Source organism: Sinocyclocheilus grahami, unplaced genomic scaffold, assembly GCF_001515645.1.
Source record: "Sinocyclocheilus grahami isolate Dianchi unplaced genomic scaffold, SAMN03320097.WGS_v1.1 scaffold606.1, whole genome shotgun sequence".
Classification (NCBI taxonomy): domain Eukaryota; kingdom Metazoa; phylum Chordata; class Actinopteri; order Cypriniformes; family Cyprinidae; genus Sinocyclocheilus; species Sinocyclocheilus grahami.
The window spans coordinates 402,386-459,762 of NW_015505785.1; the positions used below are offsets into that span (position 1 = coordinate 402,386).

Below are 57,377 nucleotides of genomic sequence, written 5' to 3' on the forward strand. Positions count from 1 at the left end.
CGTTGAAATGAGGCGGACGAGAACCGAACTGGATTCTGTAGCCTTTCTACAACCTGCAGGACCCATTTTGAGATATTTGGCAGAAGTTTCCACACTGCCAGAAAATCTACTAAGGGAACCAGCCTCTCGAGGCTGGCCTCTGGTTTTATTAGAGGAGCCAGTTCGGTTCCCTGAAGCGGATGACCGGCAGGGAACAATTGACCTGACTGCTGTAGCCCCTTCACTTGAGGGGGCGTGCTCTCCCGTGCCGTACCATTGACGGGCGGCAGCTGGGATTTTCGCTTGTCGGAGCTCACTGAGCCCTGAAGCACAGAGGGTGGCAGGGGTATCAATGAACCTCCGTGAGGGCACTGAGGAGGATCGGGCACCGTATACTCAGGTGTTATCCTTTCCTCCCCAGGTGGGGCTGCCCTCAGGGACCTGTCAATGGTGGTGTCAGGACCGTTTAGCCGAGGTCCTCTTAGTCAATAATGGTCCGCAGATTCGTTTTCGGTCTAGAAGACCCCGACTGAGAGCGTCACCCCGACCCCCAATCTTTCTGTGGAGGGGTGCGGTTTGCAACGCTCTGTTTTTGAGACTGGCGATACGAGGAGCTTGACGGCTTGGGCTGCTCCTGCTCAGCAGCCCCATGGGCTTGGGAGCGACGAGGGAGGAAATGTTGGAACGCCGCCGATTACTTCTTCGCCTCCTAAAACCTGCGTCACCGAAAAGGCCAGAAGGCGAGAGCGGGGCGTCTAGGAGGAAGAATCTGTCCTTATCTTGCATTTCAGACAGATTCAACCACAGCCTTATAAGCTTTCCCAACCAGACTCGATGTCAGCCTAGCGGGCCTGGTGGGAAGCTTCGGGGCCTTCAGGGACGATGCGGAGGATGGGGAGAGATAGCTCGCAAGCGTCTGCTCCACCACTGGCATCGCCCCATATCCCTCATCATTCAGCCTCACGATGTTGGAATAATTTGAGATTGTGGGGCTGTAAATACGGGATGAGTACGGTTTCTCCCATGATCTTGACACCTCAGCATGGAGATCGGGGAAAAACAGAAGGCCCTGTCGTGAAGGCTGTGATCTGGATTTCAGAAAACGCTCGTCTAATTTACTTTTAGGACGAGCATCCTGTTTCTCGGCTGGCCAAGAGATATTTAATTTGGCTACAGCATGAGTCACAACCTCCACGAGCTCCTCATACGCTTCCGATCCCTGAGAGGGAGCCATGGATCTAGCGGGTGAGGACCGAGAAAAGGACGATCCCGTCTCGGATCCCTCTGCTAAATCCACCTGCGATCCCCACGACAACAGTCTGCGCTGTGCCTCGGCAACAGCTGGACCGCTTCCAGCGGGACCGTGAGCCTGTCCGCTCTCATCAAACACAGCCAGGCGAGAGTAGAAGAGCAGAAGCTAACTTGCTCTCTACCGGATGCGCTTTTTATACTTCCTGGTGCTCACGTCATCCCGCTCATGATGTCTCGCTGCTCCATTGGACTGATTTTACATGTGCTTCAGAACGCGGTCACGCAGGAGCGTTCCCAAAGCGATTCTCGATGCAGCTCGAGTTCCTGAAGGGGAACTGGTTGTTATTGGAACATGCTTGTTCTAAAAGCTGTAGTTGTATTGGGAACATGTTTGTTTTTAAGATGTCTAGTCGGATTGGGAATATGCTTGTTCTTAAGCTACCTGGTCGTTATTGGGAACATGCTTGTTCTTAAGTTATAGCTGTATTGTTGGGAACATGCTAGTTCCAGAGCAATCCAGTCGTTATTCGGAACATGCTTGTTCTGAAAGCTGTAGTTGAATTGGAACATGTTTTCCTTAAGTCTAGCTGGTGTTATTGAGAATGCTGCTTAAGCTTTTAAGGTATTGGCAACATATTCATTAGGTCATCTGTTAAAGGCAGATGGGAATACGACACATATATAGCATTCATATATAATGTCCCTCAGTATTATCAGCAGTTTTCGCATTGGTCAATAGCTAATTACCCTCCTCCATCCCCAACACCTCCTCTGTCAGTCAGGATTCAGTCTTCTGATTCTCCTTTGAATCAGACTAATTCTAAAATGTGTACATAATATTATTGAAATTTAACAATATCTGCAGTACATTTATGTTGGTTCTGTTCTGTTTACTCTGGGGGGGTTATCGCTGTTCTCCCTGCTCTCATCCATGCTAGACTGCATGGATGCACAGGGAGTTCTTGCCCAGAACAGAACCGTACTGCCAATCCAAACTGTCTGCTAATTGTCAATCATCTTTGATGATAGTGGTCCTGACAGAACATCCTGCCAGTCCTCCTGTTTCTCTATTTGCTGATCTCCTTGTGTCCTCATGTCCTGTCCTCCAGGGCCCCAGTTTGCATTTAAGTCTCTATGCCTCTCAGCCCCAAACTTGTCGCAATGCTCCATTGGTTCTCATTCTATTTCATAGGTGCCTGGCTGCTTCACTTTTCTGGTTGCTTCTCTGACAATCAACCTATAAACTGCAGGATAAACTGCTATAGTAATAATTATCGTTGTCTGGTTTCTTTCTAGCCATTTCTGTGACACTGGTTGTCATAATCTTTGTAGTCTTTTCAAATGAAATGTCAGGATTCTAGATACAACTGCACTAAGTAATATGCTGTTTAACACAATACTTTGTTTTCAGAAGTTTCTTACTAATAAAAAATGACTTACCCACTTACAGTAGATAGTTTGAGATGGTTTCACCTGGCCAACCTGGTCTTCAGCTAGTCTAGATGGATGCTCAGGAGGCACTGTGTCAACCAAGCAACTGATATTAAGATGAACTGGAAAGATGTTTGGATGGACAGATTTCCTCAGACACACCAAGCATAAATATAGATAAAGCAATTTACCAAACCTAAACAGGCCAGTACTTTTTATTCCCTTTATTTATTTTATTTTATTTTATTTTGTGTGTGTGTGTGTGTGTCACCTCAGCACATCGTAAAGTGCCATGGTAGTGCACTACTTCCTCAGTTCCTTGGCTTGTACCGTGTTACTGTGGACAATGAAGACACATACCTTTTAGTCATGAGGAATATGTTCAGCCACCGACTAACTGTCCACAGGAAATATGACCTCAAGGTAAATAAAATTCATCCTTTACTCATTGTCTACATTTTTAATTACTGTTTTAATCATTTGTTATTGAGCTATCATGGTGAGGAATTATTGTTACGAGTTTAGTTTGTTTTACAAAACACAGTACAACTTAAGTGAAGAAGTGGAAGGATCACCAACAGACTTGTTTTGTTATGGTGACTAGACATGTATAAAGGTTGTTGTTTTTCAGTCAATTTGACCATTTAAGGCATCTATTAAATTTATTTAATTATAATTTGTAGCATTACTGTTTCATATTCATATAGATCAGCTATTGTTTTGTAAGCATTATTAATTATTGTTATGCATATATATTTTTTTTAAATATGACAGAGGAATATTTTATTTTATAGGGGTCATTGGTTTTTCGAGAAGCAAGTGATAAAGAGAAGGTAAGAACACTACAACATAATATACCACAATTCATGTTGAGTTTGTCCAAAACATTTACATTTATGTTCCAGATAAACATACTCTGCTTTCTGTAGCAACTTACAGCAAAGTTTAGAAACATACAAATAACAACAGGTGTTCAACTACCTAAAACAGCAGAGAATGGAGCTATGGCAACATTATATGTTCAGTTCCCAGGGATCGCATTTACTGATAAAACGTATGCATGAGATGCAATGTAAGTTTATTTTTATTTCTGCCACAATTTTTTCCTAAAAGTATGTTGATATTGAAGAATCTGTGGCTTGTTTAAAATTATCATAAATGTTAACGTAAGACAATTTCCTAAATCTTCCTACAAATGACTTTTAAAACATCCATGCACAAAAATACATTTTCTTAAATCCATTCTGCTATATAAATTATACATAATTTTAGGATCATGCGCACATGAATGAGCAGTTGACCTACAGCAACTTGACCAACAGAACAAGCATTCTTAGATGGTTTGACAGCATGGTAATATGGTTTGAATGCAGAATGACAATATGACAACGGATTAGTGAAACAGAATTCTTCATAATGGTAAGTGAAGTAGGAAAACAGACTGGAAAAAAGTGATTTTTTTACCAGACATAGTGGCATCAGTGGTAAAACTAAATTTGTTGCAACAATTGTTGTAAAAATTTAAGTAAATAAAGCAAGTGACCGTACTTTAAATGAAGTGAAAAAGAAGTGGGCTCACGGTCAAGTTCAAGTTCTCGCCTTAGGACCACATTAGGGAGCATACTGCAGGTTGCATTGAGGTAAAACACTCTACCAAAAAGATTTAAAAAAAAAAAAAAAGTTAAAAGCAATACTTTAACATTTGTTAGCCTGGCATTGACAAAGGTCACATGTGACCGAAACATTTGCCCTTTGTTTTCAGTAAAGTATTTCTTTTATCTTGCATTTGATGACTTATTATTTGGAAGAGTGTGCAGACTTCCTTCAAGTGTTCTACCTTTTGGTTTGAAGGTGCAGTGAGTTCCTGGCTATTCTTACGTAAATGTATAACCAGCGATCTTTTCAATTGAATTGTGTGGTCAGACCTTGCTCAGGCATAAGCTGCATTACAGCACATTTCTTGCAAAGTCTGTGGGTTTTGCAGGGGACTAAGTAGCCACATTTTAAGTGGATAACCTCTGTCACCTAGGAAACAAAGAATGCAGATAAGAGAACAAGAATGTCTTAATTCTATCATTTGCACAATTGAACAATAGTCGCAATAGCCTTGACTTCTCTTTGAAAGGGTTCTGTAGAGCCTTTTAATCATTATTACAGCACCACTATGAGGTTGAATTATGCAAGAACCCTGGACCTCTGCCATTTCATGAATCCTGGTAAATTTTTTGGCAAGTCAAGATAAGTCAGGTCAAGTCATGTCAAGTCTTTCTTGGACTTTATTCAATACTGATTTTGTCAAATCAGCTTCACAATGATAAACAGGAAATAGAAAACACAATTATGGATACTCAGCTATGGAGACAATTCCGATTCTGCTGTAAAGCAGCTTTAAAAGGCAATAATGTCATTATTTAGCTCAAGATAGTTCAGATCAATTAATCGAAGTTAATCGATCAGCTATAGGCAGTTCGACAGTAGCAGCAATTTTGTTATTCAGCTTGAATCAGTTCAATTGATTCAAGTCAATACCAGTGTCGATGTTGCAAGATGTGATTCAGCTGTAAAGCAGCTCTACAGAAAGCAATAGTTCCAATGATCGATAAATTACTGAAAGTTAAGTGTCTTTCCAACCCCAACTAAGCAAGCCAGAAGGCTAAAGTAGCACGGAACCCAAACTCCATAAGGTGACCGATTGGAGGGGAAAAAAGCCTTGGGAGAAACCAGGCTCAGCCAGGGGACCAGAGAAGAACTTTTCTGGCTCTGTAGAATGATCCTGGAGGCACACCAAAAGTAGACGTTCTGGATGTCTCCCTTATCTATTTAAGGCCTTGTAGTCTCTACAAACGAGCTGATGAGTTGAATCATGTTTTTGATTAGTAAGAGTTTACTGTTGGTGTGTCTCCAGGAACGGGGTAGGGATACACTATTGTAGACTATGTCCAATGCATTGTTTCCCTTGTTACAAAGCTCACATGTTGGTAAAATTTTAGCAATACTGACTTCAGGTTTTTGGGGTTGAATCACTGGCAAAAATGGAAATGGTTATTGCTCACTGTACAGTTCTTGGAGAGCATCTCTAGTGAATGGAGTTTGCGGCAATAAAAATGGCCATGAACGCTGTCGGCAGATAGAAGTGTTCAACATAAACTCAACTATTGATGAACATTGTTTTGAGAGTTCTGCAGCATTATTACACCATTCTTTGTTAATATAAACATAAAAAAATCCCCCTGTGAGTCTTAATGTCAGTGTTGTGTCTCTGTCTGCTCAGTAGCAGTGTAGTAGCAATAATCCTTCATGATTCTTTCGTGTAAAGAATTGACTTCCTTCAAGTTTAAACTGTTTACTGAAAATTATTGCACAATACAAACAAACAAACACCGGTCAAAAACTATCACTCCAACTTTCTTACGTTCTTAAAGGAAACATCAATTCTTAAAGGCACTTAAGACAGTCCAATAGTAAAACAAAACAAACCATTACAGAACAAAACAGGGGGTTCTCAACAAATGTACATAGACAACATAAACCTAGACATATTGAATAATATCTGCTTAAAGGGGTCCTATTATGCTCTTTTACAAAGTCTTGATTTTGTTTTGGGGGTGTAATAGAACAGGCTCTCATACTAGGTTTTTCGAAAACACATTATTTTTCACATATTTTACATTATTACAACACCTCTCTCCCCAGTCTGGCATGAACGGCTCGAATAGTTCCTGTATTAAATGAAGTGCCTTCTGAAATACGAAATGCCTGGTCGTGAATTGTCATACCCGTTACCATAGCTGCCTGCTAGCTTCAGTGTAAATATTGCTAAAATATCAAATCAATTTGAGCGCAATTTAAACCCGGATGATTGTAACCACTCTTAAGTTTGTCTGCCTTGAGAAAGCTAGCATGTCTCCAACATAGTGATAACACTCGTTGCCTTCTCTAGTGCAGCTCAACCAGGTCTCGTACCATTCGTCGATATTTGTGATATCATAAATCCCAGAAAATATGCATTGTAGTCCAAACGAGTTGTCTGTTGTAGTTTTTGAAAAGTGATTTCTGTTAAATAAAATATCTCCTTTTGAAGTGGACTTTGAGCTTTGTAACTTTGCAGATCTTTTTTATGCTCAAACAGCAACATTACAGACTAACTAAAGTTGAAAAAGTGAAAAAGCATAATAGGACCCCTTTAAATATTTATGCATTTAGTGTTACATTTTTAATTATACAATTTATGGCTCTTACAAGCAGGTTAACCCGCATTTAAATGTTTTTTTATTTAGCCATTTTCTGTTAAAACAAACATGCATCTTATGCTGGTATAGTCAGATAGAGCTGAATACATTCAGGGCTCTAGACAAAAAAAATCGAGTAAGGAGCCATTGGCTCCTATAAGAAAAAACTTAGGTGCCAAATTTTTTTTTAGGTGGCCACAGAATAAACGTGTTTTTTTTTTGTTTTTTTTACATTTTAACATTTCAATCATACTGTCATGTGTTTATGTCTCATCTTTTCTTGACTTTCTCAGCATTTTAATCCATCTTGTAGATGACCTGGGAATTAAGGTTCACTTAAAGTGGGAATTAAATGTCTTTTCCAACAAAATATACAGTCACAAAGAATTGTTCATTACACAGAATCTGTACCAATATCATGGACCATAAGCAACACTTGGCCACTGAGTGTAGTTTGGGCTCCTCCTCAATGCATGCTGTAAATGTTGTCATACACTCAGAGGCGGACAAAGTACTCAATTCCATTACTTGAGTGAAAGTACAGATACTGCTGGTCAAATATTACTCCATTACAAGTAAAAGTTGTAAAGACAGATTTTTACTTAAGTAAAAGTACAGAAGTACTTGCTTTTAAAAGTACTTAAGTACCAAAAGTAAATTTCCTTTTTTATGTCAATGCACTGTTTTATTATTATACGTAATACTTGCAATACTTCTGAAGCAACTTACAATACATTACACCTACTGAATACACTGACTAGCTTGTAGTATCTTTGGAATAAAGATACTTAAGTACAATACTCAAGTAAATGTACTTAGTTACTGTCCGCCTCTGCATACACTCTTAAAAATAAAGGTGCTTCAAGATGCTATAGAAGAACCTTTTTTGTCTAAATGGTTTCATAATGAACCTTTAACATCTGAAGAACCTTTACATTTCACAAAAGGTTCTTTGTGGCGAAAGAAGGTTCTTCAGATTATAAAAAGTCGAGAAAGAGATGGTTCTTTAAAGAACCTTTGACTGAATGGTTCTTTGTGGAACCAAAAATGGTTTTATAAAGAACCTTTTAAGCACCTTTATTTTTAAGAGTGTATGTCTTTCACACTTTCAGTCTGTTTTTCGTAATTAGTAAAATGCAATTTTATTGGAGTTGAATCATGTAGACAACAGGTTAAGTAAAAATATTAAAATGCAATAGTGCATAAATATAGCAGAACGCTCCTCTTTATAGTTATTTTTCTAGCTGACTGACGAGCTTATGGACACCGAACGGTTATTCTGAGGTAAATGTATATATTACTTGCAATGTTTAAAAGCTTTACACGTTTTCCGCCATTTGAAACACTGAATAATCTTTTACATGAGACATTTCAGTAAGTTGTACTGTAGGCTCTCTTATAAAATAGCCTACCTTTTGATGTCAATTCGTGTTTATTATGTACTATAGTAGTAAAGAGAAAGATGGGTTCACTTGCCGCTTGAATTGAGGCGCTAAAGCGATCACGTCTGCCGCATTAAAGAGCGCCAAAACAATGTATATTTATTGTTTGAATTTCGTTTCCTTGAATTTTAAAGATGATACTTTGTTTATTAAAAAGTAACAAAGCACAAAGCTTTTTTGCGATTACTGGACGGCAAGTGCGCTTCAAATAATATGAAGTTCACGCATTAACACAACATAGACTATAAGATCTTGATAAGAAGATGCCATATTAGTAATTATTATAAACGAGAATAGTTAACGATATTTCCAATATCCACACAGCTGACAGCTTTACCTGTTGTAGTTTCTTCAAGTTGTGCACGAAATAGACTCTCACTTTCACTTCACACGTCTCCGTCATTTCGATCTCTCTCGCGCTGCACAACTGAGCTGCGTTTAGCAGGTGTGTGTCAGCGCTGCTGTGCTGCAGAGATGAGGACTGTTTGAAACTCTTTTTTTCCACTAAAACTTTGATGCGCATCATCTCAGTTTAATACGTGAACATAACAAAAGATGTGATCGCAAAACAATCAGGAAAAAAGGCATTACATGCAAATTTTTAAGTTATAACATGTAAATATATATAGTCACCAGTGGCGACCTCAGCAAGAACTTCACTCGCAAATTAATATTTTTAGTCGCAGCCCTGACATTCCAGTTTATTGTCAATGGAGTGTACATTAGAAAGCAATATTGTAGGAAGAGCCACTCTGGTGGGGCTTGTCACGAATTCGGTCCATGGACTTCCGTTTATTCACCACCAGAGGTCACCCTTTCCTTTACATTGACTCTCGCACAACACAAACTATTGCATAGCACCCCGGACTACATATCCCATCATTCATTGTACGGTTTTCACACTGCACTGACTGCACTCATTGCACACAGCTGTTTCTAATCACCTCACTCACTATATAACACCCACTCTAACCACCTTTCTCTGCTGAGTAATGTTTAGCCTGTACCCCTTTCCGAGTCTCCGTGTTTTCCTTGTTTTGCCTTGCCTGTTTCTGCGGCATCTGATCTTTGCCTGTTTTCCTGGATTTTTCCCTCTCGTCTCGCCCCTGTGATTCTGTCTGCCGATCGGTGACCTACGCTAGCCCTAGGACTATTCTTGTGTTTTGCCCGCCATATACCTGTTTGCCGTTGTTTGACCCTGCCTGTTTACAACGTCTCTTTAATAAAAGCTTGCAGATGGATCCACACGTCTCGTCAACCCCGTTACAGAGCTAATAACTCCACATTTTCCCTCAAATTGCTTTTGACTTCTTATTTTCTGACACCTTGTTGGAAATCTTGTTTTTGTAAAGTCTTAAACGGAATCCTAAAGTGCATGGTAATCCTTGTCTTTGTCTCCCAACAATATAAAGAAATGAGATCAGATTTGAATGAGATCTGATCTGACAGTATGCATTTTTTTTCTTGTTGTCTTGTTTCAAATGCATAAAATGTTGGATCCTTCATGTATTTCTTGAAGAAATTATGTTTACATGTGATCACTACATTTGATTTTTTTTCTTATGTATATTCAATTTTTTTTCTTGCTGACATCTAAAAGAGTTTTGTCTTTTAAAGAAGCATTTGCAGCATTGTATTAACTGTTATTTAGTGCTCAAAGAATATCTTAAATATGTTTCTTCGTGTCCTTCTGTCAAGCCATATGCTTCCCAGTTATAAATTGACATTGTTTTCTTAAAATTGAAAATTTATAATTTGAAAACCCAGGTAAAGGAACTGCCAACCTTCAAGGATGTAGATTTCAGAAATAACATGCAGCGGGTGTACATCAGTGAAGAGGAGAAAGAAAAGCTTTTGGATAAACTGAACAGGGACATAGAGGTGAGAGGATTTAATTATATAATTTACATATTATTACATTCGTCTCAAATGTACTTTTAACTGTATTATGTTATATGTGAAAATATGTATTTATAGTTTTTACCCACTTTAAAACTGAGAAGCCAAGGTCATTCTTACACCCAATAAACCCTTTCACTTTCTTTTTTTTTCTGAAAATATGAATCAAGCATGTCTCAGTGTCCAAAACCTTAAGGAATATTTTCATTCTGCCAATAGCAAAATATTTTATAGGTTTTTATATTTCATATTTTCATAGTTTCATAGGTTTTTGTTTTACAAGGTTCATAGGTTTTATGTATACAAATATGAAATTGTACCGTACATGCTGTTTGCCCTCTTGTATGAAGCAGAGGAGGAAATATTTTTTGTATTGCGCATGATAATATGTTCTGCTCAATTAATACTACCTATATTATTTTCTATAGCAAGAAACTTATAACGAAGAACAACCTGGTTTTCTTTACTTTTTATAAGGGACATACTGAAATTAATAGTCTGTTTGTATATCTGTGTTTTGGCAAGTTTCTTGTGCGTTTGAAGATCATGGACTACAGCCTGCTGCTGGGCATTCATGATGTCGGGAGGGCAGAGCAAGAGGAAGCGGAAGAAATTAAGGACTCTTTAAGTGAAGAGGAGGAGGATTCAGCGAATGACCTATCCCTTACAGCTGTGGGGTCTTTTGGCACTTCCCCTGAGGGCATTGCAGGGTACATGAGCTCTTATAAACCTCTTGGTCCAGGAGAGTTTGACCCTTATGTTGATGTGTATGCCATCCAGAGCGCAGTTGGTGAGTCACATTCCAGTCTCTACAGTGTAAATAAGTTTAATAGGTCAACATCATTTGCATGTCAAGCTCTACATGACTTCCTGTTGACAGTAGGTGGCACTGTTTAACACTGTGATGCACTATTAGCAACACACTAATAAACCATTGAGTGCTAAACATGCTAGAAACATGCTCAAACATGCTAGCAACACTTAATAAACCATTGAGTGCTAAACAAGCTAGAAACATGCTAGCAACACTTACTAAGTGCTAAAGCATGCTATTAATGCCATGAAGCAGGAAGTTGTTGTAACTCATGCATGCAATGTCCAATCTGCCCCAAACTTCACACGTTTGATAAGAGTCCTGGCCTGAACACATCTAAAGGCCAATATTCAGTTATAATCATAGTGCCACCTGTTGGCAACAGAATATTTCATGTTTTACACTAACTCAAACATACCATGTTCAATCTGCACCTAACTTCACATGTTTGATAAACATCCTGGCCTTAAGACATTCACATGCCAATATTCAGTTATAGTCCTACTGGCAGCAGGAAGTTTGCACATATAAAATACAATATTTACCACTTTAAATGCATATTGTCCACCGTTCACTGTTTTCCTAAGGTGGAGGTGGCTCCGGGTATGAGGGCCCTTTCAACACTGTTTGCAGCTTTAATTATTCTTATGTTTGTCTCTCCTTAATCTAGGTGCCCCACATAGAGAGGTATACTTCATGGGTCTAATAAACATTCTGAGCCAGTATACAAAGAAGAAAGCAGCCCATGCAGCAAAAACAGTCAAGCATGGAGTAAGTAACATTTTATGAATGGACAACTGAGACTTAATTGTGTAGTTATTTGATTGTTATATGCTTATTACACTTTAATTGTAAAAAGAATAAACTGAGCTGTAAATACTATTATCATTATAATTATTATAGATATTACATGTTACAATTTTTTTTGGTTCTGTTCTTTTCATTTTGCATTTTAAATTTTTTTTATTTAAAGGCTGGGGCTGAGATCTCTACAGTTCATCCTGAACAATACGCCAAGCGGTTTCGAGAATTCATTGCAAACATCTTTGCCTAATTGAGAGCATTATATTCTTCCAAATCTAGTGGACCAAAAAAAAATTTAAAAAAATACTTTGATTTGGAGCTGATGGTTTGTACGATTTCCTGAAAGCATTATTTAATTATTAAAATGTTTAGCATATATGAATGATAAACGCTGTCATGAAATTATATTTTAGAATGGCAATAAGAATTTTATAATGCAAATATAAAATATAATTTGTACAATAAAATTCTGTTGTACAATAAAAACTGCTGATATGGTCCATGAAGTGGATGTGCAGTCATAACTGTGAAACATTGCAATTTAAATAGTTTAAATAAAATGTGAAATTTTAGTCTGCAGGTTTTTCAAACAGTGAATATATTTATGTATTTTCACAAAACAAATATGAAAGTTTATGTTTGTCATTTAACTCTTTTTGACTTTTTGATGTAGCCTATAAGTTTGAAATCATTCAGAAAGCTAAGAGACAGGCAAAAAAATTGACAAGGTATAATTTGTTACAAATAAAAGTATTAGTAGAAAATTCGGATAAGGTCTATTTTGTAACAAAATACAGCACAAATGCTGGGGGGAAAAATGTATTCGAAAAAATTGGGGTATTTCTCAGTGATGAATTGCTGAGAAATATATTTCCAGATCCTCCAGTGATTAGTTTTAGAAAAAGTACAACCTTAGGGGACAAATTAGTACATAGTTATTTACCACCTAACCGTGTAAGTTCTTGGTTAGGGAATAAAACTAAGGGTTGTTTTAAATGTCATCACTGTAACCATTGTGATAATGTGGTACAGGGTAAAACATTCTTAGATGAAAATACAAATTAGGTTCATTCTATTAGACATTTTATTAATTGTCAAACTACCCATGTTATTTATAGTCTAGAGTGTCCTCAATGTAAGGTGTTTTATGTTGGAAGAACAAAAAGACGATTACTGGATCGATTGGCTGAACACAAATATGCCATCAGGAGGGGTAATGATGAATATCCTATGGCAAAACATTTTAATTCATGCATAAAAGTAATCCTTCAATCCTTAAAATATAATATATTGATCATGTGAATATTACTATTAGGAAAGGCAATAGAGAACTTAAACTTAACCAAAGAGAGACATTTTGGATTTACAAATTAAAGGCCAGTATGTATCCAGGATTAAATGAGGACTTGGATTTTAATAATTTTTTATTTCTTTATTTATTTGAAGTAGTATTTTTGAGTATGAAAATATGCTGTACTTTTTGAGTGTGTAAATTGCTGTTTTGTGAATGTTTAAAATTATAGAGAGTTGTTGGTCACATGACTATGATTAGATGACTTAATGAATGACACTGCTTTCACCTGTGCTAAGTTTGTTGGTTGCTCTCCCTGAAGAAGGCATGTGCCAAAACGCATTGGAGAGTTTTTAGATTTCCTTGATGTAGCCATCTGATAATAAAGGCTTTTTATTTACAAGAGTGCCATGGTCATTTTGAAGTTTTCTTTGATGATATCAGGGGCGGATTTAGTGAATGGGCGCCCCAGGCAAAATATAGGAATGGGGCCCTATACATTTTCACACATTTTCCTAGATCAACCTTGAGGTTCCTTTTTTGTTGTGATGCTTGCTGCTGCACAATGGTGCCCCATAGTTGTGTCCAATGTTTCTACATTTTCATGTACATGTTATAATGGATTTCTTTCATGGTGTGGGGGGGGCTGTAAATGATCAGTGAGAGCAGAAGGAATGTGTCACACGTTTTAAACTCAACAAAATGGTAAAATACATATATCAATATATCATGCTCACAGATGAGAACAAAACAGCGTTGGATGAAGTAGATTAGAGCCCTGCACGGGTCTCAAATAGGCCCTAGCCCATCTTTTTCCCCCTTTCACAAAAAAAGCTTATACTACTGTTTCAGCTATTAAAACAGTTCAGTTTTGTATGCAATGGAAAAGTGATTATATTTCGTTTAGTTTTTTAATAAAGTAAATTTAGAAAAATGTTTGGAGCATTTTTTTGTTCGTTAATATGTAATTTTTTTAAAAGTAGCCTAACGACCAGCGGCAGACAGTGAATTGATCATAGCCTGTATGTTTGATCAATTTAGCCTTCTCAAATCATCACGACTTGCCTAAAATAAAATCTATAGATATAAAACAGTTAAAGCATATCACAATGTTAGTTTAAGTGTTTAACCTAGATAAATGTGCGCTGTTAGACGCATGTCCTATCGTTTGTGCGGAGAGTGGAAGCTGAAGCGCGCTCGACATGGAGGCGTCAGTGCGATCACTTGCATTTTTTTCTAACAGTGGAAACAACTTAATATGCAGTCATTTTTGTTCATAAAGGTAAGAGTAATACGTCATTCTAAACTGTAAAGGGGCTGTTTTATTTGTGGGCACTCACAATATCGACAAAACGTTGTGCTTTTATAAAATAAAGAAAACAAACGCTTTCTGCCGTCTCGGTCTTGAACAGGAGCACTTCACAATGATGAACCTAAACTCAGCGAATTGCCTCACAGACACGATAAAAATATATAGAAAGTTTTAAATTACTACTTTAAAACGAAATAATTCAAATCGAAAATAGAAACTCTTTCATTATGTAATCCCTGCATTTCCCTCTAAAGGCACATCTAATGAGGAGATGGCGAGTAATTTTTTTCATCACCATATGGATATCTAAAATATAAAAATAAGGAGAAAAAAAAATTCCCTACAATTAAAAAATAAAACACAAATTATAATGGCATGTGTAAAACTTTGTCCTATAATTGTATAATGTTGCTCTGTTCTGAATACCTGAAAATTTAAAGGATTTGCTGCAACGCAAATTTGTATAGGCCTATGTGAATTATTTATTAACCAATTTTTTTTACCCATGCAGCAAATGCTTTAAAAACTGCTTTAAAATTACTTTATTGCATTCCAGACGCTTTTATACTACTTTTCACTATAAATTTTATGGGTAGCTTGAATGTAAACATTGTCATGAATTCGTTGTATTCCCATTTGTAAAATACCCAACAAATTAATTGTTGTAGGCTAGCCCGATCTCATGAAAGTGCGTAGTATAGCACGATTTTCTGCTTCAATTTGGTGTAATATTTCTATGCAGAAACTGACTTTGGCATGCAAAAGACTGATAAATTCATAATTAATGGTATGGCTGGTTCAGTCGACATTAATATGGGACACACAGCCCTATGATAACTGCTGAAATGTTTGTGCTCATTAAATGTTTGTGCACCAGCGCTCATGGTACTCACAGTGCCGTACACATGCAGGCGCCACTGACTCGGATGGTTGTCATGGTAATAAATACCGAAAACAGCAACTGTTCGCGTGTCAGCGCTTAATGCGCATATCCTATATGAAAAGCATTTTAGGGGACCCTTGGCTTTTGGGGGCCCAAGGCGGTCGCCTACCTTTGCCTAATGGGTAAGTCCGCCCCTGGATGATACAAGAAGTTCATTTAATTGATACATTTTTTGTGCACACCAATGCACACATTAAATCAAGAGACAAAAAAGGGTCACCAGGATTATTTAAGGAAAACGTAATTTTGAAATGCCTTCACGCACGTTCATTTGAAAATATTTGTTCTTTAATAAATTAGCCCTGGGTGTAGTATATTAATGCTGGTATTTGTAAGTTAAAATGTTTTTCTAGTAAAAAACTTTTCCATTTTTTTATACACAGATAGTATAGTATTCTTGTGGAAATTTCTAGTACCACGTTAAGAATAACTCAAATCAAACTGTACCAAAACCGTAATACATACTGAACTGTGAGCACTTTGAACCCTTTTGCCCTTATTAGATATACCTTGCTAGTACCGGTTTGGAACAGCTTTTGCCTTCAGAACTGCCCTAATTCCTCATGGCATAGATTCAACAAGGTGCTGGAAACATTCCTTAGATATTTTGTCAATGATAGCATCATGCAGTTCCTGCGGATTTGTCAGTTGCACATCCATGATGCAAATCTCCATTCCACTACGTCCTGAAGGTGCCATATTGTCCGATCGCTACCACTTTGTTTATTTAAATGGGGAGTCATCTCAATTATCACCAGTAAAATATGGAGTGCCACAAGGATCTGTCCTAGGTCCTCTGCTATTTTCAATATACATGTTGCCCCTTGGTAATGTTATTAGAAAATATGGGATTAGTTTCCACTGTTATGCTGATGATACTCAACTGTATATCTCAACAAAACCAGATGAAACTTCTAAATTATCTAAGCTAACAGAGTGTGTTAAACATGTAAAAGAATGGATGGCCAATAATTTTCTCCTACTAAATTCAGATAAGACAAAGATATTACTTATTGAACCAAAAAACTGTACACAGAATCTCTTATATTACAATTTTCAATTAGACGGATGCACTGTTAATTCATCTACAGTCAAAAATCTGGGTGTTATATTAGACAGCAACTTCATATTGTCAAAATCACATTTCCCATGTTATAAAAACAGCATTCTTCCATCTTAGAAACATTGCCAAGCTACAAAACATGTTACCTGTTTCTGATGCAGAAAAGCTAGTTCATGCATTCATGACCTCTAGACTGGACAATTGTAATGCACTGCAAGCTGGTTGTCCTGCATCTTCTCTAAACAAGCTACAAGTAGTCCAAAATGCAGCGGCTAGAGTCCTTACCAGGTCAAGAAAATATGATCATATTACCCCAATTATACAGTCTCTGGACTGGCTACCTATTAAGTTCCGTATCAGTTACAAAATATTATTACTTACTTACCTTAATGGGTTAGCTCCTGCATACCTAACTAGCCTTCTACCACGCTACAATCCATCATGCTCCCGAAGGTCGCAAAACTCTGGACTTTTGGTAGTACCTAGGATAGCAAAGTCCACTAAAGGAGGTAGAGCTTTTTCGCATTTGGCTCCCAAACTCTGGAATAGCCTTCCTGATAACGTTCGGGGTTCAGGCACACTCTCTCTGTTTAAATCTAGATTAAAGACACATCTCTTTGGCCAAGCATGTCTGATCAAATGCACATTATTATTTATTAGTTTGGGTTAAACAAATCAATTTTGTTTGGTTGGAACAGCAGCTACGCTAATTATGTCTCTATTTGTTAACTGATTTTTCCGTACATTTCTGCCATATGTACATTGACTGACAGTCACCACTGATAAGCTACTACTAAATATTGTAGAAACTTAATTTGCTGTAAAGTTGCTTTGAAACTATTTGTATCATGAAAAGCGCTATACAAATAAACTTGAATTGAATTTAATATTGGTTTGAGATCTGGTGAACGGAGGCCATTTGATCTCATTGTCATGTTCAAGAAACCAGTTTGAGATGATTGGAGCTTTGTGCCATGGGGCATTATCTTGCTGGAAGTAGCCATCACAAGATGGGTACATTGTGATCATAAAGGGATGGACATGGTCAACAGCTCAGTGTTGTGCCATTTAAACAATACTCAATTGGTACTAAGGGGCCCAAAGTGTGCCAATATCCCCCACACTATTACACCACCAGCAACAGCCTGAACCATTGACGCAAGGCATCATGCTTTCATGTTGCCAAATTCTGACCCTACCATCCAAATGCTGCAACAGAAATCAACACTCATTGAAAAACCTTTTTCCAGTCTTCCCTTGTCGAATTTTGGTGAGCCTGTGCAAATCCTCAGTTTCTTGTTCTTAGCTGAGAGGACGGACACCCGGTGTGCTCTTTCAAGGTTTGACATGTTGTGCATTCAGAGATGCTCTTCTGTGTATCTCGGTTGCTGCAACAAGTGGTTATTTCAGTTACTGTTGCCTTTCTATCAGCTCAAACCAGCCTGGACATTCTCCTCTGACCTTTGGCATTAACAAGGCATTTTCACCCACAGAACTGCTGCTCACTGGATATTTTCTCTTTTTCTGACCGTTCTCTGTAAGTCCTTGAGATGGTTGTGCATGAAAATCAGTTCATTGTTGATTCTGGCCAGACAAACAAACATGGTGTGGTTTAATTCCAAGCAGCATCACGAGTCAGATTGTGGATTGATAACTTGATATCACAGTCTATTTTGATATTCTACATATTTTCAGCTGGCCAGAATTTTAAGATCGCAGTGGACATGAAGGACTATAATGCGATGAGAGCACTCTAAAACATGTAGTGCTTTATAAGTAATCAGCAAGATTATAAAATGTATGCAATGTTTAACAGAGATCCTAATATGGTCAGACTTCCTGGTTCTATTAAGAACTCTAGCTGCTGCATTTTTGACCAGCTGGAGTTTGTTTATTAAGTGCGCAGAGCAACCACCCAATAAAGCATTACAATAATCTAACCTTGAGGTCATGAATGCATGAATGTCATACTTTAGATATACTATACTTAGATATACTTAGATATGGTTTTACAAATATTAGAAACATGGCTTTCAAATTAAAGATTGCTAGCTATCTACATAGAAACCGGCTACGAATTGAAACAGATGACACAGCCTCAGGCTCAGACAACCCATAACAAACTGGCTGTGTGTTTTCTTTTCAGCTTTTCAAATAAATGCCAAAATAAAAAATAAAATAAAACAAAAATAAAATAAAATTGAAAATTTCATCCGATACCCCTTTTAAATAAATATTTAAGGTTGTGTTTGTTTTCTATTAAGAGTCAAAAAAGTAAGCATCTCTTTCATCTTCTTTAAGCATAAAATAGCAGCCATATCTTCATTTCTAGAAAAGAGCTATTGAATATGATAAGGAGTTGAGACAAATTGATTATTTACAAAGCAATCTTTTGTGGTAGAAGTGATAGTTCTTCCATATTTGTAACAAGGTGTTAATTTTGTGGTTTTGGCTAAATGGAGTATACACAAGACTAGATAATGATCTGATATATCAATGCTATAAACACTGATTCCATGCAACAATAATAAATCTAAAGTATGATTGCGACAATGAGTGGGTCCTGACATGTTTTCTAACTCCAATAGAGTTCAGAATGTCTATAAATGGTAATCCCAATATGTCTTTCATTATCTACATGGATATTAAAATCAACAAAAATTAAGACTTTATCTGCTGCCTGACCTAACTCAGATAGAAAATCAGCAAAATCTTTAATAGAGTCTGTATGATGCCCTGTATTCAGTAACCAGTAAAAATGCCAAAAAGGATTTATCATTTACACTTAGAGGATGTTATATAAAGCACCATCACTTCAAAATAAATTATAATTGAAACCATACCTCTGAGAAATACTGAAAATATTATTATAAATTGTAGTAACACCTTCCCCTTTACCTTTTGGATGCAGCACATGTTTATAACAGTAATTTTGAGGGTAGACTCGTTTAAAATGTAATTGTCTGGTTTTAGCCAGGTTTCTGTCAAACAGAGCACATATAGTTTATGATCTGTGATCATTTACCAAAAAAAAAAAGTAATTTTTTACTTTTTACGTGAAATTTCAACGGTCTCAAGATTGACTACTTGTTAAGGATGTCTTTGGATGTAAGTCACATTGCATCTCTTTCATTATTAATGTGGATCTTAATTTAACCAACAATTAAAACTCTTATCTGGGGTCCAGCTGACCCCATTTGAATTTTCCTTTATTTTTTAAAAGTGTTCCCTTCATTCCATGGGCATGAAATTCTGTGACTTTTCCTAAATAATCTATCTAAACACACACACAAAATCGGGACTTGATTTGGTTGTTCTAAAGGTGTGTAAAAAAAATCACCGTTAAAGGTCATTGGGGTCAGATTGACCCCACATTGAAAATGAATGGGAAAATGTAAAAATTTATTTATTTTTTCATTTCATTTGTCAAAATAAATAAATAAATCAAGTATAAATCTGAAAATTTCTGCATTTAAATAAAGGTCTGGTCCTAGACCATAAACACAAAGTGGAACGAACTTTCTATCTCATACACACACACACACACACACACACAAACACATACATGTGTGTGACTGCAACAGAGAGCATTTTTATAGAAATTGCCAAATAAAATCAACAAAACTGGCATAAATCTGAAAAATGTCCATATATAAATTAAGGACTAATACTAGAGCACAAAGGCAACATGGAACAAGCATGTTCACTCTCTCTCTCACACACACACACACACACACACACACACACGCAGGTGTCTGGGGCATTTTTTTGATTTTGGCAAATAAAATCAGACATAAATGCACAACAGTGTGAAGGGGTAGACATAATACACCACACACACACACACACACACACAGAAAGAGAGGGAAAAGGGCATATAAAAGAAAGATGAAAGGCAGCTAACCTTTTGCACTCTGAGAAAGTTTACTGTTTGATGAAAGAGCTGCAGCAGTATTTTGAAAACATCTCACAGTTAGGGTATAAAAGTGGCTGTCTGGGTCCTGCACTGAGCTCATTCTGTGGCAGCACCATGGCCAAAAGGTACAGTCTTGAGGAGACCCTGGATTTCATACTGGATCAAAGTGACAGTGAAGAAGGCCCAGAGAACACTGAATCAGATAGTCCTGAGGACTTTACTACTGACACAGAAGATGAAACTGAGTTTGAACAGGATTACCAGGAATGTGAAGAGGAAGATTATGCAGTGTTTATTTGTGATAAATAATTTTCTAAAATAAATAGTATGTGATTACAGTCATGTCTTTTAGTGGTGACTTGTAACATTTCTGCAAATTTATGTATAATAATCATAAAAAAAACAGACAACAACAAAAATAAATACAAAAATACAGGTTTTTAAATGTATTTTAGAATGTTTAAATATATATTCACAAAATATATATATCATAAAGTTGTGAGGAGAAGTTGAAACATGAAGAAAACTGGACTTGAAACTGAACTGAAAATGAATGAATCCCTATGGACCTCTGCTGGATATATGTGGTCATTGCACTTTCTTTCTTTAACTATAATACCTAAAGATATTCCTCTAACCTGCAGATGGCAGTATTCTATCCCTAACACATAGGCCAATATCCAGAAACCGTTTATATTTAATTTAGGTCATAATTTAAGGGTTTTTGTCATAAAAAAATATATTTTTTATAAGCCAATTTATAGCATAGTTGAATATTTGTGCAGTACATAGGTAAAAAACTACCAAATATCCCCAAAACACAGCATAAATGTATAGCTGAGAAGTAAATAAAAAAAATTATATATAGTTTGTCATATAAAATTTTTTTATTTCCTTATACAATCGCTCTGTAAATGTTTGGGGTCTATCTGACCCCAAGGGACTTTAACGTTGCTCAAATCAGGGGACGATTAAAGGTTAAGCATTTGCTAGTATTAGTTGGACAGAAAATCTATGTAATGAGGAGTGGAGATCCATGTGTGGCTTAATTTATACAAGATCATTAAGACAGGTAGTAGACAGGGTTATTAGAGACAAGGCAAAAGCAGAGTCAGAGTACAGGCAGAGGGTCAGGGCAGGCAGCAAACACTACATACAAGAGTCCAAACAGCAGAGCAAGGAGATCGAGGCAGGCAGCAAGAATTTGTGAATCAAGGAACATTCCTTCCTTGGAAAAACGTTTAACAGGTCTCTACAAAGACCAAGAGCAACAAGGAAATGGACCAAGCTGTGAGTATAAGTTATGATTAACAGGGCAGTATATTTTTTTAGAGGGTGTCATTTAACTATCGTTCATGCATTTCTCTCTCCTGCACCCATAACTCAGATTATTCCTCATTGTCTTTCTCTCTCGGTCTCATACATCCTACAACTCAGAATTAAGTGCTCCGCTGACTCCTTAACATCTGCTTTACCAATACTAATTTGCATTTCATATGCAAATTAGTGAACACTCTCAATAATGAACACAAAATTGAATGAACACACTCAGTTATGTCCTCTATGGCACAAACATGTAACTCAACCATCTTGAGCAAGAGCAGAAGACCCATGGAGCTTCAAAAAGTTATTTATATTCTAAAATAATTCATTTAATTTTATTTGATCTGATCTGATTTTATTCTTCGTCCACTTCCTCTGCCATAAAAGTTTCTTGACCAAACGGCAATGAGACATCAAAATGTGTATTATGTCACAGACATTTAGCAAGAGCAGAGAGATTTTTCTGACACCAGGTGGTGGTATAATATGTGAATTTAGTTTGCTGTTTGGCATTAAATTTTTTCCCATTTCTGTCTCAACTAGTTTTTGGCTGTTTTTCTGATTTTCACAAAAACTTGCATAGAGACTCTCCAGGAAAATAATTTGTCAAATCATCCCACAAAATAAAAATAAAAATAAAAAAATAAACCAGGAATGTTCAATCCTGCAGTCAGCTCCAACACTAACACACCTAAACCAGTTAAGCAAGGTCTTCAAAAAACTTTCAGGCAGACCTGTTGGTGCAGGTTAGAGCTAAACAGGACTTTGGCCCACGTGATTGACCCATTTACTTTTTACTGCACAATTGTGTTTATATATATTATATATATATGGAATGACCTGCCCAACTCGATCCGAGCAGATGAGTCTTTAGCCATCTTCAAGAAATGGCTAAGACATTTTAAGTCCATCTACACTTGACCCTCTTGCAGTATCTATTCTATTTCCATTTTAACTACTTGTTTTCTTTTTATTTATTATACAAAAATTACCCTCTGAAACACTCTCTATTCTATTAACTTGTTTTCTTTTTATTTATTAAAAATTGACCCCTTTAACACTAGCGTTCCATATTCTTTTTCTATTCTGTCTGCTTGTTTTCTTTTAATTTATTATGAAAAATAAATAAATAAATAAATAAAAACTTGCTACGTGTACTGCGTTAGACTAACTGGGACTTGTCACAGCACTTACATATTATTGCTCTTTTGTTGGTTTTGATTTCTTCTATTGTCCTCATTTGTAAGTTGCTTTGGATAAAAACATCTGCTAAATGACTAAATGTAAATGTAAATTAAATCACTTGTTCACATTTACATTTCCTCTGGCTATTTTAAACAATTATGACTTTGCATTACATTTATTTATTTCTACACTAGGCCTATAGCCTCCTGCATTAAAAATAAATGAATTAATAAAAAAAATACATAAAAAATCAACTTAAAATTAAATAATTATTTTGATACCAACCTCTTATCTTACTCAGCATATTGGGTGCTTTCATTTTTTTGTGTTTTTTATTTATTCATATATTTTTTTACTCTTGCCTTTCAATAACTTTACCAAATAATAATAAATAAAATAAAAAATATATAGAAATAAAACTGAAGTACATTTACTAACTTTACTACAGATGCAGGAGTATATAAAGAGTAATAAAGGCACTGGAGTGAACTTCAGTATCCAGGTTCTCTGATTATTAACATGCATAATTCATGAGGCGATTGTTCACAGTTGGCGCGTCTCCGCTGCTGAGCAACAAGATGGCGGCCGCCGCCGGATCAGGTAAATTTGTGAAAAACTGCCTTTGCATTTGATCATTTTTTCTTTCGTATCCAAAACGAGTTTTATGAAATGATAAAACGCGGAAGAAATATACTTTCATTGAAGTATTCACTCTTGTGGCTGTGTTTAGCGTCTCAGCATTCTTGTGGGTGTGTTTGCACAGCATTAGCCTGTCAAAGCAGTGACATTTATCGCGTTTAATGTCGATGTTGCTTATTTTTGAGTCTGTTTTAAATAGTTTAGGATCCATATACATCGTCCTTAATATATATATATATATATATATATATATATATGGATTAAAGGACAACGGGATTTTAATATAATCTGACGATTCTGTTGATTAGCCATGTAGCTTGTTCAACTGCAGCGTCATGATAGAGAAACAACACAATACATTGGCTGTGTCTCAAAGCCTTGTGGCTGCCTAGCTAGACTGCAGTTGTGTGGACCACAGGCGCGGTCCGTGTCAGTTGTTGTTTTAAACATGCTTTCCTTGTTGGCAGTTCGTTAGGTTTAAGAATATTTTTACTAAAATGCCGTATAGGTAACGTTAGGCATCTCGCCCGTTGACTTTAGTGATGTTGCAAACCTAACATTTCACAATGTCTTCCATTTTTAGCACAATAGCTAACTTTAATAATGTCAGTTCCTTTGCGGACCTCTTGTGGTAAATGTAAAGTACATTCTTACTATTTTATCATTTATCACATTCTTTAACTCACGTGGTTTGTAGCACATAACATACACCTTTCAAAAATAAGGTGACATTATTATACACTAAAGCCCACATCTATTAAAATATATTTTAAAAATGGCCTTTTCTCTTTGTATGCACATGCATGTTATTGTTAATCGACCTTTTTGGGAGCTAACATTAATCATTTGCTCGTGTTATAGAGTGCAGCAGTAGTGGAGGTAACGAATTACAACTACTCGCGTTACTGTAAGTCGTTTTTTTTCGGGTACTTTTCTGAGTATATTTTTAAAGCTGTACTTTTACTTGTGCTTAAGTACAAATTAAGCAAAATAATCTTCTTCGTTACTTTTAAATCATAGTTTGTTACCGAGTACGCCCACAATTTGAATTAATATTCAAACCTTTGATGGCACTTCAGTAGCCAATAAAGATATCCCAACGTAAACGGACCTATATCGGCAAAATATTCTCTCTCTCTCTCTCTCTCTCTCTCTCTCTCTCTCTCTCGACACGGAAGTGACTTAAACTGTCATACATCGACTGGCCGCTAGAGGCTGGCTGCAAAAGGGAGTCAATCCCATAGACTCCCCATGCTAAAATGCCCAACTTTACAGCAGAAAAAAACATGTTTACAGCCTGGTTCAAAAAATTATTTTGGTCTATATAGCTAATTTTGCCCTTCATGACAACTCATCTGTTTAAATTATATTAAGCCTTAAAGATATCCCAACGTAAACGGACCTATATCGGCAAAATATTCTCTCTCTCTCTCTCTCTCTCTCTCTCGACACGGAAGTGACTTAAACTGTCATGCATCGACTGGCCGCTAGAGGCTGGCTGCAAAAGGGAGTCAATCCCATAGACTCCCCATGCTAAAATGCCCAACTTTACAGCAGAAAAAAACATGTTTACAGCCTGGTTCAAAAAATTATTTTGGTCTATATAGCTAATTTTGCCCTTCATGACAACTCATCTGTTTAAATTATATTAAGCCTTAAAGTTCTGCATAATTAAGGGCATGGGCACTTGAGTGACAGGTGGATTGCCGCTGCTGTCACCACTGTCGAGCTAGGTGGGCGTGGTTTCAGCAACCAGCTCCCGCCTCTTTACCCATTTTCGATTATCCGGGAGTGACGCGCGGTGACGTGCTGCATGCCGGCTCCGCCTACTTTAGGCTTCAAAAACGCTCTTCCGAAACCTACGGGTGACGTCACGGACACTATGTCCATTGCAGTGATGGGCAAACTTGGCCCTTCCAGGCCACTTTCCTGCAGAGATTTGATCCAACCCTGATATGACTCACCTGCCTGTAGCCTTCTAGTAGTCTTGAAGACAATGATTATAGCTTGGAGCTACCCTCTGAAGGAAAATGACCTGGAAGGGCCAAGCTTGCCCACCCCTGGTCTATGGTATATACTAGTGCTTTAATTATACCGGTTTCACGGGTGACCGGGTGTTAACCATATTTTCTACTGATTGAGAGAGGAAATACTGCAGTATATTGACTTAGAATGCCCTATTTTACTGTCATGATGAGTGAATATTGTCAAAAAATACCACACTAAATAGTGACTAAACACGACCCCTTTTAATACATGTTAACCAGGAGTCATTCTCATTTATAATCGTGGCATCGTCTGATAAAATCAACATGCATCTACACTAAAGAGCGGCTATGCGGTTGTTTTGGCTATATTACTTTTTTGTCTCATGCAGCGCACTGCCTGCGTCTGAGTGATTAAAAAAACAACAAACAAAAAAGTGCATGTGATATTAACAGACGAACTACGCTCATTTATAATTCCAAACAATCGGTAAGCGACAGGTGCTAGGAAACGCTGTTTTGTACTCATTTATTGAGGAGTCGGCTGCGGTGCTTCTCTGCCGCTCACTGCACAGAACAGATGCCGAGAGAGGTGACACTTCTCCAGGAAAGTCAGACCTCGCGTTCGCGGGACAGCACTGGCGAAATCTTCCAACTGAACCATAGCTAAGGTTTATCCAAAAAATAAGGTTTGTAACCATAGATTTATGAATATTCTATGGAAAAAAGACGCTAAAAGGGTCTGAAAGTGGCTAAATCTAGTGCTAAAGTGTGTGTGTGTGTGTGTGTGTGACTCTCTCGGCGGTGGATATTTGTGGCGGTCAATGTGGATATTGTGGATGAGTTCTTCTGTGTCATCACGTTCTATTAGTTCTACAGCTTCAGTTTCAGAACTTTCATGCTTAGTAACACATACAGCTGTTCCCTCACCACAGTGCAACAGTGAAAAGGGACCCCTTTCAAACGGTGTCACGTTCCGAATGTTGTTTTAACGAATAACGGTATTGCGGTATTTAAAAAATTAATATCATAACAAAAATACACCGGTATTCGGTATGAACCGGTATACCGCCCAGCACTAGTATATACACGTATATACCGAATATACACTGACACAAGCTGCGTCTCTCTCTCCTCTCCGACAGTGAGTTTGACATGCGTCCACCTTCTGCCAATTACAGAGTCTGAATGTCTGCGCGGGGATTGCAGGTATTCCGCATAATTTTAATCATTCCCGCACAAATGTGGCGAGCGCTTTATTGTAACATGAGAACACTGTCATGTAATCGCAGAAAACTGGATGCGAGCTCTCAAATAGGCCTAACTTATACAAATGAACTGTCTATCTGCTTGTGCGCACTCAGACTGTGTGCAATAGCGATCTATCCGTGCTTTTAAATTATTTCTCTTTGCTCCTGGATTAAACATTGTGAAGAATAGATCCACGCCTGACCGATGAAAATGTTACTGCAAATTGTATTGGCTGTTAGTGAAATGCACCAGAAAGTCTTTCAACAATCAAAGATGGAACTTTAATTTCTTTACAATGTAAGTATGCTAGAAATTTTCTGGTATTGGATATTTGTATTTGTACATATAATATCGTAGTCTGTCTAACTGCATCACTACATTGTACAGTCATTACAGGTCAAAGCCATCTGATGTTCCATTTATCTAAATAAACAACATATATGGCTCTTAAAACACTGCCTATGAAAATTCAGTATTGTCATATTTCGAATACCTCAACTGAATTGAGGTCATTTGTTTTATAATTTTATTACCGACTGTGTACTTGTCCTTTTTTGTAAATTCAGTTCAGTTTGAAATAAAATTTGAAATCATGCTTCCTTTTGCTGTGAGCTTTTGCAACAGTTATCCTATTTTAAAGACACAAATACACAGAATGAGCAAATGTTTAAGATTGAGATTTTTGTAATGGTAATTGATCAATATATGTGTGTAAATAAAAGCCTATTAAAATCTGTTCATCATATAAAGTGAATGTGTCTTTTTAGAAGACTTGGATTAAAGTGGTCATATGATGCTGCTAAAAAGAACATTATTTGGTGTAGTGAAATGTTTATGCGGTTTAACGTTCAAAAAACACATTATTTTCCACATACTGTACATTGTTTCTCCTCTATGCCCCGCCTTTTTGAAACGCATCGATTTTTACAAAGCTCATCGGTCTGAAAAAGCGAGGTGTGCTGTGATTGGCCAGCTATCCAATGTGTTGTGATTGGCCGAATACTTCAAGCGTGAGAAGGAAATGTTACGCCCCTAACATACTGTTGATGCCGTGTCCGGCCGGAGCGACGAGACATAAACATTAAAACCCATTATAAACTAGGTATTTGTGGCATCCAGTGGGGACATAATTACTGATTATAATGACTTATACTGTCTTTTTACGTGTTGCATTGCATCGCGCCGCGTAAACATAAAACTCTGTCTGCATTTGTGATCGGAGAACCCCGGCTTAGCGTGAGCTGGACTCCGCTTTGTCCACGGTGAAAGTTGATGTATTCCCTCAGCGACCAGCACAGATCAGCTCTAGGCATGACGAGGCGGATATCATCCTGTTTTGGAAGACCAAACAAAGTAGTTTCGCTTTCACAACGAAACACACAGTGTCTTCAGGATATGGCTGCAGCGTCAACCATACTGCAGCGAGAATAAAAGTTACGCCTTCTTTCTTTGCGTGAACATTTGGGCGGCGTTATGCAAATCTTCCCAGATCGTGACGTAGGTATGTGGGGGCGTGTTAGAACGAGCCGTTTTAGGTAGGTGTGACTGACTCTGAACTTTTATAAAGAATATCTCTTTGGATTTGAGACTTTAGTCTTTGCAACTTTACAGATCTTCTTTATGCACCAAGAGCTTGTAACACTCCAAAGAGAAAGGAAAAATTGAAATCGCATCATATGACCCCTTTAAACCACTCAAAGCTTGAAAAACAATGGATGAACAAAAAAAAAAAATTGAGATTAAAATATCTATATGGCAGTATACAGTACGTGGAAGCTTTGCCAATGGTATTGAAAATGATTCATCATGAAATCAAAAATGACCCTACTTTTTTTTTAGTGCACATTACTAGTCTTGTGGTGAATAATTAAACCGTGGAAGTCAATACACTGGAAAAAAATAATAATAATAATTTTCCAACGTCATTATCTTTAATCCAAAACTGAAAATTTTGCGTCTGCTCTGGAATGACGTTCTGGCTCTGACGTCAGTTTGACGGCTTCGGGAAAATCCTCTTGTTAAGTCATGACGTAAGGACTGCTGTTTCCGGGTCCAAGCCTCTACTCATTTCACTTGAGAATACTAATTCAGCAGCCATTTATGAGCACTATTTAATTAATATTACATATTTAAGCTAAGCATTTAAAAAATTGCTGTGCACACTACAGTCTCCGTGCTCACAGTGTCTCAGATACCCTTTTTTTTTTGCTGAATCACTGTCTGGCCATCTGGGATTTCAGTATGGAGATAAAGGGGTTATAATTTTTCAGTATTACATGACACCCTGGGTGTATATTAGCACAGTTTAGTGTTTTCTTTGGGCGTCTGGCAGAGCGTTAGAACCCAGAGGTGTTGAAGTGTGATGTCAGACTAACAACGTAGCAGATATTCTTAACCACTTCTTTCCAAACGTGAATCTGCTGTGAGCAAGAGGTGGAGTGGAGGTGCACCACAATAAAGCCTCACCCTTTATTCAATCTGTTTCACTTGGGTTAAGGCTAGAAGGGATACATATGGCACTACTGGGCATGTGCACATCAATACGGTGTAATTTGTCACACTGTACAACAATAATTAATATTTTTTGAATTATTGTAAGGGGTAGGTGTAGACATTAATAAAAAACAATCTAATAGGTAGAAAATTCAGTTTAATTGTTAGTTTCCTGTCGGAGCTGTACCCCTTCTAGCCACAACCTTTCAATTGGAAATACATCATAACACTGCATGAAGTCAGTTGCAACTTCTGATTCACGGGTACTTTACTATTGATATTTATCAAGGTATTGAAGTTAGAAATTCCTGTATGATGACTAGGCATGGGCCAATTACCGGTTTCAAGGTATACCGCGATTTGAAAATTTGACGGTTTCAATACCGCTAACATTTTCCGTTATACCGTTCCTGCGGTATGCGCTGTTTTTCATGTCTCCTCAAAGACTGAAAGTGTAGGAATCCCTCAGGTTAAGTGCAGTGTAGAGAGTAACGTGACCCTCCTGTTGGTGCGAGCGAGCTGTCTTTCCTTTTTTTTTTTTTTTGTTGAAAATTAGCAGTCATTCATGTTCAAATTAATCTTCATACTACAACAATAAAAAAAAATAATAATAATTTTCTTTATAAAAAAGCATCAACAGCAACAACACTAATATTAACAATAAAAAAAATAAATGTCTAATGTTTTCAAATGGAGAAAATAAAGTACAGGAGTCATATCAACTTCATTTTAAACTACAGTTTTAGTAGGTTTATAAGCTGTTTAAATATCTACAGTATCAAGAATAGTTCACTGGATAATGTTAATTCACTGAATAATATTCTCTGGAATATTGGAATATAACAAACAAAACATCGTATTTTATTGCATTTCTCAACTGGAATGTTATATCAGAATTATTAATAATGTTTTTGTCCTTCTAGATCAACGGTTCTCAATTCCAGTCCTCGCGTACCCCCGCTCTGCACATTTTGTATGTTTCTCTTATTACTTCAGACGTTTGTTATATTTGACTGACTGTAAGTGCCCTGCGAAGTGGACATTACCGGATATTCCTCCATGATTTCAGTTTGAAGGGAGCGTATATGTTCCATACAAAGGGCATTTAATTGTGCGAGACGTGAATTTAAATTGTACTTATTTACAGAGGTATATTATGTCCCTCTTCACACTTCTCTAGTAAGTTTCGTATGTGTGTGAAGATGCTGCAGGCAGCTGCGCAGTGCAGCGCAAATCTGTAAATTAATATTCCAAAGTGGAGTAAACTTCAATGGATTTCCCCTGCTCAGGGAGTAGGGAGCAATGGACACTGTGTAGGGACCATGTCAATCGGAACACAGTTCATGCACGGAGCTCACTTCTAACAAGATGATGATCTGAATCAGGTGTGTTAACAAAGAGAGACATGCAAAACATGCAGAGCGGGGGTAAGCGAGGACTGGAATTGAGAACCGCTGTTCTAGATTATGAAATGCCTGCTGACAGCGTGGTTTATCTATGCAGTTACACAGAACTATACTCAAACTGCGATCGCTCGCGGAGATAATAAATAATACATTTCTATAGAGTTTATTTAGATGTTTATTAGCGAAATATTGGTTATATAGTAAATGTTAATAGAATTTAGGGTATTTTAAATAAGTGAATCTTGTTACGTTACATGCGGTGGCCGTGCTGAGGCATTTCCTGAGCATCAACCACATCAACCCGGTGAGTGAACAGCAATATGAAAGCGGCTTCACGAGACTAACGATGAGCATAGACAACAGAGAGCGAATTCAATTCAGCGCTTTTATTTCCAACATGCGCTCATTCATGGCTGCATATTTAATTCAGGCAAAGTTACGTCTTTATTGGGACAGGACTTGACGGATTATTTTACATGACTCCGTGAGTTGGTCTCTATTTCTTAGAGCCAAGCTGCATAAACTACATATCAGGCTTTTATGTAATGCATCTAATTTGTGCATAAATGGCTGTTATGGTAAATAAAGTTTACTAACTACAGCAAATCAAGTACCTGCACCATGCCGTTGTTGTTGTCTCGTCTCCCCTCAGATGCGCTGCAATGGCGATCCTGCATGCAATTCTCAAAACACCCACAAGATGTCGGCGTTTATCGGTGAATCCGATATTACAAAACCGATATCCGATTATGGTAAAATGCTTAAATATCGGGGAAAATATCGGTAAATCGATATATCGGTCGATCGCTATAAATGATATGTATATGAATTATATAACTAAAATTAAATAACTGTAATTACAGATTTGGGTTAAATAAAGATGTCAGTCTTTATTTTTCTTCTTTTTAGGAAACAAATCAAAGAAAAAATAAACAAATTCTACTGTTCCTAACATTATGTATGTTGCTCAAAAACAAAATATATTGTGTTCAGCGGAAATTTTTTTTTTTTTTACCCAGACATTTAAAAATAACACATTTTAGAGCTGTAATGACAATATCGTGCAACCGTGATATTTTTGGTTAAGGTTATCATACCGTCAAAATCTCATACCAGCCCATGCCTAATCATGACCACTAATTCATGTACTTTGTCAATAAAATAAAAGTGGATTTTGGTTAAGGTTATCATACCGTCAAAATCTCATACCAGCCCATGCCTAATCATGACCACTAATTCATGTACTTTGTCAATAAAATAAAAGTGGATTTTGTTCTTAGTAGCTATTATCCACATAGATCTTTGATGTGAATTAATGTTTTTTGGTAATTCATTAAATATCACTGGCTAAAAAGTAACTAGTACTCGGAGTAGTTTTTGAGAAGAGTACTTTGTACTTTTACATAAGTACTGTTTTGGCACCAGTACTTTTGCTTGTAATTGAGTATTATTTCAGCAAGGTAACAGTACTTAAGTACCAATTTTCAGTACTCTTTCCACCACTGGTTTTTGGTAGTAAAAATGCCGTTCTTTTTCTTCATAGTGGAAGTGATTTTCAGTGTTAATTTATAAACATTTAAAACATACCTACTAGGGTTGGGTACCGAACTCAGTACTTTTAAGGGTACCGACCGAATTTCGTCGGTACTACTGAGTACCGATACAGATTCACGTTAAATCAGTCGGTGCCAAATTTCGGTACCCGAGAACGCGTCTGGGCGCATGCTACAGAGAGAGAAAGAGAGACCCTGTGACGTGAGGTCACCCCTGCAACTTGTTCAAACAACACACAGGGCAAGCTGACATGTTGTGAAGTGTGGTTACATTTCAAGGTCTATATGGTTTCTGCGAAAATGCGGACGGGATTGTGGAGTCCATTCATAAAAATGTAATTTACTCTATAGCGCGGAATGCCACGAATTCGTTGATTTTGGATGAATAAATCAAAAGTAGCCACTGCCACTTAATTCGATTCGCGTATGAACTAGTGTCTGTGACTATTAAAATGCAAAAAGACGGTTTCAATATGAATCCTGCATGTTCCGCTTGCCTCTGTATGTATGAATGGCTGAAACGCAGTTTTGTTTACTACACAAATACTGAAGCACGCGTGACGCTCGCGGTGATTTTCGGCCTCTGCGTATCACTATATGACGGCATGAACACGAAAACTTAATCTCCAGAGCTGTTGTGAAAGTCACTTCATTTTACGGTTTCATTTGAGAAAACTAGCATCATCATACTGTATACACACACACACAAACTTCATGGCAACCTGTCAAAATAAAAGTACGGTTTAACATGTAACAGAAATATATTGCTCTTGTATTACTTTTGTAAAGTATAATGTACATCTTTAAATATTCCATTTTCTATCTAATTTAAATAAAACAATTAAATGATAAAAAAAATTACAACCAGATTAATCACTTAATTGTAGAAAAAATAATAAAAGCCTATTAAAAAAATGTTTTAAAGGAATATTCACACAATTTGTCTTCCAGTAATTTCAACAGTAAACCTCAATTTGTTTGCCAAAAAATAAAAGGGTTTAATTTTCATTTGATTTGAAATAAATGTTTAATGCCTTCATTTTGATTTTCAGACAAATTTAAAATAATTTCTAGGGGGGGAAAAAAAGAAAAGTTTGTAGGGCCCTATTGTTCAAAATGTTGAAATTGAGACTTTTGGACTTATTTTTTCACTGAAATGTTTTTGTAATTACACAGTAAAGTACCGAAAAAAGGTACCATTAGGTACCAATACCGGTTAAAATGTAAACGGTACCCAACCCTAATACCTACTGTGAGATACGAGGTTGTTAACTGATGCTATATGTTTTTGTTGAGGACATTTCAATTTTTAATTTATTTAACAGTGGAATTCCCTGTGAAAAACAACGTGATTCTGCAAATAAATCTCCACCAATCTCTTATTGATCCAAGTAATAGATCCAATCTCTTAATCGATACGAATCTAAGTAAATTGCACCAAAATATTTACGCGAATGACGTAATAGATTTAGTCTCCCCATGCTGACACACACTATTTAAATATTTGTGTATATATACTATGCATATTTTGCAATAAATGTAAAATATATAGTTTACACAGTCAACATCTTTAAATCAATAGTTTTATATAAATCCATTACTTTTAATTTGATTGTCATTTGCAAGTCTTGTATCTTTTGTCTTTTTGTCCAGTTTTTAAATATTTATTGCTTAAAATCTTCACAAAGTTTAAGTTGTAGTTCACCACGTAGCGGGTTTGCTACTTTGCTTGGATAATGGCTTATAACTCTTAAAGATCATTTTAAAATCCCTATGGGAAAAAAAATTCTTCCAGAATCTAGGCCACTGGAAAAAGTGTGCAGGTGTTGTTGCACTCCTTTGTGGCTCATATTTTGCTACTGAAGAAGTCACTGATTGACTATTGTTATTTATTGAGGTTGTCATATTTCAGGCCAAGTACCACTGATCAAATCTAAGTATTCAAGTACCGCCTCGTCCCCACCATTTCCCACAGTTCACTCTAAACTTTTTTCAGCATAGAAATTAATTTGAGCACAAGCTGTCAATCACACAACATATCAAAAACACATACACCACAATAGTAACATTAGTTCATTGCTCCATGCCGATAGTTTTTCCGTGTCCATTGCTGGTGCGGCTGAAAAGGTCCGCTGTCATTATACAGTACGAGAGCGAGAGCAGCCTCTAGAGGCGGAATCACTGACGCCGCATGCTGTTTGTTTTGACACATGAGGCAGTGTGCTGCACAGAAGGGGACACTTTACATGCTGATTTAAAACGGACAACAAAACCATATGTACACTGTATACTACAGTATGTTTTCATATCATTATAAAGTAATTAATTTGTTGACTAGATGCTGCATTAGTAGAGAAAGGACAGCAGTATGTTTGCCATCAAGGCTGAGAGGACGAGAACATTATTAATACCTCGGGTGGTTAAAACAATGTGAACAAAACACACGCAAGTTTGACACAAATGCTTAATGTCACGAGACTCACGACTATTACCATCTATCTGAGTTAGTTTATATCCAGCTGGTCACGTTAATGCAGTGGTTCCCCAAAGTGACCTCCTTACTGAAGTGAAAGGGTTGGCTGGTGTGATCTTGTGAACGCGGCGGCGGATCTCCACCAAATTCGGGGGATCCTTTCAGCTTAAGGAGCCTTCTCAAACGCCACCTTCCCCAAGTAGGACCCGGGGGGCTATCGATGCGGGGGTGGTCTCATTCGAAAGGGGGCCTCAAGACGTACACTCGATTCAGCGTTCGAGAGGGCTCCTCGAGCTGAAGGAATCCCCCGAATTTGGTGTGGATCCACGGCGCCATTACAGAAATATGGCGGTTAAAATTTTCTATGGTATACACTTAAGCTTTATCGCCAGTAGCAAACAATGGAATTACTTTGTAATTGCACCATTTACAAGCATTTTATCTGCGTTTTTTTTTTTTCCATATTGGTGGCATATCTGCGACTGGTTCATATCGGCCGATAAAATCGGCAGACCGATAAATCGGTCGGGCTTTAATATAATAAGACACCATAGGGCTGTTAACCAATCAAATGAAATCAGTATTAACAAAACCATTCTTTCCACTGCAGCTGAAGAGGCATTTAGATTTTACACAAAGTTTAATGAAGCTGAAATGTAGCATGAATGCATTTACACTGCAAAATTACAACTGCATAAATGTTATGAGCTTAATGTTTTAAACCAGTTTTTTTTTTTTTTTTTAGATATACAAATATGAAATGTTGGAAAAAATGCAATAAGCTACTTTTAAATATAAAAGTAAACCGCCAGTAGGTGGCAGGAAGTGTGTGTCTCATTGAGGCGTTCATTCAAACGATTTGTTCAGATGTCTGATTAGGCCTGGTCGATAAATCAACGGTACTCCTTCGATAACGATATAAAAAATGTTCGATATAGGCACGTGCTCTGAGTGACGCAGACTGCACTGTAGGAAACTTTTTCCTCGTCGAAGCAGAAAACCTGGAGACGTTGGGATATCTTTCATACAGAAGTCACTCTTTATTGAGGACTCGCTGTGCGTCGCTGCAGTCATCCAAGTCTGACTATAGCTCAGCACAGTAGAGTTTATATACATTTTAAGGGGGCGGGATTCATTCAGTGGAGGTGGAGACAATCTAAACAAAGCATGCAAATGCAATACAGGAATCAGCCCGTTACCGGAATTTCTCCAGCCCTGATCTCATCAGCATAACAGTGTCATTCAAATGCATAGGTGCTAATCCAATCAGTCTGACAGTCCTAATACAATCAGCATAACTACTCAAAGACTGGGGCAGAGGCACCAAGAGCCATTACAAACAAAAGGTGATCGTCTCAGTAATCTGGTTCATTTTACTAACAATAAGAGAACAGGAACAGACAGGAACCTCTTGCCACACCTTGCTTAAGACAATCATTTGTCCGATGCAATTCTTAAATTTGTAATCCCACAGCACACACATGCTGAATTGAGTGCTCTGCCTGCCTGTGATGAGGAGATTGTGAATAAAAAAATGAATATTAGTCTAATTTAAAATAAACATTTGCATTTTAATGCAATCAAATGTTAGGAGTGCGTCAGGGAGCGTCATCAGTGGAGCACAAGATGCGGGGATGTAAGTGATGTTGTTGCATTTTAATGTTTTGTTAGTCTAACCCACAAGATGCGCAGTTGCTGCATTATGCATTCAAAATATTAGAGAAATATAGAAGCTCAATGCGGAGAAGATCTTGCCATTCACACAGAACGCAAATTCAGCGCATTTTTTAGACGGACAAATATGACTGCTGCACTCGCGTCTCACACGAGAGATGTAGCCATGCAAAGTTAAAACAGTTTAAACTTTTAGAAAACACGTCGCAAATTTTTGGAGGTTTATTCCTGTTCACTGCATCTCATATGTTTTTAAATACAATCTGAGTGAGTGGCGCCTTCCTGTGGCCTCGGAGACGAGCCAAAAGTTTCCTTAAAGGGGACATAGGATGCCCATTTTCCACAAGTTGATATGATTCTTTAGGGTCTTAATGAAAAGTCTGTAACATAGTTTGGTTAAAATTTCTCAATGGTAGTATTAAAAAAACACCTTTTTTTACCCTGTCAAAAACCGCTCTTTTCAGATCAAGACGTTTTTGTATTTTCCTTTAAATGTTAATGAGTTCTGCTGACCCCACCCTTCTCTTCCGAGCTGCTCTCAGAGAGACCGTTTACTTCAGCCGCATTCATCGTGAAACTTGCTAATTAGCACATCATTAGGAAAGGTGATTTGCAAAGATTAATTACAAAACATTATACTCACTACTTCTGTAGATGAGGCTGGATCACGAATGATTCGCGCGAACATAGACGCATTTATGTAGATCGGGGGGCGCATTCCCTTCAGAAACAAACGTAATCCACTGCGTCTTCAGCGGCTCACATGTCGGTGAGTAAGCAACGACTGCTTGGTTCATTATTACATCCAGCAACAGAGCACCTGAATCGCTTAGGAGTCATTCTTGTCTACATCTGCTCTGGCGGTGAAACAATGGTGGACTGAATGACAGCTCACTCAGGGCGGAGCTAAGGTAAGACACCAGTCCAGTCTGTGCTGAAACGCTACTGTCAATCAAACTATCGTGGGAGGGGCCTGTCTGTGTGAGGGCACACAGACACGCATCTGAGATCGGCTCGATTTGAGAAAGGGGAAAACATTTAACGAGATTTAAAAAATAAATAAATAAACACTGGGTGGATTTTTATCATTATAGGGTAGTTGTGTACACACACTGCCAACACATTTAAGTTCAAACAACTTGTAAAAGTGCATGTAGCATCCTGTGACCCCTTTAAGGCCTATTTAATCGGCATATAAAACATTAGAAATTAGATATTTGTTTAATTTTTATTGTGTGTTTGACTGTTAAAACTAAAAATATTTGTTGTTTGTCTCAATAAATTGGGTTAATTTAAAAATAGTGGTTAATAAAAAAAAAATTATATTATATTTCTTTAAAAAAGGTTATAAAAAACGTAAATAATTATCGATACCGAACAATATGAAACATTATATCGTTGATACATTTTTTTAAGCTATATCGCCCAGCTCTACGTCTGATTAATTCAAGAGTGAAGCAGGTTACGGTCTTTATGAATGGACCACTGAATCATTGACACTAAATGATTCTGCGTTTTTGAATGAATCTTTTGAAAGGAAACAGTGCTGTGTGTTACTCAGAGATGCGCAACTGTTCTGCTATGATCTTTGTTTGGTTCTATTTTCATTAACCAAATCGAGCAAAAACAGTCAACATTGACAATATGAAAGTGACATGACATGTGGCCAAGTATGGTGACCCATACTTGGAATTAGTGCTCTGCATTTAACCCATCCAAAGTGCACACTAGGGATATGCTGGTATCAAATTTTCATGTTGCGATTAATTGCTTATGCTTTTATCACGGTATACGATATTATCACGATATTGAAATTTAGTTTTAAAAAGTGCTGTCATAATACAGTATAACAGGTTTAATAACTTTTTTCTTATAACAAAAATAACTGAACATTTAAATGCAATACAGAAAAATGTATAAAGTTAAAAGTTTTACACCGATTAAAGTACAAAAGAACTATAAAGACCAATAGGTATCACTTTACAATAAGACCTCATTAGTTAACCTTAGTTAATGCATTAACATTCATAATGTGCAATAGCTACATTTGCTACAGAAGTTATTCATCTTTGTTTAAAAAATACAAGTCTTAGTTCATGTTAGCTCATTAAATAACAGTTGCTACTTTAAATTTTAGAATACCTAAGATTAATGAATGTTCAGAAGAATTTTTCATTGGCAGTTTAACTAATGAAGCCCTAATGTAAAGTGTGATGAACAATAAAGAATCAAAACACTTTCAAACAATACCTAGGGCATGTTGTTGTCCAGATTAAAATGTAAAAAAAGTTTGAAAATAAATAGCCTATTAAGTCTAAATATTTAAGTATTTGGCTCTGTGATGAACACCATAGCAAATACACAAATCTGAATGACTGTTTAAATCATTTAAACACGATTCAGAAACAGAAAGTAGTGCAGCTGCTTTGTTTACGGGGCTTCCGGGGTAAGGGCTGCATTTAAATGAATTATTATCATTATTTCTGCAGTTTAGCGTCATCTGCTGTCAGAGAGGGAAAGTGCGCTTTCATCCAGAGCGTCTCTACCATGTTCCGCCATGTGCTTCTCGTCCGCGCTTGTTTATGTCTGAGTGCGCACGTGTCTTTCACGCAGCATACAGCGGTGTTGTGCATTTTGACCAGTTGATGGGAAACGTATTCTTAAAATGCATTAAAAATTCTGAATAATTTGTAATATATAATTATTCACGGTATTTAGAAGTGCCCACGATAACAATATCATTAGCATTACCGAATACCGGCACAAGTCTAGTGCACACACACACACAGCAGTGAACACACACATAGACCCGGAGCAGTGTGCAGCCATTTATGCTGCGGCGCACGGGGAGCCGTTGGGGGTTCGGTGCCTTGCTTAAGGGCACCTCAGTCATGGTATTGAAGGTGGGAGGGAGCGCTGTACATTCACTCCCCCCACCTACAATCCTTGCCGGTACGAGACTCGAACCTGCAACCTTTGGGTTACGAGTCCGGCTCTCTAACCATTAGGCCACGACTTCCACAATATTGTACTAAAATGTAAGTCGCTTAATATTAACATGCTGTCTACACAGGCGATAATGCCAAAAAGAAAGAAACATCGGAAAATAGGCAATAATAATAATAATAAATAAACATTTTATTCAAGACAATATTATATGACATCAACATGTATTTATCATTCTTACAATCACCGCCAGAATGTCTAACTTCACCATGATGAACTTAAAATTGGGTTCTATTATTTTTCCTCAACAGTTCAAACACAAATTTGATAAGAACAGAGTAGAAATTATTAGCAGCAGCAAAGCTAACGTTTTCTGTTAGTTTAAGCCCAAACTAAGAAAAGTAAAACCAAACTTTGTGGCAATAATTAAGACCCAACTGAACATGGTGTATTTATGGTGCATGTCGGCAATGTTGTCTCGGCGGGGGCGGGGCGTGGGGGAGGGGGGGCTTATGTAGGTGATATTATCGGATATCACGATATTTTTAAAGGCGATTACCGATAAGATATTTTTGACACATTGCCCAGCCCTAGTTCGCTGTAGGCTGCCCACGAAAGCATGATATTGCTCTTTTTTTCAGTGTACATATATCAACAACACTGTAGATATTGCTATTTTACCTATGCAACTTATTGCAGTCTAAATTTCTAGACTGTATCCCACCCTCCACAAAAGAAAAAAGAATTGCCCACCCTTCTGTAGTGCTTAAGAACCGGGCCTGATATTGACTGTTTTTGCTCAATTTCACTGACAAAAATAGTTCCGATCAAAGCCACAGCAGAACTGTTGTTTCTCTCTGAGCAACACACAGCGGTGTTTCATTACTGAATGAATCCACATTTTTGAACGAATCGAGTGAGTCAATGATCCAGTGGCCCATTCATAAGGACAGTCACTTGCCTCGTTTCTGAATGAATCAGCCGTTTGAATTGGAGCCCGTCCGATATATCGTAAAGCCGATATTATAGGCCGATATGGGCCTGTCGCTGATATGTTGGTATCGGTGAATATGCCGCCGATATGAACATTGTTTTTACAGAACATATAAAGCAGATTAAATGCTTCTGAATGGTGTAATTACTTAGTTTGTCCAGCCTTTTCAGCGCTCCATTCTTTGCTACTGGCGACCCAGGTCAGTGTAGTGTAGAGATGCGCGGATGAGCTCAAACATCACCCGAGTCAGCTGCTTCAAATTATCCACCCGCCACCCACCCTCACCTATATTTGATCGTCACATTACAGTGATTCTAATTCTTAGTTTTGCATGATGATATGATGAATGGATGGTTCATTTTAACAGCAGATTCAGTGATGTTAGAGACTAGAGCTGATCTGCGCATCACGGCACGTGTTAGCGGCGCACTAAAGCCTGTGTTACGGCCACCGAAGCTGATCTCGGCCACTCAATGCTGGTGTTTACTGGCCGCACTGCGACCTAGAACTCATGCTTATCACATCGGTCACATCACATCGTGCGGCGCAACAAAATACAATAGAATATATATAGAGACCGTGTCTGTGAATATTGAACTGCAAAAAGACGATTTAAATACGAATGTTCTGCATGTTCATTGGATTACCAGAAAATACACAACACAGAGTTTGTGAAAAAAAATATTATTCATTATTATTTATTCATTTTAGATGTTTACATTTAGAAAAGCTGTGCTTCCTGCATAAAACCTGCCCCTGTTGGTTTGGCAGTAGCTTGCTTGCCCTACGCAGTTACCTTGTTTAATTTCTTAGTTCAAGTTGTGTATATTTTGTTCTATTAATGTTGTTTATAATAAGTGAAGTTTACTGTTAAGTGCACTGATGTCAGACTAGGGCTGGGTGATATTGCTAAAAAATGTATCGTTATCGTAAATATATCGTTCGGTATTGATAATTATTGACATTTTTATAACCTTTAAAACAAAAAGCAATAGAATTTTTTATTTTTTTTTATTTAACCACTGTTATTTATAAATAACACTTTATTGAGACAAACAAAAATATTTTTTGTTTTAACAATCAAACACAATAAAAATTAAACATATCTAATTTCTAATGTTTTATATGCAGATTAAATAGGTCTTTATTGTATAGGTCTAATTGTCTCCCGGGGGCGCAATGAGCAAAATAATGCAGCGCATTTAGCAAGTAACTCTATAAAAACGTTCATGACGTCTAAATTAACTCATAAAAATCTAATATAATTTCGTAAATTGCATAAACAATTACGAACAAAACAGCATCATGTATGTATGTATGCATTGCTTTATCCAAAGAGCCGAAGCGCCATTCACACAGACTGCATTTAAAAACATATGAGACCCAGTGAAAAGGAATAAACCTCCACAAATTTGTGACGTGTTCTCTAAAAGTTTAAACTGTTTTAACTTTGCATGGCTTTCTATACATCTCTTCTGTGAGACGCGAGTGCAGCAGTCATATTTGTCCGTCAAAAAAAAAAATGCGCTGAATCTGCGTTCTGTGTGAATGGCTTGGTTTCGGTTTTAACCCATTCAAGATCTTTTCCGCATTGAGCTTCTATATTTCTCTAATATTTTGAATGCATCACACTGCAGCGGCGCATCTCATGGGCTAGACTAACAAAACATTAAAATGCAACAACGTCACTTACAACATCACCGCATCTCGCGCACCACTGATGATGCTCCCTGATGCACACCTAACATTCAAATGCAAATGTTTATTTTAAATTTGACTTAATTCTTTATTCACAATCTCTTCATCGCAGGCACAGCACTCATTTCAACATGTGTTTGTGTGTGCTGTCTCATAGCACCTCATAGCATGTGCCTATATTGTGTGCTATATCGAAAAAAAATTCTATCGATATCGAAGGTGTACATCAATAAATATCGATACCGTTTTATCGCCCAGGCTCATTTTGAATAATAAAGCTTAGTTAAATTGTTAAATACCCTGCCTCCATTACATAGGCCTATGTTTGTTACATCATTATAAGTGTTTGATCACCACATTTGAGCTATCTCAAAAAATGTGTTTATATATATATATATATATATATATATATATATATATATATATATTCTGTTTATGTAGGCTATATACTGTATTCTATATACAGTACCAGTAAAAAAAATTGGACACACGAATGGGAATTGTCCAAACTGTTGACAATACTGTACTATAATATAGCCTACACACAAAGAATAGTGGCCGATATATCGATATTGGTCTTTTTTTCTCACTAATATAGGCATCTGCATCGGCCCCTAAAAAACCCATATCGGTCGGGCTCTAGTTTGAATGAATCGGTTGAATGAAAGAATAAATGACTCACTCATTAAAACCGACATTTGCCACCACCTACTGGTGGTTTAGTCATATTTAAAAGTATCATTGCATTTTTTTCAACATTTATTTGTATGTTTTAAAAAATATCTAAAACATTAATCTTATAAAATTATTTGTGCATTTGAAATTTTAAATGTGTAAATGCATTTATGGCACCTCAGCTTCATCAAAATGCATCTAATGCCACTTCAGATGCAGCTTCTGTTTCCTCAGCAGTGGAAAGATAGTTTAATACTAATTTCATTTGAATGGTAACAACTCTACAGTTTCTTATTATTCTAACTGAATTAATTGAAACAAAGTAAGAATTTCATGTGAAGGTTAGGGGGGTATAAATGACAATTTATAAACATAGTGGGAAATTACATCTGTTTTGTTACATACAGCAACTCATTTTAAGTTACAGTGGGGAAAAAAGTATTTAGTCAGCCACCAATTGTGCTTCCTCTTTCGAGTCACAGAGCACTTTATTTTGAGAGTTGTTTAAGAGAGAGAAAGTCTGTAACTTAGTCCAGATTGTGGGAATTGTAATGTTTAATCATTTCTTTTATTATGTAAATAATTTTTGCATTGAAATTTACATAGACTTTTGTTTGTATATGCTGTCAATTATAGTTCTTAGAAAGAAAATTGGAATCGGCAAAAATCGGTATTGGCAGGTCACACTTCCAAAAAATCGGAAATCGAAATCGGCCAAGAAAATTGCAATCCGTGCATCTCTACTAATTAGTTAGATGTTTTAATCAGATTAGTTGTCCGGTCAGGCAAGTAAAATTATCTTTCGCTTGCCCTTTCTAAAAACCCACTTGTCCCAGACAAACATAAATGTCGAGCTCTGTTACTGTATATAAGATTTAACCCGCCAAAGTGGGAGTGACCGTGTTACCCGCCACTGCTAAAATCCACCCGCGTTTGGCGGGTTTTAATGTCAAGCCCTGGCTGTATATTAGAAAGTCATAGGCTAAATAAAAAAGAATATTACTTACTACCCTTTTTTTAGTCAGATAGGCCTGCGTATTAGCACACAGATCAAAATCACTCTCGTGTACCCCTGGTGGTCAGTCTGGGGTACCCCAGTTTGGGAACCGCTGTATTAATACATTTGTTTGCCAGCACTATCAAAGCTAGTGATGTGAGAAAGCGAATTGATATGTTCATGCAGTCGACAGAAATCTTGCTGTGCCACGGAGCGCCATTCGCATAGTTTTCCATTAAATTATATTATAGTTGTCCCAAATTGTTGTTGTACATAATGACTTCAAACTAGGCTGGAAGATTGTGTGTTGTGCATTTTTCAGGGAAACATTGGTCTTTCTTTGGCTCCAATAAAGTCTGTGTGCTTCATATATAGAGCTATAATATAGATCGCGCTTTCTCTTTCCATTTTGCTGTTTTAAAAAAAAAAAAAAAAAAAAACTGAACTTCAAACTCATCTATTATGTGCATTTATTGAAGTTAACTTTTGCCTGTGATTAAATAAACATGCTTTTTAACGCTGCTTGAATTGAAAGCAACGCATCCAGTGTGTGTGATATGAGTTATATTATTGTGCGTTTGTTTTCAAAGGCGTGAAAGTCCCCCGTAACTTCCGGCTGCTGGAGGAGCTTGAAGAGGGTCAGAAGGGTGTTGGAGATGGAACGGTGAGCTGGGGTTTGGAAGACGATGAGGACATGACCCTCACACGCTGGAGAGGAATGATCATCGGACCCCCTAGGGTCAGTTCTACTAGCCTAATTAGCTCTTTTAAATTAATTTAAGATGCATATTCTTGTGCCTGAGTAAAATGTTCCTACTCAGAAAAACAAGAGGTCAGAATCTGAGTTTATTCTGTTAGAAACACTCTGCATGTTTCTGAAAAGAACCAAATCCCAATAACAATATTACTGGGGAAAAGGCATACTACAACATTTGGGATGTGCAATATGCATTGTCTATGATGATATCATAATTGTTTTAACGTTGTGGAAACTGACATTGAGAATGTCACTTACTTTGCAAAAACCAAACATTTCTTCAGAGTGCAAGCTTTCCCTGTATGATCTAGCCCAGGGGTGTCCTGGAGGGCCGGTGTCCTGAAGAGTTTAGCTCCAACCCCAATTAAACACACCTGAACCAGCTAATCAAGCTCTTACTAGGCATACTAGAAACTTAAAGGCAGGTGTGTTGAGGCAAGTTGGAGCTAAACTCTGCAGGACACCGGCCCTCCAGGACCGAGTTTGGGCACCTCTGATCTAGCCTATTAGAATTCAGTTAAAATGCCCCCAGTATTCAAAATGTAAGAGTGCAGAATTTCACGAAATTAGCATGATTACAAATGCTTATTGAACTGTTTTATAAAATCCATATCACATGAATTTAATTGTATCATGTAGCACTATATTATGCGCACCATGAAGGAGTATAATCCAAAATAGCCTTTTAACTTTCCCTGCCAACATTTTTTTTTTTAAGTTGCCAGCCACTGCATGATTTTCACTCAAATTTGATGGCCTCCAGTATATTTTGCTGTATGAATATTTGAATATGCAATACAACAAAATAAAGATCAGGGCCTCTACTTTTAAACAAAATCAGTTTTATTCTAGCTTAAAGCATTTTTTTTTATCAACACTTGAATATAGGTAGGTTTCATAAAAATGCGTAATTTTGAGCAAAAAGGTGAGAAAATCACATTTCTATCAAACTACATCTGGATAATATTCAGTATGATTATCAAAGCATAAATCCAGTAAATCACTTCCATCAACACCTCCAAAGCTTGCACAGGCATATACCACTTCCTGGATCAACATTTTACTCTGTAACATTATGCAGTTTTCATTTATATGCTGTCTATTGCTGATGATCACATTATTTTTCATATGCATCTGTTTACATATGAGATCGCTCGTTTCCAGGGGTGTGAAGTAACGGATTACTCAAAGTACAATTACTGATAAAAACTACTTAATTACTGTAACGTGAGTATTTGTAGTTTAAAAATTGTGTACTTTTACTTGAGTACATTTTAAGTGATGTATCGGTACTTTTACTCCGCTATTTTCCTCCGTTTATGGTCGTTACATGCTTATTTTAATTTTATTTGTATCCATCAATGTGATTGGTTAGATAGTAATAGGTCTCGTGACTTTCATCAAATCAAATTTTGCATAGAAAACTTTAACCGCCAATTGTTTATCATTGCTTCAAGCATCAATTCAGTCGCATCTTCCTCCAACTTAATGTTAAGGTAAATTTCGGATTTCTGCTTACTAAATGATTTGTATATATGCTTGCCTATCTACACGGCCTGAAATTTGGTGTGAGGTTGTGGGTATTGCATACAGTGTTAACTCACGCAAGTGCCACGTTCGGTAAATTCCCACTCACTTTTGAGATGCGCTGCCTCTCACGTGCGTTCTGCAGCGGTCACTTGGATAAGTCGTTGTTGCTTGTGGAACTTGTTGACTTTTGATGAGTTTGAACGCGTGAAAAAGTGTTGAAAACACAAATTGAGGACCAATCTGCACCTTATTGATGACCCGTGGCATTAATATACTGCATCTGTGCCAGTACGTGATGTAATAAAACTGCAGCTCGTTAATAAACTTTTTTTTTTTATCCATTTTATACAATCCACCTTCAATTAGCAAGTGCACTCGCGCATAAACAAACAATTTTCAATTTCAACTCTTTTTGTTCCATTCACCGCCGAGGCTCAGCAAAGAGACGTGCGTGTGTGTTTTCCTTTGAAAAAGTTTCCCCAGAAATAACTCGCTATTTAATGCATTTCCCCTTACAAATTGTATTATCAGCATAACAATTTTTTTTCTTCAATCGAATACTGTTTCCGTGCTGTTTTGATGTATTTGAAAGAGTTGGCAGTCAAAAGTAAAACTGCTGGATGAAAGATACTCTTCATTCTTTATGACAAACAAGATGATGTGAATTACAGAATGAACAACAATAAATTGCGGTGTACAGCGTTTATTATGAGGGGGTAGAATCCACAGCTCAGTACTCACTACTCAATACTCATGAGTACTTTTAAATAGGCTACTCTTTTACTCTTACTCAAGTAGTTTTTTTGGACAAGTACTTTTACTCTACTCGCACTACATTTTTTGGAAGGTAATGGTAGTTTTACTTGAGTATATTTTTTCAGTACTCTTTCCACCACTGCTCCTTTCTCCATCCTGTCCACGTGTGTTTTTGTTCGGGAGGTTTTGTACTAGTTTAGAAGATGCGTAATAGCGCTACCGAGTGTATAACAGTGAAAACACGGAAAGCTGTAAAAACTTCTCGTTGCGTTTTCATGTAAAAGACGAGAACTCGTCAGTGGCAGGGAAAGAGTTAATTATAAATCCTCAAGGAATAAACACAGGAGCGCACACAATTGTAAAGCAAAAAACCGGCAGAGAACAGAAAACAAAGTATTTATAATGGGTAAATTAATGAGACTCACCTGAAACTAATACTTTACCAAAGAAACTAATGACAAGATCAGAAACTAGGAAGACAAGAACTAAATGGGAACCTGGAACATAAGAAAACATAACAAAAAGTCCATAACTGTGACATTAATATTAAAGGGGTGAATTGCCTTTATTTTAGAATATTTCATGAAATTATTTTATACTTTTAATGTTTGGTATGATTTTTACATCAAGAGCAGTCATCATTTAGAAATAATTGGCCATTTCTTTGTTTGAACACTATTTAAAAGTGTGTCTCCTTCAATTCATATCCTTGCTGTAATGATTGGCTCACATCTTTGCATATTTATTACTAAACTATATTTTGATGGACTGATGTCTTCAACTCCATTAGGACTCTTTACTTTTCAGTAGACGCTTATGAAAATATTTTTAATAAAGTGAAACTTTTTTTTTCTAAATTTTTTAATGAAGTGAAGGTTAGGTTTTAGAATTCCACACTCAAGCGCACACAAAGTTTGCCACAAAGCACCGGCAAAAGTAATGACTATATGTTGTGAAAAATAGCAAGGAGATGTATAAATTATTTATTAATAAACTAGTCTGGGAGGTAAGTAGCCACTACGCTGAGTTTCGGTTCATTTTTGTGCTGCGCTCCAGTTCATGGAGACCAAGACGAAAGAAAGCACATCCTGTTTGTTTTCTTTGTTTTACAAAAGCGCAACGTCTTGTTGTTATTGTGAGTGTACACAAATAAAAGTAGATCCTTGACAGTTTTGAATCATGTATTACTCTTATCTGTATGAGCAAAAATTATGGCATATTTTGTTTCCACTGTTATAAGGAAAAAATGCAAATGATCATGCCAGCACCTCCATTTCACGTAGTAAGCGCGCTATAGCTTCCACACTTTGCATAAACACTTGAATATGCGCCTAATAGCGCCCATTTATCTAGGGTAACATTAGAGCAAATGGCTGTGTAAAGTTGCTACTACTTACTTTTAATTATAAGGTATAATTGACTTTTTTCCTGTGTTTAACCGACCAATACAATTTTAGCCGACTAAGCCTCTTTTATTCAACAAACGTTTAGTTGGCTATTGGGGGGCATCCCTATATTATATATATATAACTGGTACACTGTAAAAAAAAAAATGTACCGTAGAATTTACAGAAATTACTAATTTATTTATATTATTTAATTACAGTGAATTGCTATGTGAAACAGTAATTTGTAGTATTTTTACAGTAACATTGAATTAAATTTGTAGTTTTTTTACAGCAATATTTTGTAATCTCACTAAAGTACAGTATTTACCTGGAAACTAAAGTTGCCAATGAAATCCTGTAAATACCCCTAAATCCAAGATGTTTTAATAATTTAACAATGAAAATGCTGCAAAGAATTATTTTAACAGTAAATTGTAAACCGTAAAATACGGATTTAAATGCATGAGCACTATCTTAATACATTTACAAATTAATAAAAACCAAGTCAAAGATGTTGCAAATAAATATTTATTAAAACTGGCAGAAAGACATTGCAAGGCTTTTACTGGTAAAAATAAAAATGTCAGTCTTTCAACAGTTAAAATCTTATCATAATAATAACATGGCATCACAAAATAACTACAAATACTTGTTATATCACAAAATAAGCTAAGAAATATTCTGAGTAGAACATTAAATTTCTATAAAAATGAAGGTCAATCAACAGAATTCGTATAATTTTGGTTAAAAAGGGATTAAAAAATGCTGGAATCAACATTATACCGCAAATTCTGTTGTTTGAGCTTATGTTCTATTACATTTAGAATATTCTTGCAAAAGACAATTTAATAAATGCATACTGAAAGTCCATCAACTTTCTGAGTTGAGCACACACATGAGGGTTGTCCCTCTTCTCAGAGACCTTTCCACTTGTTTTGCTTCTATGTATCCGTCTTGTATCCAGTGAGTGTTGTGATTCCAACAAAACATCTGCACATAAAAACAAGCAGAAGCTTTAGAATAAAGTTCAGTGTTGAATGAAACTAGCTCAATAAAATGAATGTAAAAATGCCACTTATACAGTACAATCAGCATGTGCCAGTACTTAAACTAAATAAGTAACCTCTTCTCTGAGACCTTTCCACTTGTTTTGCTTCTATGTATCCGTCTTGTATCCAGTGAGTGTTGTGATTCCAACAAAACATCTGCACATCAAAACAAGCAGAAGCTTTAGAATAAAGTTCAGTGTTGAATGAAACTAGCTCAATAAAATTAATGTAAAAATGCCACTTATACAGTACAATCAGCATGTGCCAGTACTTAAACTAAATAAGTAACCCTTTTCACAAATGAAGTTACTCAAGTAAAACCTTTAAAAAAATTTAAAAAAAAACCCTGTTACCTTTTAAAAAATTCAAGTGTGCAAAAGATGCCTGCTCCCGGGACGCCAGACTGAAGTTGTAATAAGACTGCAAATCCAGCCACAAAGGTATGAATTCACAACCATCTGACCCCCGAAAAGCCACTGGGTGCACCTGAAATGAATAAATATAAGCCATAATGTAACCTACAATACAGTATTTCAATATAAAATGTAATCTAAAATACAAGTTTATCAAATGATTTACAACAGAATTAATAAAAATACATTACCTAATACAATTGAAAAATAAATCAACTCAACAGTTTAAACATTTACCTCATGTTTCTTGTGAGTTTATGTGTGCCGTTAAGGTTATTTGTTTTGATGTTGAATGTAATAAAATCAGAATCAGTCGCGTTTTCGATGCTTCCCTAGTTTTTTTTTTTTGTTTTTTTTCTTTCTTTTTCTCACCCAAGCTTTAATCAGGTTAACTTGTCCAATCGGGCATATAAATATGTCTTTCACTAAAAAATTGTCCCGAACCAGCTTTATTGTCAGTACAACTACAGTGGCAATAGACACCCATTTACATGTAACGTTAGTTTCTAATTATAGTAAGTTGTCACATCAATATGGGACAGTTTAACACATAGGAACAAATTAAATTTAGCTGTTTGTCAGTTATTTCGACAGATAGTAGTTACTATAACAATCATTCACACTGGGCATTACGTTAAATGTTGGGTAAACTACTTTAAATGCTCTCAATAAGAAAATTAAACTGCCAAAATAAAAATAAAAATGCAGCATTTAGCCTAACTGTGCTATGATGGCAATTTCCAGCTTACTGCACATACCAAGGCCGCTTGTCTAAATGTCGTGATAGCAGGCTGTTGTAACGATATGGCTTATACATTAACTTAATTTTACTTTTATTTATTTAAGTGAATTTACCAGGAATTATGAATAAAGCTCTAATCTTCAATCGTTCTCGAGCTGCTCCAGTCAGCTGGATTTCAGATTTGAATGAAGCACGCGCAATCCCATAATACCACACTACAGTAAGTTAGTGTAAAAACCAGGCGCTACAGTGACAACACCTGCTTCTTGTAATAGAATTACAATCGACATTTGACCCATAATGCATTGCGAATTACAGCTACATCTTGTAAAATGTTTAAACCGTAATATACTGTAAAATTGTACTGTAGAAACTACAGCAATTGTTTACAGTGTATAATTACAGTTACTGCTATTAACTGTTTGTGGAAAGTTGTGGATTACATAAAGTTAACATTGTTTTTGTTTAACTAATAATATAAATTGTTTATAGAATCTGTATGGGACTGGAATCATTAAATTCCTAACGATGCACGAGCAGAGATGTAGCAGAAGTCGCTAAACTTATCATTGAAGAAAAAGCTCCAGTTCTTTGAGGAATTGTGTAGAAATGTACTTTTGAATCTACCATTAAAACCCAAATATGTTTTTCTTTATAGTTTTCATGAACCATTCTAGAACATGTTTTTAGTATACAGTGGGTATAGAAAAAAATAATAATTTGTTGCTTTGCATCCTGAAATGAAGATGGACACAATTTTAGTTTTATCCAGCTGTATTTAGCCTACTCAGTGCAACTTATAATATCCAAGTGAAAGATATAACAGTTGGAAAAAGTAACACTCCCTTGTATCAGTATTTTGTTGAAGCACCTTTTGCTTTAATTACAGCCTTTAGTCTGTTGGGATTTGTCTCTACTAACTTTGCACATCTAGACTTTGCAATATTTGCCCACTCTTCTTTGCAGAAAGTTCAGTTAAATTTGATGCACTGAGTAAATATTATGATTATTTTAAAGGGGGGTGATTCATTTCTATACCCACTGTATTTTGGGCGTTATATATGGAATTAATTAACTTAATCTGAAGGGGCTTCAAATTACTTGGCAGTTGTATTTACATGTAGACTAATCATAAGGGCATAATATGTTTTCATCAGGGCATAATGTTTTGTTATTATGAGCTGTAAATTTTACAGGGCCAAACCAGGCATCTACATTGTTTAACATTTATTCTAAAAGAATAGCAGAATCCAATATCATTGGAATCACTTTCAGAAAGATTTTTTTCTCAGCTGTTGAACAATTAAAACATTGACAGCCAATCCATCCTACTTTAAAGAAACGTTTAAATGACAAAACTGCAGCAACAGACCAATATCATACGTTGGTGCGGACGCTGTTATATTTATTGTTATAGTTATCATTCTTGGTTTGAACGGGTATTTAGGCTGATGACTTTCACCTTTATGTTTTTAATTAAGGGATTAATCAGTGTGATGTTGTTTTAGAATTACACGTTTATAATGATTTTTTTTTTTTCATGCAGACCATCTATGAGAACAGGATGTACAGTCTAAGAGTAGAATGTGGACCAAGATATCCAGAAACGCCCCCTTTTGTTCGTTTTGTGACGAAGGTCAACTTGAATGGAGTGCATAACTCAAATGGTGTGGTAAGTTCAACGGAGTACTGAATATTCAAGTTCTCCCTCATCTGTGACTTTTAATCATATGCATGTCTCATTAGGACCTTCACAATTCATGCTATTCATAATTCCTTTGTTTATCATATTGTGTGTGTCTACACATTGAGAGAAGGAATTCTGAATAGCTAATAAACTGAACCTGTCTGAAATGTTCACAACCGGAAACTTAAAAACAACCCAAATATTTCAGTGTTTAATATATGAATGAAGATTTTTCTCTGCCTTTTCACAACTAAGTAATGCCAGACAACATGACTGACAACAGTTTATCTAATAACACGTACAAAATGTTCGAATAAAGTTTCATAAAATGGTAAACCCCACATTTCAGCATTTAAATAAAGAAAAGGGTTGTCAAAGTGATTATTTTATCTGCTCCAAAAATAATTCTAGAAATAAATAATACCTTATCCAAATTGTTTAAATGTTTAGAATCCACATGAGCTTGTTTTTCATCAACCAGTCAAAATTACAGCAGGGCATGCAAAATCTGCCGGGGGGGTTTGGCCAGACAAAAGCTGCACACTGCACACAGGCTGAATGTACATTTAACTCTCTGTAAATCCACTCTCTGACACTAGGTGGCGCTTATGGAACAGCAGAAATTAGAGCTATTTCCGTAATCTCAGTGGACAAAGCATTGCAATAAGAACACTTCTTTATTAGGTATTACATTGCGCGAAGATGAAAACAAAATGACATTGAATCCAGAGCTCGACATTAACGCTTGTCCGGGACAAGTAGATTTTGTGAAGGGGCAAGTGAAAGAGAATTTTACTTGCCCGCCCGGACAAGTAACCCATTTAAAACGCCATTAACAAACAATAGCTAGGGTAGAAACTTTGGCGACAATGATTCTGATTTTATTACATTCAGTGTAAATGGTGACTGATAACGGCTAATGTATTGACCGTATCAAGGTCGCGTCAGTTAAGGCTCACGCAGCCTGTGTGACCCGCGGAGAAATCAGGACTAATAAGCGCAACAGCACACACAAAGAAACAAACAAACATACTGCGGTAGAAAAAAAAGATAAATATTCTATATAATATAGGTAAGAATCATCACACGACCAAGAGTGATGTTTTTTCGACTATCAGCACAATGGCAAATGTGAAATTGATTTGATGTGCATCTCCAAGCAACACATAACAGTGTTTCCTTACTGAATGATTCGGCATTTTTGAACGAATCGGGTGAGTCAATGATTCAGTGAGCCATTCATGAAGACAGTAACTTGCTTCATTTATTGAATGAATCAGCCATTTGAACGAATCGGTTGAATCAATGACTCGCTCATTAAGACCGTGATTGCCACCACCTACTGGTACTTTGGTTTCATATTTAAAAGTATCATTGCATTTTTCCAACATTTCATATTTGTATGTTAAAAAAAGTAAAACATTAATCTTATAACATTATTTATGCATTTGCAATTTTACTGCGTAAATGCATTTATGGAACCTCTTATCTTCATGAAACAGTCTGAGTAAATGCATCTAAATGGCACTTTCAATGCAGCTTCAGTGTTTCCTCTGAAGTGTAAAGATGGAGTTTGTTGATACTGATTTAATTCGAATGGTAACAACCATACAGTGTCTTATTATTCTAACAATGTATTGTTAAAATGTAAGAATTTGACATAAATGATGACACGTACATTCAATAAGGTCAGGAAAATATTGTCCTTCACAAAGTTAAAAAGTGTCCTAGAAATCAATTTAAGGTAAATGTGCTGATTAAAGTAAGACCTGATAGAGCACTGATAAGACTATTGCTTCAGAATAAATTACATTTACGCAAAAAAAAAAAAAAAAAACTTTTTTCCCCCGGACAAGTAACGTTTTTTACTCGGGCAAGTGAATGTCTGATTTACTTGTCCGAAGGACAAGCACATGTCAAGGCTTAATGTCGAGCCCTGGAGTCTTTTCTGAAGACAGTCAGAACCTACAGAGGTACATTCGAATTCGAAATGGTAATACTAACAGTGGGGAATTGTATCATCAACCCGGTAATCGTTTCACTAGACACAACAGCCAAAAGGAGAGTGTTTTCCCTGTGCTGTCACTAGGGCTGGGGCGATATGGGGGGGGGTCTTTTTTTTTTTCAGAACGTTTGACCGATCAACTTGAAAATGTAACTACGTGATTCAAGTAACTTTTTCTTTATTAACCCTCTAGTTAAAGAAAATTCTATTCCAAGTGCAGCAAACATGAATTTGTCAACATGATGTAAATATTAACCCCCGGACAAGTAACGTTTTTTACTCGGGCAAGTGAATGTCTGATTTACTTGTCCGAAGGACAAGCACATGTCAAGGCTTAATGTTTTTTTTTTAAACATTTTTTTTTCAGAACGTTTGACCGATCAACTTGAAAATGTAACTACGTGATTCAAGTAACTTTTTCTTTATTAACCCTCTAGTTAAAGAAAATTCTATTCCAAGTGCAGCAAACATGAATTTGTCAACATGATGTAAATATTAAACAAATCATTTGTTAAATATCTTTGCAGAAAAGATGCATGAATTACAACTACATCTTGTACAACTTGTCTTATACATGCGTTCAGTATGGAGACAGATCAGCCTCAAAAATAACACATTTGCAAAACAAAATTCATAAATGCACAGCACAATTTACATTTACAAAATCCGATTCGTAAACTCAAAACACAATTCATAAATACACAAGTAAAAACATAAATATTTCCCCAAATGCTCACACAAATGCATCTTACCTAAATAAATTAAAAATGTTTACACATATGTATATATACATTTCTTGAATTAATTTCCATCACATTTATGAATGATGTTACATGTATTTATGGATCGTTGAATCTGCATTTGCAAATCGTCACATGTAACATTTTAGTGGGTACTTTTTTTTTTTTTTGAAGCACCTGATTACAAATTTCTACAAAATCACATTATTATTTATATCATTCGCACAAAATACAGCTACCTGGTTAGCCTGATGTCTTATACACCAAAGTTGACATACCCTGTTTATTCAGATCAATCTGTAATGTTATCAAATAAGTGTTAAATGTCCAGATATTTCATTTAATAACAACAATTATGTAATGTATTCTGTTGTTGTTGTTAGTAATAGTAGTATCAGGTTCGCAGTAACTTTTGATCAGGCATTAAAAACAGCTATCACCACCTAAAGGAGATTTCGAACACACAGCAGAGAGATTTAGCATGGAGGATGAAAACCACACTCAACGAGTGAGTAAAGTCGTTTTTTTTTATCTGATGGCATTTTCTTATGATTAAAGGTTGTTTTAGTTAATTAAGTGTGCAGTGTTACAAAGTTATTAGTCCATGCCAGCTTTCTTATATTATAACTAGTGTTTGTAGGAACACTTTAGTAATCACAGGATGAATGGGCGATAAACAACGATTTCGATGCTAAACTTTTGCATAATTTTAAATACAATTTGTAGTCAGTGGGTTCTAAAGTTACCATTGCGACCAGCTATAATCATAAGAAAATGCCATCAGATAAAAAAAAACGACTTTACTCACTCGTTGAGTGTGCTCGTCCTCCATGCTGAAATCTCTATCTGTTATAACAGGTGCAAGCGTATGCACAGTTTCTATTTAGGCTATAACACGTGTTTGCAGCGTTGAGCAATGCAGTGCTGAAATTTGCGTGCTCATGAATCCTCTCATTATAACACACGAATTGTAGACATTATGAACGATTAATTATGCTTATATTCATTGTGTTATAACATATTTGTGAGATATTATAACTATGAACTGAGATGTCTTTTAGAGACTGTAAATGCAGCGCTATTTACTGGCATTCTGTCATACTGTAACAACGCGCAGGTGTTCTATAGAACGTGGGGTTAACTGGAGCTAAGCTAGGCTAATAAACTGTTGCTAAGCTAATTGCTAACAGGGTGCTAGCGTCTACACGTCAAGACTTTCAATTTGGTTAATGCAAAGCGCGAACACTCAAGTCCCATATGACACACGACCCTGAATGTCTCTGTGAAAAGAAGCACTGACAAATCAAATCAGCAGGAGGCAGTACCCTCATCTGTGTCCTTTAAGTCTACACGTCAAGACTTTCAATTTGGTTAATGCAAAGCGCGAACACTCAAGTCCCATATGACACACGACCCTGAATGTCTCTGTGAAAAGAAGCACTGGCAAATCAAATCAGCAGGAGGCAGTACCCTCATCTGTGTCCTTTAATTCGAAACATAGAATAAAATCATACACAAGTAAGGCCATATCGCCAAGTGACTCCCCTACACATCTCTCTCCATGACGGTGACAGCCACACTTTTTATAACAAGGCAGTAATTGAACCAAACCCACCCAAACTAACTTGAACATAAACACAAATAGCATTGCTAACGCAAAAACCCAACCATCTTGCTTAATTAACACATAAATCAACTCTAAACAAATACCCATAATGCACCTGGCTGCTAGCGCTCACTGCCGGGTCATTACAATACCAAACCATGCACGCAGCAGCCGCTGCTTTAGTTAAAATAACAGTGTTCTGTGAATGTTGATGCTTTAATAACAAATACTTATCGGGAGCGTGTTTGCTGGGATTTCATAAATGTAATGGAGAATAAAGTAACAGTAACTAGTAATTACTAATTACTTTTGAAATAAAGTAATCAGAACAGTAACATGATTACTTTTAAAAGGAGTAATCAGTAATTTAATTACATTTTCAGAGTAACTTGCCCATGACTGCTTTTATTGACCTCATTTGTAAGTCGCTTTGGATAAAAGCGTCTGCTAAATGATTAAATAAATAAAATAAATAAACACCAGCAGACTATTATTAACTATAAATAAAATAAATAACAAATTCAAACGCACATGTGACCATGATGCAAACATGAAATATCATACATACAGAAGTAGTTCTTTACAGGTTTTTATTTTTTTATTCTGCTTTTCCACAGTTTTTTCTATGTGAGCCTGGACGTGTTTGACTAGGTGTGTTTTCAGAGCCACACTGCACCGCAGACGTATGCAGTGTAAATTGTCTAAGCATTAATGGTAGGGAAAGCCCCTTATACTGGAAAGCGGCCACGTAAGAAATGTTTCTTGAATGTTATAATACATTGAAGAATGATCATATGACTTTTTACATACGCCATGTGACTTGTAAATGCGAAAATTTTTCGCATTGCCTGAAAAATGGAATGGGTAATGGAAACGCACCTACTGTTGCGCTCGCATCTATTGCAGCGTCTCATGCATGAAATAGCATTCCAAAAAACGCTGCTCTTAAGTTAAAAGAAGTTCAACTCCCAACTACCTGCAATTTTTTCCTATTCCACTGCCCGCATCGCATCTTTGTCAACACAAAAGCGCATTCTG

General features: G+C 36.6%; 2 protein-coding genes across 2 annotated transcripts in view; both read left to right on the forward strand.

Moving 5' to 3' along the window:
* pip4k2cb (phosphatidylinositol-5-phosphate 4-kinase, type II, gamma b) overlaps nt 1-12,125 on the forward strand; it is a 33,010-nt gene extending 20,885 nt beyond the window's left edge. The window contains exons 5-10 of the mRNA XM_016240991.1: nt 2,938-3,084; nt 3,456-3,494; nt 10,100-10,213; nt 10,757-11,021; nt 11,716-11,816; nt 12,019-12,125. Of these exons, the coding sequence (XP_016096477.1) occupies nt 2,938-3,084; nt 3,456-3,494; nt 10,100-10,213; nt 10,757-11,021; nt 11,716-11,816; nt 12,019-12,099 (747 nt within the window). The 3' untranslated portion in view covers nt 12,100-12,125. The remainder of the gene's footprint in view (nt 1-2,937; nt 3,085-3,455; nt 3,495-10,099; nt 10,214-10,756; nt 11,022-11,715; nt 11,817-12,018) is intronic.
* An 11,261-nt stretch (nt 12,126-23,386) lies between these two features.
* Nucleotides 23,387-51,994, forward strand: ube2v1 (ubiquitin-conjugating enzyme E2 variant 1). Its single transcript, XM_016240968.1, has 3 exons — nt 23,387-23,482; nt 44,257-44,405; nt 51,848-51,994. Exons 1-3 carry the CDS (start codon nt 23,413-23,415, stop codon nt 51,992-51,994), a joined length of 366 nt encoding a protein of 121 aa, XP_016096454.1. The 5' UTR covers nt 23,387-23,412.
* Nucleotides 51,995-57,377: the final 5,383 nt, after the last annotated feature.

Bases quoted from the DNA above. Each gene is read 5' to 3' on its own strand.
- ube2v1 (XM_016240968.1), top strand. From the start codon at position 23,413: ATGAGGCGATTGTTCACAGTTGGCGCGTCTCCGCTGCTGAGCAACAAG. The intron at 23,483-44,256 runs GTAAATTTGTGA...TTGTTTTCAAAG, and splicing joins GGCGGCCGCCGCCGGATCAG to GCGTGAAAGTCCCCCGTAAC. The intron at 44,406-51,847 runs GTCAGTTCTACT...TTTTTCATGCAG, and splicing joins TGATCATCGGACCCCCTAGG to ACCATCTATGAGAACAGGAT.